The following is a 55,008-nucleotide window of genomic DNA, read 5'->3' on the forward strand; positions in this document are numbered from 1 at the left end:
TGTGTATTAATTAGAACAAAAAGGGAGAATAGCAGAACTTGTTCAGAGTCATGTAACTACTGGGCAATAAGAATCTTAAATTGTTAGCTTTGTGTTTAATTTCAGGCACAGCTAGTACTTGAAAGTCCTAGCTGTAACTCTGAAGTGAAAAAAAAAACCAAAACCAATCCAAACATAAAATCGCATGATAGAATACCCAGATGGAAAGGACTTCAAGAACATCTGGCAAAACACAGTGGAACTAAGTGTGGTTTCCTAAACCTTGTTGTATTTCTCCTCCCAAGTTTAACAAACTTAAGAGATTTAAGCTAGTGAGCCTGTGTAGCAATCTAATGGTATGGAAAGACAAAGAACCCCCACTGTTTATTCTCTCTTGTAGACACCTCACACAGTAACAGTATTTATTATCTGTTTTAATAAATGCCAGTGAGAAATTAAAGATGGATGATACTACTTAAGGAAAAAGAAAAAATAGTTGAACTTCTAGGAGGTCAGTGTTCAGAAAGACTTTAATCTTTATATTTCTAATAACCTTGAAATTGTTCTCTTTGCAGCTGATCATATTCAAATAGATGTTTTCTGAACCAAACTGCTGCACAACTTCCACATTATTAAAAGTCCGTGCTGAGGTTTTAACAAAATACAAAAACACCTTTAAAAAACATTTAATGAGGGAAAATAAGTCGCACTTTCATCTGCTTGATCTAAAGTTAATAATCTGAGTTTACTAAAGTACAAAAAGCTAGAAGCTTCTAAGCTAAATTGGGGAAAATCCTTGATACAGGTCTTTTTTATATACAAATGCATTTTTGGCAGTATCTGTATGAGTATTAGGGCAGCTAACAAAGCATTCATCATCTCACAAATACAGTGTATAGTCCTCCTCAATTCAGTGCTACTGTATGTCCCTGAACATTTTATAAGATTGTGGGAGCTTCTGCCATGAGGGTGGTTGTCCTGCCAGTCTTGTCTTGTGCTCGGGTCAGGCTTTCAGCTGCCTGTAGAGGAAAACAAAGGGGAAATTCACAGTAAATGTGGGCAATCTCGCTTGTGTCCTGGCTGCCAGCACCAGGCCACCTCCGTTGCCTTTATTAGCACACACAGATCCAGTGGACACTTCTTTGTCCTGTCCTCTTCCACCTCTAGAACATGGATACCTACCTGACTGCAGCTGTGAGACTCCGGTACCAGTCATTGATCTCTTGTTGGTTGTTGGACATCAACAGCAGTGTCTTGTGTGGAAAGGAAAGCTGAAAGACAATCATCACCACTGAATTCAGTCAGTCCCTGCATGATGATTTTCACCCTTTTTCCTTCCCAGGTGGAAAAATTTAGCCTTAATACTGAGTGAAGCCAGAGGCTGTACAGTACAGAATAAGTGCCAGTCTTGTCCGTTGTTTCCAGTCATAGTTGACAGCTCGTTCTGACCTGTTTGAAGGTGAGCAATTCTCAGCAGCTCATCATCTGGTTTTCTACCATATTCCAAACTGTCCCTAGGGGTCCTTCCACTACCATAATCTACAGGTCACAGCTTGCTCAAAGAGTTCTTTGTCATAGCTCACAAGAAAGGAACTCACACAGCCCCCAGGTGCAACCTTGGAAGAACTGACCTTGCAACCCTGAGAGAAGACTCTGGTACCTGTCAAGGAATCTGCAGCCCTCAGGGAGTTAGGTGAGCAACATCTGTTGTGATAACATCCACGTCTTTCTCATTCTCTTTTTCTACATGTTCCGTCAGTGTAATGCTCCATATTCATTGTCAAGTTGTGGGGCTGCCCCCCAAAACTGTGGTTCTGATGAGGGCATGTCAGAGTCCTAGTGGAGCCTCCGTACCTGAGCTAAGTGAAGCAAGCAGCAGCCTGTAACCCCAGAGTGTGAAGGAGGCTCCACGACATGAAACAAAAAGTACCTGCATCACTCAAGAAAGGAAGGGGTTGTCCTAACTCAGACTTGCTCACTGCATTTTGTCACTGTCATCATCTTGGTCCCGCTGCTGCTGAGACAGCTGGAGATCTGCTTCCAGGTCTGACTCCACTGGCACTTCTGCCTGGTGTGGGTGGAAAGACTTACACTGAGGAGCCCTCCCTGGCTCCACGTGTGGCCGAACACTTTATCCACTGAGCACTGGTGGAGCGGGTAGACAGCCTGGCAGGACAATTTGTTGGAGTTCAGCAGGTGCAGTGGGTGGCAGGGCTTCGCTGCAATGAGGATATCAGAGAACAGGAAGAACATCCTGCGCTTCAGTTGTTCTCCCTTTGAAGGCACCACCAAAAGCCAGCCTTCACGGATATACCAGCGCCCTGAGCATGCCGGGGAAACAGAGACAGCTGTGAGATCTGAGGGAGGGTGGGCAGGAATAAAAAGTAAAGGATGCAATGAGACAAACAAGAATATAGAGTGAGCCACCCTTGTAGGTTGCTGTGTTCTACATCAATTCCAGCCACTAGAAGGCATTGGATGTCAGCTGGGCCCAGCCCATCAGCGCGGCAAACACCCGTGCAGGAGCAGTAACCAGCCTAAAACACTTAGCACATGAGGAGCAGCTGAAGTTGTTATAAATCTGCTATTTTAATTAAGAGTATATTATCATATGCAAGACTGTTTAAAGTGATCAGAACCAAAACATGGTTTGAGAACGGTATTCATGCCTTTAAATTAACATAAGCCTTCAGAAAACACAACATGAATTACAATAAATTGTGTTGCCCATTTGTTTGTCATTAGTGGTGTAACAGAAACTAGCTTCAGCTTTGAAAACTTATAATTTTTTTCCTTGTTTTGTTTGTGTGTGGTAATTAAATAAACTCAAAAAACCTCCCCAAAACAAAACCGTATTTCACAGGTCATCTAACTATATACAGCCAAGAGAGTACAGATTGCAGACAACTGTTCTAAAGTGAAGGAATGAAAGGAGATTGAAAACAAGGAAGGTCTGAATAGGAAACCTTATCAACCTCTCATGCAGAACGGAGTCCAATGTCATCCACCCGTTAAATTGTTGTGATAAAACAAGAGGAAAAGGAAGAGGAAGAAAATAGTTAAAATAATCCAATAAGCCTAGCTGTAAGCAGCAATTAAAAAAAATGAAATAAATAAAATAATTAAAACAGGACTTCTTACTAGGCATATTGTGGAAGATAACCATCAACTCTCATGAATTATGAGGACACCTGCCAGTAAGATTATTTATAAAAATGTAAAGCCATAACAAGGTATTGCCACCTGATCTTGTTCAGGAAACATCTGCCAGGGAATTTCAACCACCCTTTCATGCCTTAGCTTCTGCATGAGCTATTTTAGAGAAAAAACACGGTGTTGTTTTCATTATGGATTGTGGATTGTGTCTTTGTAGAATGCTACAGTCACAAAACAAAGCGAGTGGATTCCTGCTTAGCTTATTCCACTGGAACCACTCCTCCTATCTGAAAAAGAAACTGAGGAAGAGAAGGATGAGGTGCAGGAATCACTCTACGTTTTAAAAAACAAATGGGAGGAAAGTGTCAGACGCATGAGCCTGGGCTGGCAGCTGTTTCCCTTATGATGTGATCAGACTCACAGGCATACAATCTGACCCAGGCTGTACTGAAAGTCTTGCAATATAGATCCATGTCCAGGATTCCCAGGTGTACAAGTTCTAGGAAATTGTTGTGAAAGAAGGGCAAGAAAATATCTCCGGGGAAGCTCTGGATGACAGAAAAGTGTGCTCAGTTAAGGAGGCAGTTCTGGCTGATACAGTATTTGTCCTGAATATGAAAGACAGCAAGAAAAGCAGGATCTCCTCGCTGGGAGCAGGACATCTCAGACACACTGGCAAATGTGAGATACCCATCTCCAACACTCCCCCCTTGTTCTGAATCTACAGCATTTTGTTTTCTCTCCTGTTCCCTCCTGGCAACAGGACACAGTCTTAACTGTCCTGCAAAAGCTATCGTGTTTCTGGAAAGCTGGCCCAAAACTAGCAAGCCCCAGCTGCCTCTTACATTTCTGCTTCTCATATCTCATGATATCTGTAACTCCAGCCAATGGAAAATATGACTATAAGAATTCTCTGTCCTAGATAATGGGAATGACTTTACTGACCCTCAACAGTCATCCTACTACATCTCAGAATTTTCAGAGACCAAAATAATCAGTGCACCAAGCACTTTCAAACAGTGGCCATCTCTGGAATAGTTATACTCTTTGGGGGTGTTTGTTTTTATGGTGTTATCTTATGAGTTCTAACATCAACCAGGATAACTGATTTATCTTTTTGCTTATCACACTGCCCCAAGTGTGCCCAGGCACCCCAACACATGCTTCTGCTCCGTATAAGCAGAGCATACCTGTGTTAGCTCCCTTTCACCTGGCAGCACCAAAAGGATTCTAAGAACAGGAGAGGGAATTGTAAATTAATTTGCTCACAGACTGAGCATCTTTGAGAATAACCTCTGATAAGCAACCTTTGTTCTACCTGTGCTGGTTTGGCTAGGATAGAATTATTTTTTCCCATAGTAGCTGATATGTGGCTGTTTTGGATTTGCACTGAAAACACCATTGACAGACAACACAGGGATCTTTTGTTTATTGCTGTGTAAGCACTGCTCAGTATAAAGTCTTTTCTGCCTCTCAAGCCACAAGTGAGGAGGCTGGGAGAGAACATGAATGTGGGAAGGGTCACAGCTAGGACAGCTGATCTGAAATCCCCAAAGGGACATTTATATCATGCTCAGCCTGTTATGCTGGGAAAGAAGAAGGAAAGGGGGGAGTTTTAAAGTGATGGCTTTTGTCTTGCCAAGTAACCACAATGTGTGGTAGACCCCTGGTTAGAGCCCTTTCCTAGGAACAGGAGAACACCTGCCTGCCAATAACAAGTGGCGGATAAATTCCTTGCATGGCTTTGTTTTGCATGAACAGCTTTCACTTTACTTGTTAAACTGTCTCTGTCTCAGCCCACGAGCTTTCTCCATTTTACCCTTCTGCATCTTTCCATATCCCAGTGGGGAAAGTTTTTTCATCCAAAAATCCACATGTGTTCATGACAACCACATTCACAAGTACCTGGAGGTGCTTGTCTTAAAGAGCTTCACATACAGTGACTTTAACACTCTTCTCCAGCTGCAGCACTGTGCCTGGATAATCTCTGCAATAGCTGAGTTGAGTGAGGCTACAGTTGAAGCCCCAAATGACCATTTCATAATTACCCAGACTGTGCACATTTCTCACAATATTTCATACATAGCTCAGAGTGTGGTCTGGGTATGGAGAGTACCCAGTCACATAAGAGACGTGTTATCCTTTTAAATGTTCTTACATGCCAGTGACTGTGTCTTTATCTGTATCAGCTATCAACACAAATATGGTGATTTCTGGCTCTGTTTAACCATGCAGATAAAAGAAAATTCTTCATATGACGGGTATAAGCAGAATGCCATTAATCTTGTAGCTTATTGTAAACAACAACACAGTTCTCCTGCCCTTTACACTCAGGAATCTATGGTTCCTGCAATGCAGTAGGGATAATACCGCCACTTACACTCTGCCAAAAGAATTTAGTGTCTCTCTTTCATTCCCACCCAGGACTTATACTCCTGATCTTCTTGGGTTCCTAACTTTCTGACCACATGTCATCAGTTTCTCCTATCTGAATGTCAGGCAATTAAGCTGTTGCTTATCCTTACTCAAAAATTCTTAATTAAAAAAAAAAAAAAAAAAAAGTGCCTGAATTAGTAGTCATATTCCTTTACCACCTATCTGTGGAATTTGGGCAGAAGGGGAAAACTGGTTAATGTGAGTTGAGTCAGAGATGAAAGAGAACATCCACATATCTCAGCATCGCAGGAGAAAAACAGCTGTCAGTAAGACCCACCTGGAGTCAAAACCTGAGTCTTTTGTCCTTTGAGCAATTTCTGAACCCGAAGTAGCTGCGAGGAGTTCTCTCTCTTATCAAAGATGTCTTGGACCCAGTGAGATACCTCACAAACAGATTTCACAGCCTCTGAAATTATAGCAGCATACTCTGAAGTTATCACAAATGAATGCATATTTCACCTTATACATCCTGCTAAGAAAAGACAGTATGAAATTAAGAAGAAAAGTTTTAAATCAAGTATCAACAATAGCTTTATTCAAGAATTTCTGTGGGAGATTGGACTAGATCACCTCCAGAGGCCTCCTTCCAATTCTGCAGTTCTAGAAAACATTTGCCAATGAAACATCAGAGAGAGGAATAATTTCCTGGATTTGGAAGCAAAGACAGGAAAATGCCCTACAAGTAGTGATAACTGTTTGTACAAACCACAGGATCATTTAGATTGGAAAAGACTACTGAGATCACCTAGGACTGAACACCACCTTGTCAAGTAGACCATGGCATTGAGTATCATTTCTTAAACATTTTCAGGGATGGTGACTCTACCACTTCCCTGGGCAGTCCATTCCAGTGTTTAACAACTCTTTCCATGAAAAAATGCCTGCCAGTGTCCATCCTGAACTTCCCCTGGCACAGCTTGACACCATTTCCCCTCGTCCTGTTGCTTGTTACCTGGGAGAAGAGGCCAATCCCCACTGGCCACAACCTCCTTTCAGGCACTTGTAGAGTGTGATCAGGTCATCCCTTTTCTCCAGACTAAACACCCCTAGCTCCCTCAGCCACATCTCACAGGAGCTGTGCTCCAGATCCTTCCCCAGCTCCGCTGCTCCCTCTGGACACACTCCAGCACCTCAGTGTCTTTCCTAATAAGCTAAGTGTCTCAAAACTGAACCCAGGATTTGAGGTGTGGCCTCACCAGTGCCCAGTACAGAGGGACAGTCACTGCTCTGGTCCTGGGCCACACCATTGCTGATAGATTCAGGATGTCCTTGGACTTCTTGGCCACCTGGGCACACTCCAGCTCATGTTCAGCCACCGTTGATCAGCCCCGCCAGGTCCTTTCCCACTCAGCAGCTTTCCAGCCACTCTGTCCCAGCCTGCGGCACTGCCTGGGGTTGTTGTGACCCAGGGATGGGACCCAGCACTTGGCCTGGTTGAGCCTCACAAAATTGGCCTCAGCCCATGCATCCAGCCTGTCCAGAACCCCCTGCAGAGCCTTCCTGCCCTCCAGCAGATCAGCACTCCCACCCAGTTTGGTGCCACCTGCACACTGGCTGAGGGTACTCTCGATTCCCTCATCCAGATCATCAGTAAAGATATTAAATAGGACTGACCCTGATACCGTGCCCTTGGGGACACCTCTAGTGACTGGATATAGCATGAAGGACACAAATTATCCTAAAAAATTGAGGCATGTGACCAAGAGAGTCAGAGAATGGTTTGGATTGGAAGGGACCTTAAAGATCAGCTTGTCCTAACCCACCTGCCATGGGCAGGGACACCTTCAAATACATCACATTGTTCAGGACTATATCCAGCCTGGCCTTGAACTCTTCCAGGAATGGGGCATCAGCAAATGCCTTGAGCTATCTGTTCCAGTGCGTCACAAGCAGCAGAGTTCAGAAAAAAAAAAACAGAGCTGCCATTTCTCCAACCTAACTATTAGGCTATTTTCATGGGCAGTTAGTCTATATTTTTATTCCTAATGTGTTCTCAGGGACATATTGATCAAGATGGAGAAGTAAAATAGTAATCCACTAGAACCCCAGAGAGAGAGGAATTTTTTTTTTTTTCCCTTTGGAAGCAGGCTGTTTGTGGGAGTCAAAATATTCTTAGCAAGGAGAGTATCATTGATCAAAGTGCCAGCATTTAAAGGTGGAATCCTACTTGCAAGTTTCTGGTACTCAGCTGTGTCTGGGCTGGTGTTCTCCAGCAGGTCTCTGAAGAAATGCTTGTACCTGAGGTGGAGAGAGCAGGTTTAATTCACAAGGAGACACCAGGAAGATCAGCAGCACCTCCTGTTAGTAATAGTACGTGAACACTCAGCCAGGAGACTGAGTAAGACTAACCAAGCCGTTTTGGACACACCCCATTCACATTCATTTTATTATCAACCATCTCAACTAAAATAACCCATGTATTTTGCACATTTGCAGACCTTTGGGGTTTTCCTGGGCATCCAGTAGAAGCAGACTCACAAACCACTTAAGGCCTGAGACTTAAGAGAGTCCTGAGACTCTCTCAGAATTCATATAAACATGTCTCCAATAAGCGACAAATTTCTCTTTGAACTATCTAGTTTTAATAGCATATGAATGGTGGCATTCATACCATGTTTCCTGCCCACATAAGAAAATAAAGGCATTTCTATGAGAACTAAGACCCAACTTTTCCTTTTTTCCTTTCAGTCTCTACTGGAAAGGATAAGATCTCTGCAAATGCTTTCTGTGCATTTGCCCAGTGAAGTCAAACAGAGGGAACTTAACAGTTTCACAAACTAGCAGAACTCATATGACCTAGTGCATATGTTAACAGGGTTTTAAAGAAATTAGAATACGATAGAGCCGATTCATGAAAAAATTAGACTTTTTTAATAAAAAAACTCACATTTTTCCAAATAATTGGACAGCAATAAACATACTGCTGTTTTGCAAATTTAAAAGAGGTATCCAAAGAATCATAGTAAAAACCCGCCAATCTACTTAATGTTTACTTCTGCCAAGCTGATTAAAAGCATTACATAAAGTTACATGAAAGACTGTGGTATGCTGTCTCCAAATGATTTTCAAAGAAACGAGGTCCTCAATCTCTCAAATTTGCTTTAGTGTAGATAAGATCATGGTTAAAAAACAGCTACTGGATCTATAGCAGCAGAATCTGGGTTCCCAGAAAACCACCTCTATTACCCACACACCTTCCCAAGAAAGGGCTGCCCATGAGTGCATGCAGCACTCCCCTCAGGCAGTCCATTTGCCTCTTCAAAGGGGAGATGATCACAGAACATCCCAGCTGGAAGGCATCCACAAGGATCATCAAGTCCAATTCATGCCTCTGCATTTTTAGGACAACCCTAAAAATCACGTCTTCAATGATGTAGTCTAAACATTTCTTGAAAACTAAAAGGTTTGGTGCCTCAAGAGGGAGATGCAGCGATCCTGGGTGGATCTGTCCGGACGCAGACAAATGTGACAGGCATCAAATCTGAGGAAAGCATACGGCCCTGATAACCAGAGAGGAAAGAGAAGCTCTCTGTTCATTAATCTCATTTCTCTCCAAAAGCAGCAATCTACAAGACTCACAATTGCTCCAGGTCAGCAATATGCATGAAAATGGAGCAAAAGCATCACGGGCAGAGACCATCATTTCTGCACCATTTCAGTCAGCTTGCTTTTCATTCAGGGCCAAATTTCAGTAGCTTACTGAGACAGCAGAAAGCCTCCAATTCTACCCAAGAGCTAGAGGAAGGAGCCAGGGCTAAACACAACCACCTTCCTGCATCATCTCCCATCTGTGTACATTGATTCCACTTTACAGGTACATCCTCAGGTCTGTTTCATTGCTGTCTCTATGCTCTGATTTTGAGACACAATACCTTTCATAGCAATAAAGACAGTGTTATATTCTTTTTTCCCTTCTTATGCTAATCGTTTGAAGGGTCACAATTGCTTACTTACTGGTGCAGCCTCTGCAGGGGCAAAAGAAGCAGATCCTCTAGCTCCTTCCCTTTAAACTGAGGTCGAGTCTCCTGGAGTTTCTTAAACTGCCGGAATGACTTATTTTTCCTCACTTGTTTCTGTGAAGCAAAAAAGGGATTTAGCTTTGAGACAACAGAAAGAACTGTGTGTCCTAGTCTGTACCCGAGCTTGGAACACTTCACCTTAAAGTTTAGGACTCCAATCCCACAGGCATCAACTTCTTTTGTGGCTATGGGCAAGATATTCCCTTTCTCCTGACCATATATTCCAGTGGGTAATGAAGTGATATCTCTCCCCCCCCATACATTGGCCCAGTTAGGAAAACAGAGAGAGTGCTTGTGGATTTTTTCCATGTGTTTCAAGAAAAAGCAATGCAAATCTGCACTCCGTCACCTTAAGACAAGTATCCAAAATGTCTTTTTCTCTTGGAAAATCAAAAGCATGAATACATGCATGCAAAGACAAGAGGAGGGAAGCATCCCAGTACATTCTGCATCTGGGAACAAGCACAGTCTGGGAGTTGAGTAGTTTCAATTCCAGATACAGCTGTCAGGACTTCAGAATAAATATATATTCTGCAGAAATTTCTTGAAAACAGGTTGTATTTGAAGATATAAATGGGAAGGAAAAAGTCATCTTCAACATAGAAAAGAAAATGTGAAGGAAAAGGAAATCCCACTGCTAGGATACAGTTGGTGATAGTGGGAGAGACTAGGGGCGTTGGCGCTTCCTAGAAAGAGACGACTGTATCATAGTGAAAGCCTGGAAACTCTCTAGGCTTGCCAGTTAGGAAGGAGTGGGAGTAAATCCAGGACTGTGTTTGAGAAAGCAGTGCTCAGCATATGCACATACCTATACAAACCTGAAAAAAGCATCAGAAATTTGAAGCTCTAAATAAGAAGAGAAGTTTTCACCAATTTGTTGTGGAAGAAAGCCTGAATTTCATCAGCCCAGAAAAAGTAAGTGCACTGATCTTTCCCCAGACAGAAGACAAACGGAAGGATGTGCAGTTTCACAGAATGGAAAAAGAGAAACCATAGGAGGACTAAAGTAGATACTTACCTTCAAGGTTATATTTGCCTCCTCCAAATTCTCAGCATAGTGGCCATAAAGATCCAGACTCAGACAAAAATTTTCCAGTCCTGGTCCCAAATTCCCTTTCTCCAGGTGAAGTGACAGAACACTGTGCATAAGGAGCAAAGACGGCTTGTGAGGGATACATTACTACTGGCATTTTCACAGCTCCTTCTGATTCGTTCCTTTGCTCACCAGCCTTTACCATTCTCTACCTCATATCCAGTTTCTATGCCAATTTTGTGCTTGGAGGTCAGAGAGTAAGCCACAAAACACGTTGTGGAGCAGACTTACTGAGCTTAAACCACTGTCCAGTAACTGTGTACCCAGATATGAGATACAGATCAGGATTTCCCTGGGGACACCTCAAAGTGCCACCAAGGCTAGCAGTGCTAGGAGTGAATGCCTATTTTACAAGGTGTTAGCCTTATTTCCCCAAATCTTACTTTCTCATCAACATAGAGTCCTCCCAATATAATTACAGGAATTGCATCCTGTGTCCACTTACTGGCTGGCTGAATATAAGGGCTCCAGGGGTCCAAATATAGTTTCCAACACAGCAGGTTTCAGCGTCCCTTTGGCCTTTAAAATTGTCACAAAGTACTAAGCAGGGAAAAAAAAAACAAAAAAAGGAATTTCAAACAGGTAGCATTCCCAAATCATCACAGAATCACTGAGTGGTTTGGATTGGAAAGTATCTTAAAGACCATCTAGTTCCAGCCTGGTCAGAGACACTTTCCAAGTCCAATCCAACCTGGCTGGTCACTTCCAGGGATGGGGCATCCACAGCTTCTCTGGGCCATCTGTGCCAGTGCCTCACAACCCTTACAGTAAATAAATGTTCTTCCTAACATCTAATCTAAGCTTACCGTCTTTCCGTTTAAAAGCACTCCTCCTTTTCCTATCACTATGTGCCTGTGCAAAAAGCTACTCTCCCTCTTTTTTATAAGCCCCCTTTAAGTACTTGGAGGCTGCAAAGTTAATTAACTTCTGAGGTCATTCAAAGGCCACTTGTGGCACAGAGCAGAAGCCAGAAGCTGCAGCCTGAACACTCTTTGGCTTAGAAAGTTATAAAATATTGTGACAGTCTACCTAAGATAGCCACCATCAGATGTAAGCCTTGTAGTTTTCACCATAACTGTAAACACATGAAACAGTACTACAGCATTAAAAGAGTCTATTTGAATATCCTCCAATGCCTCTGTTTTTCACCATCCTGTCCATAATTTTTTCTTGTCTGTGTCCCTACAGTTCATACATCTCAGGCATCTTTGGGCAAGCCCTCTATTCAATCAAAACTTAAAACATATATGTCTGTGTACAGACCAAGGCCAAAAAGCCAAATCCTTGAGCTGTTGAATATTGCAGAGAGGGTAAAAGAAAAACAACAAAAAACCCTTTCAGCCCCAGTAGGTGTCCCAGGCATTAGGGATGTACCACAGTATTGCTCTTGACCCTTTCCCATGACAACACAAAAAGTATGTGCTGTCTGAAGACACCCATGTTATCAGAAGGGACAGAAATACTCACTGTGAGCACCAAATCCAGCTGCTCAAGGTATTTGTGCTCTGTTTCCAGCAGTTCCTTGGCTGTCCTGCTGCGCTTTCTCTCCCAGCGAGCCCGCTGGTCTTCCACAGTGTTTGCTCCAACCACAAATAGCAGGGATGAGGCACTCATGGCAGAGTCAGGGTTGATATACAGGGAAGTAAAGGATCCTGAAGAACCAAGCAAGATGAACACACAGCAAAAGAATTACCTACTTGACAGCATAGGAGCTAAAAACTCTTACACTTTCCTAGGAAATAAGGGAAGTCAGCTGCCAGCAACCATTATTAACAGTTTCCTTCGGCATTCCCTCCCGTGGGCACAGGGGCCTGCCTCAAACAGAGGAACACCATTAGAGAGACCAGGCTGTGAAAGCAAGAGTGGTACATGAGGATACATCCGTAAGCAAATCTCAGTGCACAATCCCACGTGCAAAACCACTGCTTCCTGTGTTTTGTCCTCCCCACTCTTTGTGTGAAATTCATGTTAAACTCAAGCAAGTTTGTGGGTGGGAGAGGTACTGTGGATAGGAGTAGAAAATAACCATAAGATTTGTCTTTCAGGGGGATTGTAGCAGGATGTCCCCCCAATCACAGGGAAAGAGAAGAGAGCATTCCTGCTTGTTTTCCCATGGAGGTTACTAAGAAGCAAGTAGTTTGCTTTATCATTTTCTAACATTATTTTGTGCTGCTAGAGGTGAGAGAGGCCGAGCAACTGCAGTGAATCACACCAGCTTTGCTCCTGCTCTACTCTTCTGCTACAGTATCATGGTTTTGCTGCACAGAAAAACATTGTTTATCACATTCAGAGAAAGAGGCATGTTTTAGCAGAATACCAGCTAGGTATCAGCCTTTTGATGAAAAGGCAGTACGGGCAGTTGCACACTTGCTCCAGCATGAAATCTGCAGTTTTGTTGGAAGCTGAGTTGCCTCTGAAAAGCTCTGTTTCCCACAAGGACAAGATACGCTAATACAGAAAGATGTGTCATCATAGAGAAGGAGATCTGTCAAACACCATCTTCCAGAGACACTTCAGATACATAAACCAATGTCTGAAACAAAAGTTTCACATCAAATGAGTACCAGGACTCATTTAATGAGTTACCAAAAGTCCAGAGAGCTGAGGGACATGAGCAGTGATTTATTGTAGCAGCAGCTTCTCCAGAGCTTTACCCTCATATCCACTTACAGCACAACCACAAGCCTAGCCAAGACCACGACTTGGTCGAGCACGGGAGACCTGGCACGGATGGAGAGGCAGCACTGCAGGGAACACCAGCTCAAGCTCAGCATTAGTCCTGCCCCAGAAATGTTCAAGGCCAAGCTAGATGGAACCCTGAACATCTCTGTCTGTGGAAGGCATCCTTGGGCTTTGCAGGGCTGCTGGAACGAAATGGTCTTTAAGGTCCCTTCTCAACGCAAACCTTTCCATGTTTCTATTCAAGTGCAGTTGCAAAGCACTCACCAGTAATGGACTAAAACGCTGCCATTCACAGAGCACCTCTAGAGCAGGTAGACTGCAGTCAAGATCTTCATTTTGCAGACCAATTTCTTTTAACACACAATAATTAAAACAAAAAAGTTATACCAGGCTTGACCACCTACTGCCCACATAAAGAAGTTCAAACACTCCCATTATTGCACAATATATTCTACGTCAGGTCTGCAGGGTGAGAGCTGCCTGCAGCCTGTGGGTACAGTGGAAAACACTTCACCTACAAGTGACAGAACTGATCTAGCTTGCTTCTCCCCAGATCACATTCAAAAACCACTGAAAACCAGCACACTCTATTATACCTTATAATCCACCATTAGCAGCATCCCCTTCACCATTTCTAAATTTTTTGAGTACCCTCCAAAAATCTCCTGTTCTTATTGCAGCACAGCCTCTCAATGTCTCAAGTGTGCAAACACATGGTGGGTCAGCTCCAGGGGCCACATGGCCCCACATCCCACACTGTGAGGTTAGAGAAAGGGGAGCAGAAAGGGAGAAACTCTGGAGCCCACAGCCACTCCTCAGACATCCTGAGGAATAAAGGAGTAAATATTGTAGGAGTTAATACTGGAAGTAAAACATGCACCTAGCCTTCCTTCAATTTGCTTGTGCTGCAGGGTATTAAAAGTGTTTCTTGGATCTGTGAAAACCAAGGGTATTATATTTCTTCAGCAGAGGAGAAAAGATCCATCAAAAGCCTTGCAGTATTGAACGGAATGTTTTTCTTGACCAAGAACGAATCATTTTACTCATTATCATTTTACTCATTATTCTGTTTTGGTTTTTTGCTGTTGTTTGTTTGTTGGTTCTAATCAAATTAAATAGGTTTTAAAGAAATAAATGTTTCCAGTTAAAAAAGCCCCGCCCCCCCAAAAAAAGAAAACCACAAACACCCCCACACACACCCATGCGCCAAAAAAAAAAAAAAAAAAAAAAAAAAAAAAAAAAAAAGAAGGCTGAAAAGCATTTACTAAACCATTTACCAAATGTTTTTCTCAGACCGCGACACGGATTCAGGAAATACTTGGTGGAATCAGGGGTAATTCAGCCTAAGGGATCTTTATGGGTCATGCTGTTGAGCCTTGTGCGCAGAGCGGGACTACCACCAAAGTCAGGCTGCGCTGCTCAGGGGTTCATCCTGCCATGGGCCCCTCCACGGGTGGAGACAGGGACGGGACACGCCACTCCACGCCAGAACACCGGTCCCAGCCCCTGTCTCGGTTCTGGTTCCGGTTCCAGCCCCGGTTCTGGCTCTGGCCCGGCCCCGCGCCGCCCCGCCGCCCGTTACCTGCCGGTCCCGCCGCCGCCCCGCGTTCAAACGTGGCTCCGCCCCGGCGGGCGGTCCCGGGGCGGAGCGGGGACGGAGGGCGGCGGGGCCGGGCCGGGCCGGGCCGGGCCGGGCAGGGCGGCGGCGGGCGGCGATGGTGTCGCTGGGGGAGCGTGGTCCCCCACCCGGCGCGGCCGGGGACCTGGCGGCGCTGGCCGAGCTGGACGAGGCGGCGCTGCTGGCCGGGCTGCGGGAGCGCTTCCTGCAGCGGCACATCTACGTGAGTGCCGGGGGCCGGGGCGGGGGGCGGCGGGAGGGGGCTCTCGGCTGACCGGCTGTCTCGTCCTCACAGACCGCCATCGGGGACATCCTCGTCGCCATGAACCCCTTCCAGCCGCTGCCGCTCTACGAGAGAGAGGTGAGCGCCGCGCTCCCCGCCGCGCCCCGCCGTCCCCCGGCCGCTCACGTCTCTCCGCCGCCGCTTCCCCGCAGGTCTCCGAGCGATACCGGCGCCTCCAGACCGACGCGCTGCCGCCCCACATCTTCGCCGTGGCCGGCCGCGCCTACCACGCCATGCTGGGCCGCGGGGGCGGCGGACCCCGCAACCAGTGCATCCTCATCAGGTGAGCGGCGGCCGGGGGTCCCGGGGCCGGCCGGGGGATGGGGGCGGCCCCCGAGCTCTCGCTGGGATCTCTCTGCCCGAGGGTCATGTGGAGCTCCTCTTCGGTTCTTTTGGTGAGTCGAAATCCATCTGTGCTGGCAACACGTCCTTCATCCCGACCGCTTTCGAGACAGATAAGCAGTCACGTCTTGAGAACGTGTGGGCAGACAAAACAGGCTTTCGTGGAGCAGCTCGGCCAGCAATCTTTGCGACAGTAAAGAGTCCAGGTTCACTTCTGGTGGGGAACCAGCCGCTGGAATCCAGCTCTGGGAAAAGCCATTGGGTGCCCTGCTCTGGCAACACAACTGCCATGGTAAAAGCTGTAGTAAAAGTCAGAAGGATGAAATGGACAGAACCAGTTTTCGCTGAGTGGAGCTTTCCAAGTGTAACTGAAGAGCAGGAAGAATTAAAACGTTTTTCTGCTCTAAGACCTTTGAGGATCTGGTCAGAGAGGATCTTAAAGTCTGCGCAGTTCTGTCCACTAGAAGTCAGGGAACCATGATTCTTTTAACCAAAGAGCCTACCATGAACTTTTCACTGTTGTTCTGCTGGAACTCTGCAGCACAGCAGATAGCACTGTTGATCAGAGAAAACCTCAAACGACATCAACTGGCAGAGAAAGCATTGAACAGGAAGGAGAAAGACTTCAAACATTAACTGCCTCTTCTCTACAACTGGGTGTTGTAGAAAACAGTTTAAACGTTGTCTCTGTTAAAATGCTACTTGCCAACTTTGATTTAATTCTCCTTTGTATCTCCTTCTGATCATTCTATCAGTACTTTCAGTCTACATGGTGTGCAAGTCAATTGCTGAATCACTGCAAAGTGTTTTGGTAGGACTGGGAGCTGACTTTGAGGGGCACTTGAGCCCCACTCATTTCTGTAGCCTTCGGGCCATTGGTGCCCGTGTTTTACCTGAAATGCTCTCAGGAAATGCTGGCCATGGGGTCACAGGTGCAAGAGGCACTGCTGGTAGGGCTCTGGAGATAGAGCACAGTCATTGTATTGTCTTGGGAGGTGGAAGACAAGAAAGCATAACCCAGCATAACCCATGAGAATTTTCCAGGTGGTCAGTGGTCTGGTTGTTTTCTGCCAGCAGTTCAGAGATAGGTCTGATACACTCCTATGCATCCTACAACCTTTTACCTGGTCTGTGTGTTACTGTCACAGGAAAATCGTGGTTTTCTTCTCCATGGGTTATGAAACACTAATTACCAAGTTTTCCTACATGAGCACAGTTGGGGTGAACAGGGAAGATGAGGTCACTCCTGTTAGACCACAGTTCACCACCACAACAGCACAGGAACAGGATCTGCAGACCTCTGTGATCTCTTCAGTGTCTCCAGATGAGTCCGGGAGATCTGGGTAGCATTCTTCAGAGGTGGTGGTGGATGAAGCAGCTGCTTCATAGGTGTCCATTGCTACCAAATTGTCCTCAGCTACAAATTCTGCTGGCTCCTCTTGTCTTCCCAGTCCAAAAACACATTAGTCATAGCCTGCATGTGCTGCAGTGCAGCACTTGGGTCACCTGAAGATGACTTTGCATTTCTTCAGAGCTGAGGACAGTTACACACCTGCTGTGCTTGCAGGACCTTGTGAAGGTTTTGTGCTTGTTGGAGGGTCTAAATCAAGCTTGAACCACAAAAGTGTTCTTGGACGATATATATATGTTTGTTGTTGTTTGTTTTGGGGTTGTTTTTTTGTTTGTTTTTTTGGTGTTTGGTTTTTGGGGTTTTTTTGTGGAGGAAGGAAGTTACTGAAAAAATTAAACCTGACATACTGAGCAGGGGCACTGGATAGCATGTTCTCAACTGGCAAAATGTCATGTTTTATTTGTATGTATTTGGATGATGCTGGTCTGACCTGTGCTTGAGACCAGGGACCTGCTGTAGTACTTGGGGTTTTTAGCCACCTATGACACATACTTGATACCAAGTGCAGAGGCATTGGTAGCTACAAAGCAGTAAAGCCACACCACACGCTCAAAGGTCAGCTCAAAGGAAATGGGGACCTGCCCTCAAGTATACCTCCAGTATTTCCTGCATTTATTCTTTTTCCATGCGTATGCTGAAATTCTCAGCTGATGTGATATTGTCAGTTAAGGACATGTTATCTCACTGATTGTACGTTCCCTCTCCCAGGATGGGGGAAACTGCACTTTCCAAGTGCTGGTTATTTGACTTGGGGGTGGAGGTGCCGTGGATGTGTGACAACAGAGTGACGTGGATGTGTGACAGCACAGTGATGTGCACTGCTGCCACTGTGGGAGTGTGGGCAGCTCTAAACCTTCATTCCCAGCTGTTTGGCGCGTGGATGTGTGAAACACCTGAGATTTGAGGCTGCCACAGCGTCTCATGATCAGTATCCAGGTGTGGATGTGATGTGGATAGGGCAAATCTCACTGGAGAAAGAGGAAGTTGTTGGCTCCAGCATAGGCAAGGGAGTTGATGTAGCAGATGACTTTCGAAGCAGAGCAAATGGTCTGTCTGGTACCTCCCATCCAGAAGTGACAGCATGGGGTATATCTGTACTCGCTTGCAGAGGGGGACAGGGGTAACCTTCCCCACGAGATCTGACGGCCGCCGATGGCAAAATAAAAGATTCTATTCCCGGCTCCTTTGGGATTTTACGGCTTTATTCACTTGTCCTCCTTCGTTCGCTGAAGTGTCCCGATCACTCGCCGGTCCCGAGTGTCCCCGGCCCCTCCCCTGCCGTGGCTTTTTCCCCCAGGGGGCAGGGCCCATGGGCGAGACCCAGAGGCATCACCCAATTAGGATCAGAAGGAGGGGGGGAAACCGGACCCGGCCCGAAGGGGATGGGCACCAGTCGGACAGAGACAGATACAAAGAACACAGTCAATGCGTTACAACAGACGGGTTCCCTGATGAAGGACCAGAACATCATGGGATACCCTGTTTAAAGACGTGGTGTGAGTTTTTACGCTCTCATGCGATTTGGCTGAAAAAATTGTGAAACTCTCATAGAGCACTCTCAAGTGATGGAGCACTTGAGCCGTAAGGGGCAGAACAACTATACTTTAAGGTTGATGGAATTTATTTTCTTTTTCTTGGCAGTGGAGAGAGTGGTGCTGGGAAAACAGAGAGTACAAAGTTGTTGTTGCAGCACATAATGAACCTATGCAAAGGCAACTCACAGCTGGAGCAGCAAATACTTCAGGTAGGTCATTGCAGGATGGTGCTTGAAAGTGCAGAAGCAGCACTGCTGCGAGACAATTTGCATTAAGCTTAGGAATACTGCCGGTGAATCACCACTGGAAATCAGGGAGCCACACATAAGACACACAAGAAAATGGTGGATAAGAATGGTGAGATAGCTGGCCACCAATTAGACAGGTTAGAAAGTCAGTAATTTTGTTTGCTGGAGATGATTCTTAAATTAGAGAGAACTGTTGCAGTCATTTAACACGTTCTCCGTTACAAGAGATCGGTGGTATTTTTTTTCTAAATAATTTTCTGTTTGAGGTAGAACAGGGGCTTTCATTAGAAAAAAGAGATCTTTATTTCATGGATGAGGAATTCACACACCCTTTAGTAACCTATCATTGGCTGCTTATACTGCCAGACACACACCTGCTAGCTGGCTAACTGCCATCCTTGCTTTTTCCATATATCTTTGCTAGCTCAGTTTGAAACATATTTGACTCTTTGGTCTGAAATATTTCCACTTGAATTTCTCCCCAGGGAGTTGTGAGGGTTTTTAAACAAATCATGCTTTAAACCTTCCATGTGATAGATTAGGAAGAGTGAGTTCTTGGACTACTTCACTTTTCCTGTAGAAACATAGAGGTTTTTCTCTGTGTAACTTCAACCAGTGCCCCCCAGGCCACTCTATCCCTTCCCCTCCTTACCTGGACAGAGGTAGAAGAACATAACAAAAACTCATGGGCTGAGATAAGGACTGTGAGATTGCTCACCAACTACCATCACAGACAGAACAGGCTCAACTAAGGGAAACTAATTTAATTTCTTTTCAGTTAATATCAGAGTAGGATAATGAGAAATGAGAGCAAGTCTTGAAACACCTTCCCCTACTCCTCCCTTCTTCCTAGGCTCAACTTGACTCCCAGTTTGTCTGCTTTCTTCCCTCCAGCAGCACAGGCAGATATGGAATGGGTATTGAGGTCAGTTTATCACAGGTCATCTGTACTGCTGTCTTCTTCCTCATGTTCTTCCCCTCCTCCAGCATAGGGTCCCTCCCACAGGAGACAGTCCTTCAGGAACAGACTGTTCCAGCGTGGGTCTCTTGGCATGATGCAGTCCTTCAGGAGTAGGCTGCTCCAGTGTCAGTGCTGTCCATTGGATACTTATACGTCTGTGCTTTAGGAACAGGCTGCCCTAGTCTGGGCCCCCTCCACAGGGTACCGTCCCTCAGGAACAGGGTGCTCCAGCGCGGGCCCCCCTCAGGGTCACAGGTCCTATCAGCAAACCTGCTCCAGAATGGGCTCCTCGCCACAGGTCCTGCCAGGAAGGCTTCCCATGGGGACACAGCCTCCTTCAGGCATCCGCCTGCTCGGGTGTGGGCTCCTCCAGGGGCTGCAGGTGGATCTCTGCTCCTCCATGGACCTCCAGGGGCTGCAGGGGCACAGCTGCCTCACCATGGGCTGCACCTCAGGCTCCAGGGGAATCTCTGCTCTGGCAGCTGGAGCAGCTCCTGCCCCTCCTCCTTTGCTGACCTTGTGCCTGCAGAGCTGTTCCTCTCCTGCATCCTCACTCCTCTCTCTCTTCTGTAGGTGCACAGCAGTCTTTATTCCAGAGGCACTGCCACTGTCACTGGTGGGCTCAGCCTTGGCCAGTATCAGGTCTGTCTTGGAGCCAGCTGGCATTGGCTCTGTTGGACATGGGGAAAGTGTCTGGCGTCTCACAGAAAACAGCTTTAGCTCCTCCTGCAACCAGTATATTGATGCATAAACCTAATGCCACGTGCTGTGCTTTGGGCTCTGGAATGGTGTTGTAATTCAGGGTGGTATCCTCTGTGGTGGATCCAAGGTGAATGTCTGTGCTGGGTTGTGGGAACGTGACACTGATACACTTGCTGCCTCTGCTTAGAGCTGGCTTGAGCCACACTGCCAGGCTGCCTCTGACCTTAGCAGGTTCCACAGGCAGGAGAGCTGTGTTTTCTCAACAGAGTGCCTAAACCCAGCCTGCAGCTCTTTTGCTGGAAATAACTCACTTCAGCCCAGATGAGCTGCCCTTGGATAGCCTTGAGGTGATGGTGAAGAAATAACATGCATCTTATTTGGTTCCTGCAGATATATGCAAGGACTAAGTTAGTCCTTTGCGGGATTACAGTCTTACCTTAAAGCTGTGTTCTACAGGCCGCTCACCATTTACTCTGAGGCATTGTTCTTCTAGTTGACAGGCACTCTTTGCTCAAATACAGAAAAACTTCATTCCGCCACCTTTGCATCCAGCTTAGCAAACTGGTCTGATTGTTCTGTTAATTTCTTTATAATGCACTGTCATTATGTCTACAAATTTCAGTAGCTAAGCTGTCATATTAACTGAGTGCCATGGTGACTTTGTTTATTGCTGTGGTATAGCACGCCAATTATCTAGTGACAACAGATATTGTGTGGAAATAGATGATACCAACCTTATCGTCTAAAAAATGACTCAGTGAGATCCCATCAGTTCAATTGTACTGATCATCGTTAACCTCATGCCACTTGGTTGTTGTGATATTTGCCTCTTTGAATTTCTTTATCCAGACAGAGATAAAATTGGTGCGGATCCATATTCATGGAGTGATTCCTTTCCAGCTGAGCTCTGAGTAGCAAATGCTAAAGATGCATTTTTCCAAGTAAGTTAGATTGGATCACTTAATCCGAAGAATGGTTGTTCTGCTTCTTCGCTTGTTTTAGGTGAATCCGTTGCTTGAAGCTTTTGGCAATGCCCAGACAGTGATGAATGACAACAGCAGCCGCTTTGGAAAATACATACAGCTGCGTTTCCAGGAAAATACAGGTAAAGGCAAGGACACTTAGTAGCCTGGGGAGTGGTTAGGAACTGGAGGGAGTGGACTGAGTAGCCAAAACTTGTGGAGGGTAAATTTTGGCAAGTGACTCCCTGTGGGAAGGGTGTGCAGTTTAGTAAAATCCACAGCAACCACTGTTGGGTAGGACCTGGATAGGATTAGGCCTGGGTTTGGACAGAGTGGGAGTACGGCAAGGACACAGGGGTGAGAGGGAAGGGCAAGTGTCAGTAATACTCTGTGAATCCAGAAGGTTTTGTTTCTGCTAAAAGAGGTGAACAGAAATCTCTAAGACCACAGAAAGAATGGAGAAGCCCATTTCCAGTGTGCTGGGCAACCTAGAGGGTCTTGCACAAAAGCAATTCTGTTCTTCTGGCACCAAAGAAGAGATGTGGGACAGCCCAGGCAGCTTCACGTCCCCCAGAGTGAAATTCCCCACCCTGTCACCTTTTTGTGTGCAGTGCAAGGTGCAAAGCTGAGTGAATACCTGTTAGAGAAGTCACGGGTGGTGCAACAAGATGCTGGGGAGAGGAATTTCCACATCTTCTACTACATGTTTGCTGGACTGTCTTCAAAGCAGAAGGAGATGTATGGGTTATTGGATCCTTCATTCTACAGGTACGTCAAAGGCAAACCCTAGTTTAGTTTTTGTGATGGGTGGAGAAGGGGAAGACAGCATAATGGAGTTTTTTCTCTGCCCTGGGGTTTTATCTATGGGTGAGTGGAAGCTGGAGTAGGATCTAAATGGAGCTACATGAAGAGATACTGTGGATCATCATGGAAGCCAGGTCTGGGATTTCTGCTGCACTACCTTGGAAAAGTTTCCTTTCTCCTTCGCGTCTCCACTTCTGGGGATCTGCTTTGTTCCCATAGGGTAGGACTGAGTTATAGTGCTGATTGTGTGACAGTTTTTACGGGATATGCACTTTCTCAGGTACATAAGTGGACGATTTGGTACACAGGAAGCAGCTGAACGCTGGAAGCACAAATACCAAGAGGTTTGCAATGCCCTTGACATGGTGGGCTTCCAAGAACAGGTTAGTCCTGGGGCTGTTTCATTTCCATCTGTGCTTCCTGCAGCCATAGGCTTTCTTTCTAGCTGCTCTTCTGAAGCTCAGTCCTATTTCTTTGTCTAGATTTTCCATGTCACTTTCAGACCACCTGAGTCTGCCTACTTTGTGGAGAGCTTTTTCCCACAGGTGGCCTGTGCCTCTTCCCTTACCCTCCCTGACTTCTGGGTTATCTGCGTTGTACATGCGACATGCTGGTAGGTTTTTCAGTCACCTTTCTTTTGTGTTTTAGGAGCAAGTGGACATGCAGGCTATCTTGGCTGGTGTGTTGTCTCTGGGCAACGTGACCTTTGAGCCTGAGGAGAGCAATGGGTCTGTAAAAGTCAGTGAAGCCTCCCAAGGATGGCTGAAGGCTGCAGCGGTGAGTCACAAGAAATGTTGAAAGAAACCTTGTGGGTATGATGCTCTTTCCCACTGGCTGTGTGACTGCAGGAGCTGTTCCTGCCAGAGGATGTTTCTGCCTCAGAGTGCGAAGATTTCTAAAGAACAAGGGTTTTTTTGAAAATGCACAGTTTGATCCCATGACAGCATGTGTTCACTTCTATTCATGCCCAAAGAGAGGCGTCTCAGCTTCTATTTCTTGTGTGTCTAGAACCCATGTCCTACATAGTCCTCAGCATATACCTTGCTGACTTCATGACACATAAGATTTTTAAAACTAGATGTTTTGTGTTAGTGACTGTGATGACACCTTGGAGAAATTCAGGTGGGCAATATCTGCACACCAGTTCTGTGTTTTCATTGGATTTTGTCCAAGGATACCACCTTAAATCCTGTCTTTTTTATTGTTTATCTTGAATTAAGGTTTCTACTATTTTGCATTAAATTATCACAGATTAAGAAGTATATATTTCCCAGGACCATTCCATTTTTGTTATAGGGGATGGAGAAGTTGTCTTGCTTTGTTAACAACATGGGACAGAAAAAGTAACATACTTCTCCCCTTTCTATTTCTTTTCATTTTGACCTATTTGAAATCCCAGAACCCTTGCTCTTTGGTTTCACTCACTCCCGTGTCTTTGCCTGTTTCCCTCCTACACCATACCTGAAAAAACCACCAACGTCTGTTCAGCAGCTAGCTTCTTTTTATCTTGTTTTGAAAGCCTGCTCCTCATTTCTTGCCCACAGGAGGGGAATTCCTGTTAAATCACTGAGGGGTTCAGTGTGTCTGAGTTTGCTTTGTTTCCTGCCTCTCGTGTGGGTTCCTGTGACTCTGAGGCTCAGATGCTTCAGCACCTTCACAGTTACCTCCGTGTGGTGCTGTTCAATAAGTCATTAAACCGCTCAGCGGGGAATGGCATAGCTCCCAAAGAAGGTGAAAGGTGGCAGCACTGGGAAAGCAAAACAAAAAGTGTTTGAGAGCGAACGTGTCAGGTTGATCGCTGCGGGGGTGGAGCAGATCAGAGCCTGCATCTGACTCTGGTGCCAGCAGTAGCACTTGCCTTACAGTGGGGCTCAGAGGCCTGAGCCTGAACCATGACTCTGTTGCACACAGACACAACCCCCACGAGCAGAGTATGGGTTTACAATTGACTGTCCCCGTCTATTTCCTGTTTCCCAGGGTCAGTTTGGAGTCCAGGAAGATGAGCTGTTAAAATGCCTGATTTGTACAACATCAGTGACCCGAGGCGAGCAGATCCAGCGTTTTCACACCCAGCAGCAGGCAGAAGGTAGGAAACACAATGAATTGCAGATGTGCTGGCTGGAAAGACTGGGTTTTGATGGAGGAGTATCCCCACACATGTGCAGCTTGTTGGGAACAAAGATGTCCTTCTGTGCCCCTTCATTACTCTCACACAGAGGCAAGTATGTCAGTATTTATCTGTTTAGTCTCTTACTGATATGTAGGGCCATGAATGCTGCTTTTGTTTGGTCTCCAGGAGACTAGCAAAGATTAAATGAGAAACCAAGGAATTAGCTTTGCTTTCTGACTCAGTCCAGCCTAGAAAGAAACTCTGGGTATTTGTGCAAAAGAGGGGAAGGCTCCTGTTGCAGTGTGCTGGCAGCGTGCAGAGCTCTAGGTAATAGTTGGAGAAACAACCGCGAGAACAATGAGATGTCACAGTGTCAGGAATGGAGCGAAAAGAGCAAAATAGCAAGCACGAGGTGTTATTTTCCCTTTCAATAAAACAAGAAAATTACCTAAAATAATCTGTGCCAAAAGGTTCATTTAAATTACAGTATTTTAAAATCTAATTAAGAGAGATATTGCTTCAAATAAATGAAAGAAGAAAATGAAAATGAAATGGGATTAGCTGGTTCTGTTTTACAAATTTCTCTAGACAATAAAATATACATCTCGAAGTTGTGTTAATTTGGTCTCCTTCTTAGAATGTTAGCAGACACATCGTGTCCCTTTCTTGCCTACAACATTTAAACACTTAGCCACTGTGGACTAGGAGGAAGAGAACCATCCAAATTTCCAAGTAAAATTTGGAGCTTCTCTCGGTTTAACAGTGAACATATACTTAATATATCTTCAGAGGAGAAAGGAAGTCTCTAGATATTCTAAAAAATGACATGACTAAAAAATGCCATGGTATGTCATGGCTGATCTTGTAGAAAGATTGTGAAGATTTTGGAACTAGAGAGCTGTTTTTACACCTCCCACTTACAGAGGGTGGGGACAATCCAATGTTTATCTGATCTTTAAAGTAGCTTTATACAGATGTTGTTGCTAGAGGTGGATGGATTGAGCCAGATTGGGTGGTATTTCTTTATGAGACCAGACGACCGCTGATGGCAAAAGGAAAGAGTCTGCTCTCTCTCACCGGGTGAGATATTACAGCTTTAGTCTCGAGTCCTGCCCTGCCTGGCTGGAGATCTTTCCGATGGCTCGCCGGTGCCAGAGAGAGCAAGGTTCTGCCCGTGTCGAGGGCTTTTTCCCCAGGGGGCAGGGCCCAGAGGCAGGGACAAGACACTACGTAATCAGGGATAAAGTGGGAGGGGAACAGGGTTGGGTTACTGCTGAGGGAGGACAGACCGCATGATACAGAGAAAAAACATTACAAATCCGATAAAACACAATATAAACCAAATTAACGCATTACAACAAGCTTGTGTGTCGTGTCCCCTGCTCTCCTGTGAAGCACTTTGGTGAGCTGCTGTTGTTCCCTCTGTGCAGATGCTCGGGACTCCATTGCAAAGGTGGCCTATGGACGAGTGTTTGGCTGGATTGTTTGCAAGATCAATGAGCTGCTGGCTGAGAACGTGGACCCTGAGGTGGAGCTGAGGGAGATAGGTGAGCTCTGCCTGTCTTGCTCCTGTTCTGTTCTTAAATGTGCATCCCTCAGCCGCAACAGAGGACAGGCACAGCATGAGGTTTCACAGAGCTTGCGTGCTGGGATGCATTGTCAAAACTGTGATCCTGCTAGAGATAAAAGTTAGCAGCATGAAGTCTGTAGGGCTTTGTTCGACTCTGAGGAGTCAGTTGATCTGAAGCAACTGTGAGGCTGTAGTTCTGGGGTACCCTGTCTTAGCAGAGAAGCCGAGCTGGAGTGGGTCTTCTCTTAACTAACTCCAAACTGTGGAAGACCTGCCATTGGTATCTCTCTTGGCTGCGTTTTCCCTGTGCCGCAAGAGCTGTGTGATAAGAGATTTGGTTGTGTGTTGGTGTACACAGTAATCTGCAGGCATGGTCTGCAGGCTCCATGATGTGCTCTTCTTCCCTTTTTTTTAGGCATCTTGGATATTTTTGGGTTTGAAAACTTTGCAGTGAATCGTTTTGAACAGCTTTGCATAAACTTGGCCAATGAGCAGCTACAGCATTTCTTCAACCATGTAAGTCTGCTGAGGGTGACCTCACCTTGTGTTGCAGAGAAAGCAGAACACTGCACATGCAGGAGGGCTTGGGGAAAAACATATCTATTGCCTGGAAGGACAGAAATAGTGAATAATGAAGCAGGATAGAGAGCAGCAACCTTCCCCGCTGGGGCGGGGGAGCCACTGGGACAGGAAAGGAAGAGCCAGAAGGATCAGCAGTAACCAAACTTGTGATAGCAGGGACATTTACACTCTGACAAGTGGTCCTGCTTTATGCACCAGGACCAGTGAGTGCCAGGGTTACAGAGAACCACAGGGAACAGCAGCTACATTTTGGGCCTCTCATGCTGTGGCTGAGAGTGCCCCTTCTCTGTCCTCTTGCTCAGGGAAGGAAAGAAGATGTTCAGGGTTTGTCTAGCCAAGTCTACTGGGTGCTTCGACCTCTTTTTTCTTTATCTCAGCACATTTTCCAGCTGGAGCAGGCTGCCTATAAGGAAGAAGGGTTGCCTTGGGAGACTATCACATTCAACAATAATGAACCTATTCTGGTGAGTGAAGGACTGACCGAATATAATTGCTCTGTCTAGAAAAGAGAGAAGTGTTGCTCTTGCTACCATGGGGAGGAGATGGCACATGGGAAGAACCTCTGCAAAGGGCGGTGAGGGTGAGAGGGGATGTCCTGCACTGCTTTACATATGTGTCATGCATCTTCTTTCCTGCAGAATCTGCTCCTGGCCAAGCCCCTTGGGCTGCTGTCTCTTCTGGATGAGCAGAGTGCATTCCCTCAGGTATGTAGGAGAGAGGAGGCAGAGAAAAATATTCTGAGGGCTAATATATCAATGAATATCTGGGCTGCAAAGAAAGCTCTTGGGTTGGAGTGCAGGATGAACAGAGATGTCCCCATGTGTGACTTCTGAGACAGGACATGCAGATCAGGGCACTGTCATCTCTGAGAGGAGTCAGGAGAAGGCACTGCAGAAGACTATTGCACAGCCAAGGCTACTTCCCACTCCTTGGAAGTATCCTTGTTTTGATTTGATTCCATATGTCCTCATCAGGCCTCTGTTGCACCTTATGAACTCTCCTCTCTTGCAGGCAACTGATAAGACATTTGTGGATAAACTAAACAACAGCTTTAAGGGGAATTTACACTTCCAGCCAGCCCGAGGCCGTGTTTTGGGCTTCAGCATCATTCACTATGCTGGGAAAGTATGTGCTGTTTGCAGGAACAATGTTGTAGTGTGTGTTGGAGGGGGTGGAAGTGTTGCCTGACAAATAGGGCTTTGATGTTAAGGAATGTGTGGTCTGGGGATGGCACTAACATAAGTGATCTGTTCCAATGGATTGCCTCCTAGTATTCCCTGGGATTTATGTAAAAGGTACAGGAAGAGAAAACCCCTGAGGAAAATGGAGCTGCCTCTCAGAAGCATAGGGCATTAGAAGAATCTGCTATTCTTCTAATCATCATTCTATTAGAACTCTAGTCCTAAAGTAGTACTTCAAAAATAAAAGTACAGTGTCCACTGTGCAACACCAAAGGACAAGCTAAAGGTGTTTTCTTTACTTACTGGGTTCCAGAGCATAGCAGTGACTTTTTTTTTTTTTTTTTTTTTTTTTGCAAACACCTGAGGACACTGTGTAAACAGCAGGGTAATTAATGTTTTGAAAGTGGAGGCAGTTATTTACATTTGCTGTATCTGAGCAGCTTGAGATTTAACACTATTGCACATAACTTTACTGCCACCAGTATTGAAAGCATTGGTCCACATTAAGTTGAATTGATTGGAGATAATTTTTGGAACAGGAGCAGATATGACAATTCATTGTAACTTGCATTTTCGTAATCTAATCTCAGCATTGTTGACCAAGTTATGATTTGTGACATTCGTTATTACAAAAATTAACATTTAACATGTAAATGTGGATGTCTTGGTGTTATGCTGCACTCCCATTTTCTGATGCCTCTGACATGCGCATGGTTTTGTTCCTCAGGGTTGGCATCTGAATGGGGTGCCTGTGTGTTTAAAGAATTCATGTGCAAGCCAGAGTACATTCATTTAACATACCATCAGCTCCCGGCGGGCTGTGGAAGTGGCTTTTACAGCCAGCCTGTGAGCACTGTGTCCTTAGTGACCTGCTGCCCTTTCCACAGGTACAATACACTGCCAGGGGCTTTCTAGAGAAGAACAGAGACACCTTGCCAGCCAATGTCCGTGGGCTCTTCATCAACAGCGTCACCCCCTTGCTCAGTGTGCTGTTCACAGGCAAGTCCCACATCCAGCATGAGCCAAGGCCCACCTTGGCAAGAGTTAAGTGTGAGCATGTGGCTCATGTGTTCCACAGCGTGTTTCACAGCTGGCAGTGCCAGGGGGACTCTGGGAATCCTGCAGCCTGGCGTGGGGCCGCTGGCACGTACAGAGCAGTCACCGCTGGTTTTCCCTGCCGTGGAAAGCAGGGCAGGTTGTATCCCTGTCCAGAGAATTAGCCACTGCTCGGATGCCTTCCTATCTTCTCCAAGGCCAGTGCAGGACTGTTTCCTCTGGTCCTTTCTGTACATGCTGTTCTTGTCTAGAAATGAAGCTGGTCAAGGTCATTGATTCTGAAAATGGAGCTTCACAACCTGATAAAAAAACTGTCAGGTCATGCATTATTTTTCTCCTACCGCTAAACTCACACACTCCCTTTTCTCACCTATTGATAAACCTTCAGATTCTCCAAGGCTTCTAATTAAATTAAAAATTTAGAGAAAAGTCAGGTGGACGCTTCCTTGGAAATTGGCTGGCTGAACAGTGCTTCTGGTTTAGAAATTTTGTAATTATTTTTGTCCCATTCAGTCCATGCCACTTTCTGGGATTTACAAGAAACTGGTGAATTTCATTTCTGTTCTCCACTGTTTTTCAGCTATTGCTCAGTACTATCTTTATTACCATTTCTTCACTTTTACTGAAGCTACTTAGCCTAGTCCAACTCTTTCAAAGTTCATAAACATCAGACATAACCTGTTCTCAGGTTGGTTGTCCAGTCTGGGCAATGTCTTTAGGTGCTGAACAAAGGGTTTGGTCCAGGTGACCTCCAGGGAACACTGCCAACCTGATTTTGTGGTTTTATGATTCCCATGAAGCCATTGCACCAAGGGTGCACAAGACTCACGCTAGATCCTTTACTAAATTAAACTTCTCTGATTTTCTCATCCTGTCACTGAATTAGTTATAAGCTATCTGACTTTAAATAACCTCCTGAGTGCTGTAGCTGAACTCCCTATTTGCTGCTTGTGCCATTTTTTCTGCACTGTTAGATGCCCATTGATAATAATTCTGTTGAAAGTCATTTAGGTTTATTTAACAACCTGATTGTCATGTCTTCTCAGTGGCAGAAGTTAGTATTGCCTACCTTGTGTGCTCCATACGTGTTTTGGTTTTGAAAGACAGTTGTCTGCCAAGGAAAGCTAGAGCCTCCTTTGGAATGGAGAATGTAAACTACCTTCCCTCCCAATTATTATAATTTTGCAATTATAGGCTTTCAGGCAAAGATATGGGAAACAGGAGTAACAGTTCTTTACTAGGAATATTAAAAATTAAAAAAAAATAAAAATACAAATGCAGTAGGAAAAAAAGAAAAAAAAAAAAAAAAAAAAACAAAACACCACACCTGACTCTGTCAGGGATACGACCTGGCATCCTGTTGGTCAGGGTGTTGGAAGCAGTCCAAATAAATCCTCCTGGAGTAACAGATGTGTTTCTTTGGAGTAGAGATGGTCCTGTAGAAAGTCCAGTGGCGATGAGATGGATCCAGTCTTCCTCCAGGCATCCAGTGGAAAAACTGGATCCCTTGTGTCCTTCAGTCCCAGTTTTTATCTAGCTAGGAACAGCTGGCTGCTCCCCCACTGCGTGGAGCATCTCACAGTGGGATGATGGAATGTGTCATGTCATTGGTGGGCCCTGATGGCCCATTATCAGAAGATGTCCCCCTGAAGGATGGAGTGGTGGTGAAAGAGATAAGAAACACTGCCCCACCTGGATTTAATGGCTGGGCCATTATCAGGAGGCATCCGCCCCTCTCCCCCCTGGAGTCACAAGAGAAGGATAAAACATCTCCCTAAAACAGCTTTCAACAGATGAAATAGAATACACATTTGTAGGTTACATAATCCAAGACAATACATTTGCATTTTCTTCTTCCCTTTTTAACCTCTTTCCTTGTAGTTCCACATGGTGAAACCTAACACCCTGTGATTCAGTATTTGTAAGGAGATTTGTGCATGAAATGAGGTTTGAATATTTAGCTCTAGTGGATTGCAAGCAAAGGTACAAAATTAACTAATTGTCTCTATTCTTCCAGCCACTATCTCCAGGACAGGGACCCTGATGCCTCATGTGAAAGCCAAGGTATTGCACTTGAGGTCCACATCACAATTGATAAATGTTACCTGATAATTATTATATGAGAAAATGACTGAAAATGGGCAGGTAGAAGTTGGCTTAAAATAAAAACAGACAGCAATCAGCTTCAACAATTTCTCCTTTGTTGTTTACTGTTTTATGCTTGTTTCTGCCATTTGTACGTTTAGCTTGTCTTCTCTCCCCTTAAATCCATTTTCCCTCATTTCTTGCCATCTGCCTTCCAGCAGTGCTCCTTGGCTGTCAATCAAGCACTTCTTCCAGGGCTGATCCTTTCTTTTGGTCTGGTTTCAGGTCATACCAGGAGCAGATGACAAGTTCAACAGCACACGGAAACAGTCTGCTGGAGCTCAGTTCCGGGTATGGTGTTGCTGCCCTGAGGTGCGCCGTGAGATGAGAGCAGTGATAATTTTATCACTTCAAATATCACTGCACTGCTTCCAGAGTGCTAAGCATGGTTAAAGCAGACATTATGTAGACAGGGGTTTTCCTGATTGCCGAGCAGGCCTCTTCACAGTGGGATGGGCCCAGTTGTTGCCAGAACCCAGGAAGTTGTTAGGGGTGAGAAAACAGTTCTTCCTGCAGGATATTGCACATCTGGCAGTGCTTTGGTTTGGTGGACTGTTGATGTTCCTCTGCCCTTGCCAGCATTCCCTGATGGTGCTCATGGAGAGGATGTATTCTGCCAACCCACACTTTGTGCGCTGCATAAAGCCCAACAGCCAGAAGGAGCCAGGTGTGCTGGACAACCAGGTGGTGCTGCTGCAGGTGAGCAAAAACAGTGTCCTTTACAAGGACTACTGCCACACCTCAGTGGGACGGCAGATTCCACCAAAAGGCTGTGCAAGGTGACTCACTTGAGTCTTCCCTTGGAAGAGAAGGAGTAGTATATGTGTGTAAAGATTCTGAGTACTTGGTTGTTTTTATGACGCAGACTGCTAGGTCCAGATTTTGCAATCTTAGATCTCTCTCATTTCTTTTTCATGAATGCGATGAGATCTGCTTGTCAGGTGCTAGGATTCATCTTTACATCTCCCCCTGGATGGGACTGGCACAGACAGTACTCTGGAAAAATTGCTTCCCAGAGGAGACTGTTCTCGCCCCTCAGCCAGGGCAACTCTGAATAAAAACCAAGAGGGGATTGCTTTGATAGGATCTGAAATGCACTGATATGATTGTGTTTGGATATTCTGTCAGGTTTGAGGTCTAGATGCTTTAAAGAATACTGAAAATGATTGGAAGAGTTCAGAAAGCTCAGCAGCCTCTTTAATGTTTATAAGAAAGAATAGGATTAAGAGGAAGTTCATCCATGCCTCAGAGTACTTCTGTGTCCAGATTTGGAAATATGAAGCTATCCTCTAAGGGACAGAGGCAAAGCAGTACCCATGGCTGGAAGGTGAAGTTATTTCAGTCATTGGTTTTTATGGCTTCCAACTTCTAACTCAGTGGATGATCATCAGAGTTACAGGACGAGGTAAATTCAGTTCTTAACCAAGGAAACATTTTCAGAAAAAAACATTTTCATTCTGAACTGGAGAAGTTTAAGGCTGAATAAGTCATTCTGCCTGCAAAGGAGCAAAACCAATGTCCTAATGACCCGTGTCTCTTTGTTTCTTTGTGGTGCTGCTTCAGCTCCGGTACAATGGGCTGCTGGAGACAATCCGTATCCGAAGAGATGGTTTCTCCTGGAGACCCTCCTTTGAGGAATTTGCTGAAAGGTCTTTTAAATCCTCTGAATATTCCTTGTAGATATTTCTTGGGAAATGACCCCAATAACTAGATAAGGGCAAGAAGTAAAAGAGTCTCTTCAAAATTCATGTGGTCTGAGGTCATGGGGTTATTTGCTGTGGGAGGATGAGTGGAAAATTTGTTGTTGTTTGCTGTCAGGGTGATAGGGATCAGCTCAGCCCATCAAGGATGTGGCTTTTATGTGTTTGTGTTGGTTTGTTTTCCACAGATATGGAATTCTTCTAGTTAAACCTGGTGTCCCCCTCACAAAAGAAAGGTAGGAACACTAACTTTACTGTGTGCGGTCTGATTTGTTGTTCAGAGGGTTTTACTCTGAGTAGCATAGGAAACCAAGTAAAAGGGACAGGCAAAAAGAGGATGGGAATTTGTGGTGATGGGGAACACGGATCCCAGGCAAGGACATTTAATGTTTAAAGAGCACTTGGTACCATGATGAATTAAATCTTTCTTGAATTGTTATGTAGCAATTAAGTTCCATTACTATAAAGCCTTGTGAAATGGAAACTGACCCATGTATCTAATTCAGGGAGTAACAATAGTGGTCAAGGGTGTCCACTGAACTCTGCATGGCAGGCGCTGAAGTGCTGCTGTCAGGTGCCTCTCCAGGCTTTTTCCTGATGGCCACGTGGGAGAAGATAAAGACAATGCTGAACAAGCAGCCAGCACTGAATGTCTCCCAGGCTAGAGAAGATGTTTCTAAACCAAGAATTTGGTCTCTGTACAGGCAAAATATACCATCAGCATTTTTAGAACCTAACTGTTACACGCATAAACATCCTTCCAGCTCTGCAGAGGGACAGAGTTTTACTCTGCCAGCATCTTCCTTCCTAGATCTAGGACAGGAGTTCCCCACCTCCTTTTCTCCACTTTCCCAGCGTCTCCTTCCTGCCAGTGTCAACTGTGATTGATAGTGAGAATGAATCATGTAAAGAAGCCAACTGAGGGGTTTTTTTAGTCATTTAAGAAAAGAATTTGAATGATCTCCTGGAACAATTCACTCCTGGCAGTAGCTCCTCCTGCCTTCACAGTGCTTCCTTGAACTTCCTGATGCTTCCTGAATAGTAAGAATTTCAAACCCGAGTGAGGTCACAAGAGAATGTCATAGATGGAGGAGAGATCATTGTAAACAGGCAGTGTGGTGTGTTTGGAGTCACAAAAATAATGGGATGCATTTCAGAAAAAAAAAAAAAATCCTGTGAATATGGATTATGGCACTGTGGAAGTTGGCCGAGATAGAAAGAATAACACTTCTGCTTTCCTGTGTGAGATATTAGCAAAAAGCGCCACTATGATTTCACAGCCTGGATTAGCAGGAGTGGGAGGAAGCCGCCTGTGTTTTGCAGCTAGAGCTGCTTTCAGTTCCAAGTGTCAGGGAATCTTTCCGAGTGACCCAAATTTTATCACTGGAGTCTGCAAAATGAAACTGGAATTGGAAAACAGACTTTCTCCCAGAAGTCTTGCTGTGCTGACCTTGCAACTTGTGTCCTCCAAAGGGCTTGGAAACAAAATGAGGAAAAGCACTTCTGAGAATAAAATAGGCTCTACAGAATTGCCTCCCAGGGAGCTGAAGTAAATCTGCCTCTGGGAACCCCTTTGCATATGTTCTTCCCAAATGTGCTCCTAGCTGTATCTCAAGGTACATTACAGCCAGTTTACTGACTATTGGGAATTGCTGAGGCACTTTATGCCCCTTTGTGCACCTAAAAGAATTGGTGTTCGCTTTAGGTGGAAAATTATTTATTTTACTTTTATCGTCTCTTTCAGCTGCTTGAAGATACTGCAAAGTACAGAGCTGAAAGGCTGGATTTGTGGGTAGGTGTGCATCAGTGCTGTTGGGAATGGGAAGCTTAGGATTTTACATATGTGAGCTGTCACCCAGTTATCTTCAGGGATAATTCTGTGGTTGAAGGAAAGGGCGCTTCAAAGGATGATGGATAAAAGTTTAGACAGTGTTTCTCACTGCATCTTTCTCTTCCAACTTCACAGAAAGTCACGACTTTTCTTTAAATATTGGCATCAGGAACAGCTGGCAAAGTGTCTGGAGCGACTGGAAAGAGCAGCAGTTATCATACAGACAGGTGAGTGCTGGGACAGGCCCTGATCTCAGACCAGGGAAAGGAAAACCTTCTCTGCAGTCCCTGCTCCACCTTTGCACCTTTGCAGAGGACAGCAGGGTAGGGCAGGGGCCATCTCTGTGTCAAGGCCCTTTGAACTCAAAGTGCGTATTGCAAATGCCCACATCCCCAGCGCTCATCCCGAATCAGCGAGAGCCCTCAGTGTCAGCCCTGGAAAGGGAAAAAGCGTGCAAAAGAGCTGGGCTGAGTGGGACACGCAATGATTTGGCCGCATCCTGAGGTCTAGCTCACTGTCCTCTGGAGTAAGGATTGTTTGTGAGCTGTGTTGAACAGGGGAAAGGGAAATGAGTGAAGCAGATCTCATTGCTGCTTTCGGAGACAGGCAGAAGGGGGTGAAATTTTGGTCTGGTTTGGTTTTTTCTTGTCTTTCCAGCCTGTCTTTTCAGAGTGGCTGTGGGCACACAGTACTTCCCCTTGCACAGGCTACATGAGGACTGTGCAGCCAGGAGGAGGAGGAGGAGGCTGCTGTCACCCTTCTTGCCTCCCCTCTGTTGCGCTTCTGTTCTGTACGAGTTGTTGCACTGCTGGAGCATCTCAGCAACTTCCAGCTGTGCGCCGTACAGTGTGACAAACATCAGACAGTCACAAGCTGTGCACTGTTGTCATCCGTGGGGAAGATGTGTGGGTAGTGGGAAATGAGAGGGTGCAGCTTTCATTCCATGTGTTTTAATAACTGGTAGAGTAGGTGGGATCACACTATGTCCGTAATGCTCCTAGGGAGCCCTGCGATGGCTGCGTATGGGAAAGGCTTTCCCATGGGCAGGCATCAAGGAAATCCTGTCTCCTTCATGATGTCTAGAAGGACAGAGATATGGATAGTTAGCAGGTCCTCCTGTGAGGCTTTCTTTTTTAGGTATTCAGTGCCCTGGCATTAGAGATGAGAGCATAGATCTGTAATTTGATTTCTATAAATCTGTGATCTAGCAGCTTAGAGAGTAGAAGACAGTTCTTACAGGGTTTTGGCTGCCTGCTCACAGTAGAGTTTCCATTGCTCATTATTAATATGATTCGGGTGTTGTGGGCTTTGCACTAGATGAAGGACAAACACCCAGTGTTCTTCCCTGAGAGAATTACAAAGGCTTGAACAGCATTATTTTTCTAACCATGGCTTTTTTCTGAACAGTTTTTAGGGGATTCAGATGCAAGAAGAGTTTCCTAAAGCTGTTGGCTGAGGTGAGAGCTCAAGCACAGCAGCTACAGGAGGAGGCAGAGAGAGAAAGAATCCAGCAGCTGGCACTGGCAGCAGAGGCCCAGGGTGAGTTGTTCCCACTCACGCTGACCCAGTGCATGTCCACAGCTGCTGTGAGCTCCAGGTCATGATGGCCTGTCCTGCGACAGGAACTCCACCAGTGTGCTGGGCAGGGAGCTGATGATGTTTCTGCTCTTTGGAAGTGTGTCTTTGTCTGTGGGGAGCAGAAGCGGCATGGTAAAGGTCGTTTGCCTGGCTGTGCCTGAAGGAGGGCTAGGCTGTGGTTTGACCGCATAATCCATGCAGCAGAGTCTATCCCAGCCCTGGGCCTGTAAAGGATGGATATAATGGATCTTGCGTGCTAGATTTCACCTACGTATTTCTTCTCGTTGCAGAAAGAAACTCCCTTCCAGTCCCCATGCCACGAAAGAGGCGCCCTCAGTCTAGTCCTCATCCTTCTGATCAGTCGCAACAGCCGCCAGTGCCACGGCCACGCAGCAAACTAACAGAGGTAGCAAGACTGGCTCTGCTGGGGGCCCTTTCGCCAGACGTGCTGGTTCCCTGCTCCATCCACCTTCTGCATGCACTTGTTTTCCTGCATGTGGTCACAAGAGAACGTTGTCATTCTTGTTATGAGAAGTGCGAGTCCTGTCCTACTGTGGTTAGATAGAAAGCATGGTCGGGACCTTTGAGGAACTGAAAGCAGCTTTTACTAGATGGTGACTGATCTGCTCTTAAGAGACTTAGGAATGGGGTCACCTGCCAAAGTGATCTCTTCAAACGTCTCCTGCCTTTGACTTTGTTTTCATGCTGACTTTCCCTCTCTCCTTACTTTCAGTCCACTCCTTTTGATAACTTCTTGAACCCTTCTGTGCCTTGTCCTATTCTGGGAACTGAGGGACAGACTGGGGAAGAAGCAAAAATGAGGAAACTCAAGAGAGGAGCAACTCTCCGCTGGTTCAAAGAGACACAGGCCCAGAAGGTCATGCAGGATGATGGGGCCTTTCCAAGCTGGCTGCATGGGATGATCAGTCGGAGGTGGGTACTTTGGACACAGTGACCACCAACAAAAGCCAGTGTGTCCTTAGAACTGTGTAGGTTGGATTGACTGGGCTTCACTTAAGGAATGGGGGTGACCTGCATAATTTTTCCCTTTTAATCTCTGAGCGTCAAACCCTTAGGGGAAAGCTCGGGAGTCCCTGTCACAGACTGTAAATGCTGAAACTATGTGGATCCATGGAAGGACAGTGGAGAGTTGTAGTACATAAGTCCGCCATGGGTCCCTAAATCCAGATCCTAGTAGGGATGGGAGGCTTGTAAAGTAATCAGACAGGAAATACACACATGCTCTTTCCCTGATCTGGACCATTTGCCGAGACATGAAGATGGACTTTTGGGTTGATTCATTATGACTGGTTTTTGTATTTCAGTATAGGTCAGGAGACCCCAATTTACAGCAGGAGAATATAGAATTCAGATTTTTTTCAATTTTAAAAAGCATTAAGGGGTGCTTTAATGAGTACTCAATGCCAAACTCCACCAAAGGCCCCTGATACAGGAAAAGGAAGGGTTTTTGTTGATAGCTCTGTCCGTCTACTGAGGATGCAGCACAGGTGGAATTTGCTTCTTAGTCTGGGAGAGACACCCACTAAGCCCTTCTTTCTTATGGAGTTGTTTACAAGACTTTGTTTCAAAGCTTGAAGCCTTTCTGCCAGGTATGCCTCACACTTCACTCTCTTGGCTGAGTCAAGCACCAGAGAAGTGCTGATTATGCCATTGATCGGACAGGAGAAGGATGGCAGCATAGTCTCACCTGTGTGCAAATTGATCTGTGGTGCTCCACACTTGTTAACTGCCAATATCCTGTAATTGGTGGGATTTCTGTGTCAAGGTTGCTGCCATCTGAACACCCTCATCATCTTGCTCCAGTTTCTAAGGTTTTTTTTTTTTCTGTTCAAACTCCAGTTCTCCTTCAGTCTTATTAAATCTATGTTCTTGGATTTTTTTCAGGCTGTCAGTGTGAACATTTACTCAGAGACATTACACAGCACATTAGCTTGGTAAAGAACACTGCAGTACCTCACAGCTCCCTGGTAGCTGCTTTACGTTTTAATTTTTTAAGGTAGTTATTGAGGCCCTATCCTGTAATAATGCTTTTGTCCACAAATGAAAGGATGTAGGAGAGGAATTAGTGTCTGGAAGACAAAACTGTCCAGATTCAAGTACAGACTAGCCATGAGCACTGTGCAATGAAGGACATGGCAGATCCTTCCCAAAAAAGCATTGGTGCTTAAGCTGCGACTTAGGTTTTCACATGGCAGTGTAAGCTCAGCTTCATGAAATGGAGCAGCCAGAGCAACACCAAATTGCGCTGGTGATTTGCAGTCACCTTTAGCCTCAAGCAAGGCACATGACAAGCACAAAGCAGGGCTTTGTCTGTTGGGCAGAGAAGGGAAAGACCTCCTTCCAGCAGGAAGTTTAGAAAGCCAGAGTGGTGTAATCCAAGCTGATGTTTTTCTAGGATGCTGAGCTTACCCAGTACCCCACAGCATCCTGACTTCATCCCTGGACCATAGGAAGTGCACACATGCACAGATTCCTCCTCTCAGTGATGCTTTGTGACATGCTTGGTGCTGGAAGGCAGCTGTCGCACAATCAGACTGCTGGAGCAGGTTTGGAGCAGCCCTACCTGGAGAGGCTAAGCGTATTGTGCTCCCTCAGCCTGTTAGTGCATCCTGCACCAACAAGCCTCAGTCAGGAGACCTGTAGGCAGGAACGCATAGGGCAGATGCTGGGCTCCCTGGGACACTACTGGGGTAGCACATGAGACAGGATGCAAATCCCTACTGTGTGGCAAGGCAACTGCTGGCTCTCTGCTAAAAAACTCTCTCCTGATTTCAGGGAAGCCGAAAACTTGCTGATTGACAAGCCTTTGGGTTGCTTCCTCGTTCGTATCAGCCAGAGCCGACCAGGCTACATCTTGACGTACCGGTAGGTGAGGGGCAGAGGAGGCTTGGGGGAGACATTATTGCTCTCTACAACACGAGGTTGGAGCTAGGTGGGGGTCAGCCTTTTCTTCCAGGCAGCTGGCAATGGGACAAGAGGACACAGCCTCAAGCTGTGACAGGGTAGGTTCAGGCTGAACGTCAGGAGGAATTTCTTCACAGAAAGGGATGTCAAGCGCAGGATCAGGCTGCCCAAGGCACTGATAGAGTCACCATCCCTGGAGGTATTTAAAAGATGTGTGGATGTGGCACTTGAGGACGTGTTCTAATGGTGGACTTGGCAGTGCTGTGTTAAGGGTTGAACTTGAGAATCTCAAAGGCTTTTCCATGCTAAGTGATTCTATGAAACCGAGCACTGCATGAAATTCTGTGATTCCATAAAGCTGCTTGACTGGAGGAGATTACCTGCTCCACAGAGGAGTCCAGTGAGGATCATGTTCAGCCTGTCCTGTAGAGGATGCCTCAGAGAGTTTGTAGTAGCAGATGGGATACTGCAGGATCTGTCTCTTAATGAAGAAATAGACCTATCTGTGAGAGGGTTGCTGTGGCTCCTAGGGTGGAGTTCCTGCTTAGGCTGTACTCTGTGGCTGAGAGAGACAACCAGGTTGGAAGGAGATTGCAGCACCTATGAGCACACGTTAGTGCACAGCACATCTCCTGCCTCTGTACGGTACTTGTTACTGAGGATCCTGATCGTGACTGGCCTCTGGAATCATGGTGCAGGAGGCAGAGACCAGGTCCTGAGAGGCTGAGGCCCCGTGTCATGGCTGTGTCTGTCCATCCCTCTCCCCAGGGGCCAAGGCCGCTGCAGACACTACATGATCCAGATGCAGCCCAATGCACGCTACGTCATCCTGGGGGAGGACCGGGCTCACACCTCGCTCACTGAGCTGGTGCGGCATCACCAGACCGTGGGCATCCAGCCCTTCATGGAGACACTGACTGTTCCCTGTGGGCAGGTGAATGTCAAGGGTCTTCAGTGGGAAAAGAGCATGGGACATGGACTGTGCCTTGAGTGAGTGGTTAGAGACACTTGCAGCAGCACCTCTTTAGTTTTCCTGTTGAGGGGCATCCCATTCTGGCCAAGCAGCTTCTGCATGCACTGGGAAATGCTGCCAGCTGGAGAGTCCTGGGATGGGGGAGAGGCACTGGCAGGTGGACGACACCCTGCTGCCCCCTGAATGTAAGCAGGGGACAGAGCTGGGTATTTCTCTTTGTGGTGCTGTGTTGTGTGTGTGAAGGGTCTGCAGACCACTGCTGAATCCACTCCTTTCTCCAGGAAAGTAGTGAGAGCTTGAATTACGAAAATCTGGAGGGTCTCACACTGAGTTCACCAGCAGACAAGGGGGTGACCCCTCCAGAGAAGCAGTCCTGCCCCTCCATGCCTTCCAGCAGCAAGCCTGCTCTGCAGTGGTTCAGGAGGACCAAGAATTTCCAAAACCAGCAGACCCCAGAGAAGAGTAGAACAAAGCCTAGCTCTGGAGAGAGCAGCCAACGAGCCTTCCCTCGCCTCCGCTCTTCCATACGCCTGGCAATGCAGGAAATCCAGCAGGTGAGCTGGGGCATATCCTCTGCCAAGCCACAGCCCCTCTGGGACACGTGGAGTTTCCCTGCCCAGAGGCAGGAGGGAGGAGGGTTCCACAGCCAGCACTTAGTTTCTTAGCTCCTGGGTCATAGGTTTTATTTGGTGGTCTGGGGATCAAGACTGTATTCCTTGGGATATTCCTTGCCAGCCTGTCCACCCCTGCCAATGCTGTTTCTGTGCTTCTCATCACAGTTCACTTCCACTCCCGTGAGCATGTCTAAAGAGAGGAGCTCACTGCACTAAGGATGTACAGCCTGACTGACGTGGTAAGAGGAGGTGGTGCACGGGAGGGAAAACATCAATTGCAGTTTTCTGGGAAACGGAGGAGCAAAGGAACTTTTCCCTTCATCTTCCACCTGTAGCATCTCTTGGCCACAAGCTGCATAGAAATAGGGCGGGAAACACAGAGAGCGACAGCAAGCTTCCACCCCAGGACTACAGAGAGACCAGGAAAACCAGGGAAAATCAGCCAAAGTTTGGGTTCCCTGAAGCTGTGGTGCACAAAGTGCTTGTGGTACTATGGCCAGTCTGCTGGAGGGAGGGAGCTCACAGTTCGTTGGAGGCCTGGGGCTGGAAGGACAAGAGCTGTCAGAATGCATGCCACAGTAGTCAGCTACAGTGGCTTCGTGGGGTGGAGGGGCAGTGGTGTGGGGGAGCCCTGTGGGGTGGCAGAGGCAGAAAGCTGAAGGCGGTGCTCACAACAGAGGAAAAGGCAACAGTTTTGTTGCTGTAAAGGGAACTTTGAACCATGTCTCAGCAGTGAAAACTCAGCTAGTGACTGAGATTGTGATACAGTGGATGGGTGACCAGAGTACCTGGCGGATGTGCAGCTCCCCTGTCCCACTCAGCAGCTCAAGGCAAGTGGGAGCTCTAGTGCTGTACACTGTACAACAGTGCTGTTGTACGCCTCTGGAAGAATCTTGGTATGTGTCAGATGAGCATGGAGAGGGATCAGAAGACCATGCTTTTGACTGCTGATCCGCTGCAGGGCTTCCAGCCTTTCACAAGATTGCCAGATCCCTTGTATGTTCTGCTCCCATGTTGGAATTCATGGTGGAGCAAAGCTTTTTAGCTGGGGCCTGTCTTGTCTTTCTCTTCATAGCTGAGAAAGACAGGATCTCTTCAATAGCTGAAAAAATTCTCTCCTTATAGTCTTTGGCTTAATTGGTTCATTCCTCTATGTCCCATTCATTGATGTACCCAGGAGATGCTCCCTGTTTCAGAGGTTAGGCAGAAGAAAGATACAGCACAGGGATCTGCATAGATAACTGCAACCTTGTTGTACTGCTAATGGATCCCTTTTATGTCCTCCAGTGAATTGTGTTTCTTGACTGTCTTGCAGGTCCAAGTGGCTCAGACCTGTCCTCTTCCAGTGCTGTTGGGCCTGGCCTAACAGTGAACACATCCAGACATACAGCAACCTTTCTACTTTTTTTTCTTTTTTTCTTTTTTTTTTTTTTTTTTTTTTTTTTTTGCTGCACCCAGCTGGCCCTGTGCTTTTAGACAGGGCTGATGCAGAAGTTCACTTTCCTCAGCACTGAGCCGTACTGTGACTGCAGTATCTGGACCAGTCTGATCCTGGCAGAGGGGAGAGGATGGGAACAGTCACACTTTGCACAGACCCACAGTGCCTGACAGTGTGTGTGTCAGTACTTCAGAGTTCCTGGAGACTCCTCACCTAGCACTGTGAATAGTCAAAAACTGGGTATCTCCCAACAACCTGTTCTGCCACAAATACCTAATTACCTACCTCTTTCTCTTTAAATATTCTCTGTTTTGGTCCTGTGTATCTGCTGCTCTGGGAGCCCAGGGGAAGATGGGCTTGGGCGGTAAACCGGAAAACTGAAGTGTCCTTTTTGTTGAGTGCAGAAGCACTTGAACAGAAGCTGAGACAAGGTCAAGATCTTTCTTGTAGAGGGGATTCACTGCCCTTGCATCAGTGTGCTGGCACACTGCTCCATGGTCCTTAACCAGAGCTAGTCAGGTGAAACCCTCTTACTCATCCTGGCTGAAATCTCAACAAGTCCAGGCTGGACAACATGCTGCTTTGCACCGAGGGTGGGTAGAGGGCTTAGAACATAAAGGACCATACTACTTGTACTGTTTTTCCAATCTTTTTAAATAAATCTCTTTTTTTGCCTTTAAGGAGAAGCTCATTCTTTTCTTTGTTGCTGTTATCAGGAATCAGTTCAGCCACAAAAAGTGAACGAAAGAGAACAGCTAACGCCTCCGAGGGTAGACATGGGACCATGTGAAGTGTCTCAGTGGAGAGGGTGAAGGCACGTGGGGCACTAACTGCTACCTGTAACAGCCACTCCTCCTGTACTTACTTACACCTGAAGTACTTCTGGAGTGCTCCTTACTCCACCTGCAACATCTCTCCTCCCAGTCAGCCTCATTTCCCTGGCTCAGCTCCGAAGGACAGCCAAGCTGCCCACCCCACCTGTCCCCTCCCTGGGAGGCACAAGTGTGGCTGTGTCCAGGCTGGTGCTGTTATCAGTGTGATATAGGGTGTGAGTCGCAGTGTCTCAGCACTGCCTCCAGTCATGGAGCTATTTCTCCTCCCTCCCTCTGCCCTGGTGCTGAGCTGTGCTGGATCACAAGGCAGAGCTGCTGTCTGCAAGACAGGGAAGCCGTGGCTGTTCCTGGCTCTTCCCAACACTGCCCTGCAGCATTAACACACCTTTTCCCTTCTTCTTGGGTTTTGGCAGCTGCTTTGAAGCTGTTCGGGAGAGAACCAGTCCAGGCAGTCAAAGGCTGCTCTTGGCAGATTCTTCCTGGCTGAGCCCAGGGGCGTTTTCTGGGTAGCCTTGGCCTCTTTTTCAGTGTTCTCCTTAGTTTTCTCCACCACTGGGCTGCTGGGAAGCCTGCCTTCTGGGCAGCACATAGAACCAGTTGTGGTCAAAACTTTTCTAGGAACTCGTGCACAAGAGCTGAGACATGCATGAGAAATGCATGTCAGTAATTAAGTCCTTCAGTAACTCTTTCCTAGTTCCTGTGCCAAGAGCATGGTGCAAGCCCAGGGCTAAGATCCAGCAGCAGAACAGCTCCTGTAGCTTGGCAGGGATCATGCTGAACCAAGGAGGGTGGTGAAGACCTCTTCTGCAGCAGTGCCTCCAGTATTTCCGAGGTGCTGCTGCAGGCACAGCTCACAAGTGACAGTGAGAGGAATGACACGAGGAGAGGGTCAGCACAATTCCCTGGTCGGTCTACATGGCACATCTGGCGAGCTTCCCCAGACTAGAGCAGATCAGTCACAGATTTCTGTTGCCTCTGTTGCAGTGGGTGCAAGTTGAATCACAGTGTGTGCAGCCAGGAGCTTGGCACAGACCCAGGCAGCACACCTGTGTTGGCAGGTCAAGTTTCTCTCACATCTGTTACTTCTGCTTTTTCTGTGACAAGGCAGGACGGAACCAAGGGAAGAGAGGGTGACAAGCTGCTGGTCAAAGGATGTTATGCAACACAAGAGACATTGGCATAATTTCTTCAAGGCTCTGGTTTGCAGTCATGAGCAAACAGTCGGTGCCCTGCCTACACACCAAGTCTAGCCAAGCTTCTGGAGAGCAGTGTGGCTGGTGTTGGTCTGTCATGGATACAAATGTGCACCAGCAGTTGCGAAAAACTGAAGGAAGAGCTGGAAATACAATAGGCTGAAGAATAAAATGCAGATCTGATATCTCTACTGTGGTCTCTGTCTTTGTGTCCCCAACTCATGGCCAAAGTCAACACTGTGTGAAAGCTAAGAATTTATTTCATCTTCTTCCTAAAGATGGCCTGTCCTATGAAGACAAGCTGTGAGCAGCGGGATTGTTCTGCCTGGAAAATAGGAGGATTTGGGGGGCTTTATAGCATCTTCCAATACCTAAGGGAGCTACAAGAGAGCTGGAGAAAGACATTTTACAGGAGGCTGTCGTGGTAGAACCAGGGGCAATGTCTTCAAACTGACAGAGGGTGGGTTTAGAGCAGATACCAGGAAGAAATTCTTGGCTGTGAGGGTGGTTGGGGCACGGAAACAGGTTTCCCAAAAAGGCTGTAGATGCCCTAACTCTGAAAATGTTAAAGGCCAGACTAAATGGGCAATCTGGTCTAGTGGAATGTGTCCCAGTCTATGGCAGGGAGTTGGAACAAGATGGTCTTTAAGCTCCCTTCCAACCCAAGACTTTCTATGATTCTATAATCGAATTATCTATTGAAGAGGAGCAGGTACATGAGCAGCCCTACCCCATTTCCTACAGCAGCACCTTATGGCAGTTGGAAAGTTGTGTCTTCAGAAGAATCAAAGAATAAACCCTGTAAGCCAGGGTGGGAAGACCTTTCATGATATATCATGCTATGGTTCAGCTGGTGTATGATGAACAGTATAGGATTTACATACCAGCCCTTACTGCGCTGAGCAGGGGCAGCACGCAGAAGATGGTCAGACAGCCTGTGTATCCCCTGAGCACTGCCTTTCATTCCCCATGGGACTTAAGCTGAGCACTGAGAGGAAGGATAGGAACAGAAGCATGGGGAGCTGGGAAGGGATAGCACAGGAAAGTCACAAGAGAAGCAAGAAGGATTTATAATCCACAGGAGTGAGAACTGGAAGTACTCCTCTGAGCCTGAAGGCTTGGGAGGAATTTTATTTCATAACCTGAGCCTTTATAGTCATCCCCCTACACTCTTTCTCTATAACTGATTATTCATGCCATCCTTTAGCGAGCTTCTCTAACCTGCTTCCTTGTTTCTGCGGAGGGGTTTTGTGCCACTTTGTCACCTCCCTCTATCCTTTGCATTTGAGTGATCTTGGCTGCAGACATTTTAGCCAATCACCCCTGGACTAAGATCTACACCAGATTAGTCTTGTCCTGTCTGAACTAGAACTCGACCCTTGCCTTTGACCCTTGAGGTATCTGGCCAGAAACGCTCCATCAGGCTGGCTGAAACAGAAATTTTCACTCTCCTTTCATTCTCAAACTTTCCTGTTCTTCTTTTTCACAGTTCTGTTTTGACTCCTCCTCTCCTTAGTCTGGCCATCATCTCTGATGTATATTTGAGTTTTAGGTATGCAAACCAATAACCCAAGCACTATAGCACTTAACACTCTTTTCACAAAACTGGCTGCCTTTGTGTTGTTTGCTTTCTTACTGGGCAACTTTATAGAGTATGTTGACAGGTTTCTTTCCCCAAATATGTCTTTAACTACGGATTTGGCCCTCAGCCCAGACAAAGGGCAACTTCACACTACTCTTAGTCTCACTTCAGCCTGTGTCAAGTGATCATAGAGCCTTGTGACAGCATCTCTGAGTTAGTCTTTTCCTATCTTCTAGCTAATTGTTATCCATATTGAGTCCTTGCATGGTGTAAGTTTGCTGTGCAACAACATTTAGGACTGGCTTCTTGACGAGGGCTTTGCTTATCAGCTTGCTCCTGCTGGTGCACTACAACAGCATGGAAACCACTGTGAGATTCAGGAGAAGAACCAGCGCCAGATTGAGGCTGTGAAGGTGGCCAGCGGGGTGTGGCTGGAGCACGTGAAGGAGCAGTGTAGGTATAAAGCTATACTTTCACCACCACATTTTCAGCAATGCTCTAATCTTTTTCTGACCTAATTTTTTCTGACCAAAGCATCATTTTGCCTAGCAGTCTCTGCTGGGTTGTTCTTCTGTAAGAGAACCTGACTGCTTTTGATCCACTCTGCATTATTTTGCATCCTAGAAATCCTAGTTAATTAATTCCTCAGACTTACAGAGTCACAGGGTTGGAAAGGATCACATTTGGTCCCACATCCCTGTTCAAGCAGTGTCGCCTTAGAGCACTTTGCAGGGGACTGAGTGCAGATTGTTCTCGAATATCTCCAGTGAGGGAGACTCCTCAAAGCATAGTGGAAGAGTACTTAAATTTCCTTTAAGCTGCTATGTCATTACTTAATTCATATGCTTTTGTTCCTATACTGTAAAACAAAAACAAGTAATCATTTCCAAAATTACCTCAGCCACTGCAAATGGTTTTTCAACACATCAGTTTGTCTCCCTTGGCTGTCTTCTTTGTCCTATGCATTTGATTTTCCCTTTCCTCTTTTCTGCTTTTTCTTAATTCCACTGTACCTTCTCTGAGAGGAAAGGGAGAAAACCTGTAACGGATCCCCAGGCCACCTTCTCAGTCATGGATAACATCTGAGCTCCTTTGCTCAGTTAACTTTAATTCTGAGATCTTGCTCATTTGCACTACACTGCATTCTTCAGCCTGACCATCAAACTCTTCCCCCTCATTGCTCACACACAGACCATTTATGAATAAATCAAAAATTGCAAGCCCTTGCCTAGATCCTGGTGGGACACACTGGTATGTTCCATTTTAAACACTAGCCATTTTCCATTCATTATCTTCTGCCTTGCTATTAACCACGGGAGTAAGCATGTTGCGGAGGGGAGCAATTAAGGACATTTGGTGTGGGATCTTTCTGAAAATGTTTTGGGCATCCAGTGACATCCATCTGTACTGCCACCTTAATTAAACTGGACTCCTCGGTCCTTTAAAGAGTGAGACATGAATTTCTTCTGCTATAGTAGGATCCTTTCTTCCCCTTTAATCCCATTTCTCTGTGTGCCCATGGAGGCTATTGCATGGCACTCTGTTGAAATTCTTCCAGAGCTCTTGGATAAATGCTGTTTGTATAATTTACTGTTTGTATGATCAATTTGTTTTTAAACATACCCTGCTAACGGCTTTCACTCGAATCATCTGTTCCTCCAAAAGGAGATTGTAGGATGGGAATTTCCCTTCATTCCTTGTTGGTGTGAATTACTCATTTTGCTTTTCTGCTAGGCCTCTACCTTCTCTGAATGGTCTTTCACACCCCTGTTATACTATTAACGGCAAACTTCCAGTTTTGTTGTGTTGTTGTTGTTGTTGTTGTTTTTAATTTGAAATGGTTTGGTGGTTTGGGGTTTGGGGGGGGGGGCGGGTTGGTTGTTTGAGGGGGTTTTTTTGGGTTTTATTTTAGTTTTTCAGCTTATCACTCTTAACAGACTCTTGTTATGTCTTACATTTATTGTGGTTACTCTTCTTCAGAGAACTGCTGGAGATGTTGTAATATCCTCAAAAGGGTGGGTTGTCTCTTCCTATAGGTCTCATTTTCCCTTTTGTACACTAATTTCATTTTTCAGAATTTTGGAGTTTCCTGGAAACCCATTAGAAAATCTTATCAGCCACTTTTTTGCCTGTTGCAGACAACTTTAAACACCACTTCAGATTTCAGTAGCTTCAACCTGAACTCTTTTACAGCCACTTTGGAAGAGGCTGGAACATACAGGACATTTCACAAGGGCACGTAGTGATAGGACTAAGGGAAATGGCCTTTAGAGGGAAGCATACATTTAGATTGGGTATTAGGAAGAAATTCTTTACTGTGAGGTTGGTGAACCACTGGCACATGTGGCCCAAAGAAGCTGTAGGTGCCCCCATCCTTGCCAGTGTTTTTGGCCAAGCTGGATGGGTCTCTGAGCAGCCTGGGATAGCGGAAGGTGTCCCTGCCCGTGGCAGGGGGTTGGAAATAAATGATCTTACGTCCTCTTCCAACCCAAACTATTATGTGATTTTTTGAAGCCTGAAGAGAAGGTGCAGAATTAATGTCCCATGCAGCACCATGGACCTGAGTCCAGCAGCAAAGTTACGGTAAGTATTTAGTCCCCCTGTGGTGCATTCACACCTGCAGGAGGCTTTGGCCATTTTTTGCTCTCATCACATATTGGGAATGCTGCATGTTCACAGCAGAATCTCTGGAGGAAGCACAGCACATCTGAGGCTCACAGCTGCTCTGGACAGGACAGGGCAAGCTAAAAGATTTTCAGCTTGTGTTTTGGTCTGTGCATTGAGCTTGCTTACTGTGTCTGGCACCAGCTCTTTGTATCACAGATCCTGGCAGCTGACAGCCAGGGGAACCCCCTGTGTACCAGAGATTTTGGCTTCCAGTCAAGCAAAAACATTTGGCAAATTAAGATGTTGGAAAATTAGTAGGAAGCATCACACTGTCAGGAGACGTTCAAGAGTTTCAAAGTTTTTCTCCTGCTGCTTTTGTGCTTTGGAGGTGTCTGCCAGCGACTGAGCCCTGCTGTGGCTGGTCTGGCAGGCATCAGCTCAGTTGCTCAGCCCCTGCCAGAGGCATTGTCTCACCAAATATTGGCTGGAATGACAGCAACAGCTCAGCTGAGGACCTGCTGAGCTGAGAGTGCACCAGCCTCACCACACCACATGCACTATGCTGGGAGGAGAGCAGGGGGACAGTGGCAGGTACTCCAGGAGTTCTGCACATCCCAGGAACAAGGAGGTGGCTGCCCTGGAGGAACCGAGGCCGTGACATCAGGCAGATCCCAGCTGGGAATAGGCAGTTTTCACCCCTTCTTAAGGCTGTAAGAGATAGCTTGTGTCTTTGTATGCCTACAAGTTTGCTGTTATCCTGGATGAAGATTGAGAGGGAATGGACCTCAATCCTGCTGAGTTAGGTAATGGAAAATATTTGCCAGTGCAAGACACAGAAATGCTTCTGTAGAAACCAGCCTGGATTCTGCATTGTCACCTCTGATCCACAGCTCAGTATTCCTAATACAAGCTTTTTCCTCAGAGGTAGTTTAAGGTGCCCACTGTGCTCTCTAATGTCGGAGGTGGAGCGGGGGTTGTTATCGTGGGTGTTGCTCCAGCTCCAAGCCAGCTTTGCACCATACTGCTCATCAGCCAGGAGCTACCTCTGAGTCTTTCCATCCACAGCAAGGTTAATTTACAAACTGTCCTCAAACAAGGGAGAGTTGGAGTTTCAGATGGGACTTTGTATTTGAGATAGACCTGAAAAAACATAACTCTGTGCTGTAGCCAACAGCATTCAGCAAAATTTGCCTTTCGCTTTCACCTGCAGTTCTCTTCTGATTTCATCCAAATTTAGGTGCATCTGTTCCAGCTCTCAGTAGCTAAATGCAGGACCACTATCCCTAGTTCCACTTCCCCTTAACTAAATTTTTCATTCCTCTCCAACCTGTCTTAGAGAAAGAAGAAAGCTTCTCTGGAATCATCTGATTTCTTTGAGGAAGCATCACAGGACATGGGCAGAGGCTCGCTAGAGCTGAGGGTTCCAAGAAGAGGTGCCATTTTTCCTCAAGATCAGTGCAATCAGCCTGTCTAGTGCACACATGATCTAACTTGGTGTAGCTCCTGTGCTCTGCTGCAAGCACAGGCCATTCCTCTGGTTCTGGGACAAAGGAAGCCTGGCTGCTTTTCAGCCAGATGGCTAATAGCTGGGGCAGGGGACAGCACTGCTAACACTGCATCAAAGGCTTAATGAATTCCAAAATCATGTGCTCCACGTGACAGCACTAATGCTTCCCTTCAGCTGCTCATTTGGGATTTGGTTAAAAACATATTTGCCCGACAAGTTCCCAGAGCTCGTTACTACTCTTTTGATCCTGTTATCCCCTTGTGGTCCTGCTGCAGCAGAGTGAGAGGCTGGTCTCTGCAGGGCTGGGCACTCCGTGGGCCCCACGGCTGTCCCTGGTGTTAGCCTTGCCATGGGGCACCAGAGCAAGGAGAGCAATACAACGAACCACAGGGAGCTTGGGACTCCAGGCTCTGTGGTGGGAGTTCCTTGGGTGTTTTGCTGGGACTTGCCATGGCTGGTTTTCCTCTGACAGATTTTTGTCATCTGTAGAAGATACAGTTTGAGAAAGAGGCTGCTTTGCAATTTAATATTAAACAGCACAGGTTTACCTGCAGCATGACTTTGCAGTTGTTCAGGTTTTGTAATAAACACCTGGTGTTTTCTGCCTGTGCTGGCCAGAGTCGGTGTGATGTGAAGCTTTTCTACTTCCTCTTCTCACATAAGTATTAAATATATGTATATATTTTAAATAATCACACAGTTCTCTGTTCTTTCAATGGTTTTGGTGATTAACATTTTTGTTCAGTGTTACTTTCCCGTTGGTTCGCCTCACACTGTCTTGGTACACTCTGTGCATGGTCAATCTGTACTTGAATGAGTCCTTCCATGCCTTTCTCAGCCCAAAACTGCCCAGTTGCTCTTCTTTTGCTTCCTTCATGTAAACTCTATCCCTTCCTGTAGGGGCTGCTGCCAAAGGAGATGATTTATCTAGCAGAACTTGTGTAGGAGAGGGGAATCCACTGTTTGCAGAGTTTTTCTTCAGTAGCTGGGGACTGCTTTAGGTCTTTAATTTGTAGCGTAAACTTTGACTTGGCAGGGTCCTGTCTATGTCATCCTCATAGAAGATGAAACGTGGAGCTTTTTGAATGGAAGAATGTCAGTCCAGATCAAATGCAAAGTATCTTCATTGAGTCCTAATAATGTCCGTCAGCAACAGGAGTGGATATAGCACTGAGAAACGCTTCTGCAGGAAGAGGTAGATAAGTTGGGTCAGTAAGTCACAGCCCTGTGATTGCCCAACTTAATGACACTTAATTTGTTATTGCTAAGTGTTTTGCTGACTCTTTTTCCCTCTCTAAAAAAATGCAATCTTATGTGTCAGACAAATAATATGCTGCAAGACTCTGGGACGAGGAAATTATCTGCATCTGATGGAACTAAAACTGTACTCTCTGCATTCCTGTTGTAATTATACCTGTTAGAAAAGTCTCTGTGTAAAATGAAGGTCTAATTAAACTGCAGCCAGGAAAGAACTTGTCAGTTCATGGTTTATCAAGTTCACAAGAGACCACAGAACCACCTGGCCAGAAGTCTGTGGTGGCCCAGGGGAAGACTTTCATGTAGTCCTCACACCATGGAAGGCCTCCAGCCAGGCGGACTCTGAGGGTGTGTTGCTTTGCTGCTAACACTTGGCTCATCCCACCACATTTTCTGTCTTCTCAGACTTGAGACTTTGGTTGTGCCTCTGCAAAGTGCCCAGGGCTGCCTCCCCACCTGGGGACAGTCTCCTTTCCTGGTGGCTCTGGCCTGTCCTGGCACTTGGGAATGGCCTCCTCTTCCCTGTGCTTTTCAGAACATCTGCCCTCCTTCTGTTCCCTGGGCAGCCAGGGGAGGCTGCCTGCCAATACTGCTCTCTCCGGGGAGCACACCGCTACGAGGGCCTGCACAGACTCATGCTCTGGTTGGCTTGGGCTTTTCCACTTTCCTAGCAGGTCAGGGCAGAGGGGCACTGGTGTCACGCAGAGCTAGGGGTTTTCTCATGCTGCCCCTGAGGTCTTGCACTCCTGCCTGGGGCAGCAGCAATGGTTACCCTGCATGCTGTGGATTAGTACATACATGGTACACTATACATTAGGTTGCAGCATGCTCTGAACCCAAACTGCAGCTCGTCCACAGGAGCTCATACAATTGCAGGACAGATTAAATTGGAAAGAACATAATCCAGGTCATCTCTGCCATGGGCAAGGATGCCTTCCACTAGACCAGGTTGCCCAAGGCCTCAGCCAGCCTGCCCTTGAGCATTGCCAGGGGTGGGGCAGTCTCAGCTTCTCTGGGCTCACCACCCTCATTATTCAAAATGTCTTCCTCATATTTAATCTAAATTGATTAAAAATGGTATAAAACTGAAAAACTGGTGTTTTTCAGTTTTACACCATTACCCCTGTCCTATCACAACAGGCCCTGCTAAAATGTTTTCCCCTATCAGATCCCGCAGTCCCTTTAGCGGTGACAAATGATCTCAGGAGAGCCCGGTGCCTTCTGTCAGCTTCTGAACCAAGGGTTGCCTGGTCTGGAGCACGTCAGCAGCAAATCCGATGCTAAAAAAAGCCATGAGATGTTATAGTTTCAGGCGAAAAAGTACTGGGAGAATGTTGTGCAGAAAGCTGCACGGGGTCAGATTCCCCAGCTGCTAGATGAACATCTTGGGAACACTTCTGCTGCATTTTCCTGGCTGCGTCACCTTCCTCTGGCATCACACACGTGAGGAGCAAATGTGACTGAAGAGGAGATTCAGGAACAACTGGGTCAGAGACCAGCAAAGGCCAGCTTGCTTGGTAACACCAGCTTGGTGAGCTGTTGAGGCTGTAGGAAAATTTGTTAGGGAATCCTCTGCTTCTGCAGGAGGCAGAAGTATAGCTGGTCTGTAACACCACAGAGGGCTATAGGTAGATGTCCCCAAACTGAGCTGCTCGGCCCTGAGACACCCCAAAACCCTCATGCTGCTGAATAACACGCCTTTGCCTCGTGCAGTTGCCAGCCAAAAGGCACTGATTAGGGTAGTGAAGGAACCTGGTGCACATGATACCAAGGTCCTGCCAGGAAACCCAGGGAGCAAAACGATTTTGCCAGCATACCTTCTTCGGGCAATGCTCCCCTCATGCGCCACAGCTAAATGCAGAGCTTAAGCCCAGGAAAACCAGGAGAGGAGCACGTAGGAAGAGGCAAAACCAGCTTGGGAAAAACAGCAGTTAACTAAGAGATGCTGTGGTGGATTGAGACCTCCTTGCCTCCTTTTCACAGTGTCCTCACAGGAGTCATCAGCACCATCCCCCTTGCACAGCTGTGAGTAGGAGTGACACAAGGCTCACACATGTCCTTGCTGCCCCACTCCCCTGTCCTGTTCCAGCAGCTATCCAATTTTTGGGCTGCCCCTCTGCCTTCTTTAAGGAAGGAGCTCTTCAGCAGTCGTTCAAGGGCCTCCCCAGGACCTGGCAGCAGCGCATTTCTATAGGCTTTCCCCACGCTCTCTACCATCTCAGCTCAGACTGTGCTGCTGATCACGTCCACCCCAACACCCTGCTGGCAGAGCTATCTGTGGGTTTTATCGCCCAACAATGCGTGCAATGTTATTGTGCTAAAAAGAAAACAAAGCCTAATCCATTTTAAATTAAAACAGTGCCCCAGTGTCATGCATCTGATGCAGACATGGTCTGGCAGCGCAGTCCTGCTGGCTCCCCAAAGGCTTTAACCAAGAGGTGCTGGGCTGTTCGCTCCTTTCCCAGCAGACATTAGTCACAGCCTTCGGGCTGAGGGGTGGGGGGGCTGGTTTTCCCAGGCCCCTCTGGTCTAAAGACCCTGGACTGGCCTGTCTCCTAAAATACTGTGTCACTTAGAGGTGGAGCACTGCCATGCGCCAGAAGCTAGCAGCAGAAATCAGGGGAGACAGAATTGGAAGGAAAGGTTGATAGGACAAGGGGAAATGGCTTCAAGTTGCACCAGGGAGGGCTGAAATTGTATATTGAGGAAAAAAAAAATCTTAATTGAAAGGCTGATCAAGCATTAGATCAGGCTGCCCAGGTTGGTGGTGGAATCGTTGTCCCCAGAAGTGCAAAAATCATGTAGATGTTGGCACTTGGGAACATGGTTTAGTGGTGTGGATCTGTCAGTGTTGGGTAAATGGCTGGACTCAATAGTCTTAGAGACCTTCTCCAGCCTAAATTATTTTATGATTCTGTAGTGGTGTAAGGCTACAATAGAGGCTTTGCCAGGTCTGGCTTAGGGTTTATGGAGTCTCAAATTCACTTAAGAGGGGATGAGCATGGGTGTGGTGCTCACAAAGCAGGGCACTGGCCCTTTCAGCCAAAGAGACCATTTTTTGCCTGTACTGCTTCTATTCTAAGAAATTCGTTTCTGTGATGGTGCATCACATCTGTATTTGTCACCCAGCAGCATCAGAGTCTGATCAGGGGGCTGGGCTGGCCCTGGGGGTGCTGCCCAGCCAGGATTCTTTCCCAGACCTTCTCCATGGTGATTTTGTTTCCGGCTGACGTGTGAATGGACATTGGCCACAGATGTGGACAGTCTGCTGCCCAGACTGGGTTGCGTGGTAGAAAACAAGGCTTTGTGGCTGTGACAAGCAGGTTCACCTCCACCTCTTCTTCATCCGTGGGTCTGGCAAGATGAATAAAGTTTCATCCCATTGTGATGAAGGACGTGCTGTGCCCTGCTGTGCAGAGCTGTTTGGCTTGTTTGATATATAGGTCTTTTATGTTTGCACTATTGTGCAGCAGTCATGGGTGTGAGCATTGCTCTGTAGCTATCACGTGGCAGCAAGCCCTGCCAGTGGGAGCTCTGGCTGCATGTCCTTTCTGAGATCCTTGCCTGAATCTCCTCTGCTGCCTGTTACTGCATGCAGCAGAGCCTGGTCCCCCCACGTGCAGCAGTGCAAGATAAGGACTGGCACCTGCTGAGGAGACTTGAGGCCTCTTAGATTTTTATAAGGCAAGGGGCCATGAGTAAAACTCCTTTTGTTTGTGTTCTGTGTCTCTGCATCTGACCAGTGCCCTTCTGTGAAAGATGCAGCCCCTGCCCCATGGCTGTATGTGTGCAGCTGGCACTGAGACACAGAGAGGTGCTGGCACACTGCAGCATCCCCAGGGGATGAGCTGTGCTGTGCTGTGCTGCACTGTACTGCCTTGGGGGAGTCTCCTTGGCATACGTTAGAGCCTCATGATTTCCATGTGTCTTTTTGGGGCTCCTCTCCTGTGTCACAACCCTGCAAGCATCATTTGTGGATCTGACTTCCTTTTCCTCAGCCTGTTTTGCCAGCTCATCTGTGACAAGGAGGATTCTTAAGAACAGAGGTGAAAGAGTGCATTGACGTCCCTTGACCCTGGGATATCCTGCTACGTG

At 46.5% G+C, this 55,008-nt stretch overlaps 2 protein-coding genes across 8 annotated transcripts; one reads left to right on the forward strand and one right to left on the reverse strand.

The window, feature by feature from the left end:
* Positions 1-228: 228 nt before the first annotated feature.
* On the reverse strand, positions 229-15,007 carry ARHGEF39 (Rho guanine nucleotide exchange factor 39). Of its 7 annotated transcripts, none has more exons than XM_058424223.1 (11): positions 14,948-15,007; positions 13,630-13,715; positions 12,151-12,335; positions 11,129-11,223; positions 10,609-10,729; positions 9,526-9,644; positions 7,739-7,809; positions 5,849-5,977; positions 2,071-2,198; positions 1,162-1,250; positions 229-998 (listed from the first exon to the last, which is right to left on the reverse strand). In XM_058424223.1, the coding sequence occupies exons 3-11, from the start codon at positions 12,295-12,297 to the stop codon at positions 983-985; spliced, it is 915 nt and encodes a 304-aa protein (XP_058280206.1). In that variant the 5' UTR covers positions 12,298-12,335; positions 13,630-13,715; positions 14,948-15,007; the 3' UTR covers positions 229-982. The 7 variants fall into 7 exon arrangements, with proteins under 7 accessions (XP_058280206.1, XP_039947170.1, XP_039947165.1 ...); XM_040091236.2 differs by having other exon boundaries at positions 2,071-2,300; XM_040091231.2 differs by having other exon boundaries at positions 2,071-2,336.
* A 73-nt stretch (positions 15,008-15,080) lies between these two features.
* On the forward strand, positions 15,081-41,940 carry LOC120765278 (myosin-IIIb-like). Its single transcript, XM_040089968.2, has 31 exons — positions 15,081-15,206; positions 15,279-15,344; positions 15,419-15,549; positions 18,661-18,763; positions 20,337-20,405; positions 21,468-21,570; positions 22,039-22,195; positions 22,512-22,614; positions 22,880-23,008; positions 24,209-24,317; positions 25,772-25,888; positions 26,327-26,427; positions 26,871-26,957; positions 27,132-27,197; positions 27,505-27,618; positions 28,562-28,673; positions 30,748-30,794; positions 31,101-31,166; positions 31,455-31,574; positions 32,439-32,524; positions 32,764-32,811; positions 34,320-34,367; positions 34,542-34,633; positions 35,814-35,945; positions 36,275-36,390; positions 36,718-36,917; positions 38,781-38,870; positions 39,678-39,843; positions 40,164-40,436; positions 40,662-40,735; positions 41,812-41,940. The coding sequence occupies exons 1-30, from the start codon at positions 15,081-15,083 to the stop codon at positions 40,710-40,712; spliced, it is 3,228 nt and encodes a 1,075-aa protein (XP_039945902.1). The 3' UTR covers positions 40,713-40,735; positions 41,812-41,940.
* The last annotated feature ends 13,068 nt before the right edge of the window (positions 41,941-55,008 follow it).

Source organism: Hirundo rustica, chromosome Z (assembly GCF_015227805.2).
Source record: "Hirundo rustica isolate bHirRus1 chromosome Z, bHirRus1.pri.v3, whole genome shotgun sequence".
NCBI lineage: Eukaryota > Metazoa > Chordata > Aves > Passeriformes > Hirundinidae > Hirundo > Hirundo rustica.

What these genes read in the sequence shown, in the direction of transcription:
- ARHGEF39 (XM_040091231.2), bottom strand. Translation starts at nt 12,297, where the DNA reads ATGAGTGCCTCATCCCTGCTATTTGTGGTTGGAGCAAACACTGTGGAA. An exon ending in AGGCAAATATAACCTTGAAG is followed by an intron (nt 9,645 to 10,608) that starts GTAAGTATCTAC and finishes TTTGCTTCACAG; the next exon opens with AAACAAGTGAGGAAAAATAA. An exon ending in GCCAGGGAGGGCTCCTCAGT is followed by an intron (nt 1,251 to 2,070) that starts GTAAGTCTTTCC and finishes ATTGTCTTTCAG; the next exon opens with CTTTCCTTTCCACACAAGAC.
- LOC120765278 (XM_040089968.2), top strand. Translation starts at nt 15,081, where the DNA reads ATGGTGTCGCTGGGGGAGCGTGGTCCCCCACCCGGCGCGGCCGGGGAC. An exon ending in TACAGCATTTCTTCAACCAT is followed by an intron (nt 26,428 to 26,870) that starts GTAAGTCTGCTG and finishes TCTTTATCTCAG; the next exon opens with CACATTTTCCAGCTGGAGCA. An exon ending in TGACTGTTCCCTGTGGGCAG is followed by an intron (nt 39,844 to 40,163) that starts GTGAATGTCAAG and finishes TCCTTTCTCCAG; the next exon opens with GAAAGTAGTGAGAGCTTGAA.